The sequence below is a fragment of the Coffea arabica genome, chromosome 2e (genome assembly GCF_036785885.1).
Source record: "Coffea arabica cultivar ET-39 chromosome 2e, Coffea Arabica ET-39 HiFi, whole genome shotgun sequence".
NCBI lineage: Eukaryota > Viridiplantae > Streptophyta > Magnoliopsida > Gentianales > Rubiaceae > Coffea > Coffea arabica.
Genome location: NC_092313.1, coordinates 76,498,540 through 76,553,748, shown reverse-complemented (window position 1 = coordinate 76,553,748; position 55,209 = coordinate 76,498,540). Strand labels below are relative to the sequence as shown.

The 55,209-nt window shown below is 37.7% G+C and overlaps 6 protein-coding genes, 3 long non-coding RNA genes, 1 other non-coding gene and 1 pseudogene across 14 annotated transcripts; 5 read left to right on the top strand and 6 right to left on the bottom strand.

The window, feature by feature from the left end:
* Positions 1-321: 321 nt before the first annotated feature.
* On the bottom strand, positions 322-4,546 carry LOC113733353 (serine/threonine-protein kinase WNK8-like; annotated as a pseudogene).
* A 658-nt stretch (positions 4,547-5,204) lies between these two features.
* TRNAF-GAA (transfer RNA phenylalanine (anticodon GAA)) lies at positions 5,205-5,277 on the bottom strand. Its single transcript has one exon. It is a non-coding gene; the product is annotated as a tRNA-Phe (tRNA).
* On the top strand, positions 5,233-11,661 carry LOC140037136 (bifunctional fucokinase/GDP-fucose pyrophosphorylase-like). The gene is made up of 7 exons (XM_072081300.1): positions 5,233-6,047; positions 6,848-7,130; positions 7,270-7,634; positions 8,165-8,291; positions 8,497-9,510; positions 9,707-10,440; positions 11,027-11,661. The coding sequence occupies exons 1-7, from the start codon at positions 5,706-5,708 to the stop codon at positions 11,423-11,425; spliced, it is 3,264 nt and encodes a 1,087-aa protein (XP_071937401.1). The 5' UTR covers positions 5,233-5,705; the 3' UTR covers positions 11,426-11,661.
* A 900-nt stretch (positions 11,662-12,561) lies between these two features.
* On the top strand, positions 12,562-15,694 carry LOC140037135 (protein LEAD-SENSITIVE 1-like). 2 transcript variants are annotated; one of them, XM_072081299.1, is made up of 3 exons: positions 12,562-12,930; positions 13,039-13,150; positions 14,817-15,694. In XM_072081299.1, the coding sequence occupies exons 2-3, from the start codon at positions 13,057-13,059 to the stop codon at positions 15,485-15,487; spliced, it is 765 nt and encodes a 254-aa protein (XP_071937400.1). In that variant the 5' UTR covers positions 12,562-12,930; positions 13,039-13,056; the 3' UTR covers positions 15,488-15,694. The 2 variants fall into 2 exon arrangements, with proteins under 2 accessions (XP_071937400.1, XP_071937399.1); XM_072081298.1 differs by having other exon boundaries at positions 12,563-13,150.
* A 2,855-nt stretch (positions 15,695-18,549) lies between these two features.
* Positions 18,550-23,049, bottom strand: LOC140037388 (uncharacterized). Its single transcript, XR_011841310.1, has 3 exons — positions 22,754-23,049; positions 19,477-19,536; positions 18,550-18,727 (listed from the first exon to the last, which is right to left on the bottom strand). It is a non-coding gene; the product is annotated as an uncharacterized lncRNA (long non-coding RNA).
* An 8,946-nt stretch (positions 23,050-31,995) lies between these two features.
* LOC140037133 (uncharacterized) lies at positions 31,996-36,619 on the top strand. Its single transcript, XM_072081297.1, has 3 exons — positions 31,996-32,497; positions 33,638-33,786; positions 36,210-36,619. Exons 1-3 carry the CDS (start codon positions 32,312-32,314, stop codon positions 36,346-36,348), a joined length of 474 nt encoding a protein of 157 aa, XP_071937398.1. The 5' UTR covers positions 31,996-32,311; the 3' UTR covers positions 36,349-36,619.
* Positions 36,620-38,927: 2,308 nt separating this feature from the next.
* LOC113733339 (dof zinc finger protein DOF3.7) lies at positions 38,928-40,716 on the bottom strand. 3 transcript variants are annotated; one of them, XM_072081295.1, is made up of 2 exons: positions 40,480-40,716; positions 38,928-40,013 (listed from the first exon to the last, which is right to left on the bottom strand). In XM_072081295.1, exon 2 carries the CDS (start codon positions 39,990-39,992, stop codon positions 39,171-39,173), a length of 822 nt encoding a protein of 273 aa, XP_071937396.1. In that variant the 5' UTR covers positions 39,993-40,013; positions 40,480-40,716; the 3' UTR covers positions 38,928-39,170. The 3 variants fall into 3 exon arrangements, with proteins under 3 accessions (XP_071937396.1, XP_027115492.1, XP_071937397.1); XM_027259691.2 differs by having other exon boundaries at positions 40,524-40,715; XM_072081296.1 differs by having other exon boundaries at positions 40,592-40,715.
* Positions 40,717-45,485: 4,769 nt separating this feature from the next.
* Positions 45,486-47,970, top strand: LOC140037130 (pyridoxine/pyridoxamine 5'-phosphate oxidase 2-like). Of its 2 annotated transcripts, XM_072081284.1 has the most exons (6): positions 45,486-45,626; positions 45,746-45,853; positions 46,206-46,238; positions 46,528-46,623; positions 47,461-47,628; positions 47,711-47,970. In XM_072081284.1, the coding sequence occupies exons 1-6, from the start codon at positions 45,534-45,536 to the stop codon at positions 47,810-47,812; spliced, it is 600 nt and encodes a 199-aa protein (XP_071937385.1). In that variant the 5' UTR covers positions 45,486-45,533; the 3' UTR covers positions 47,813-47,970. The 2 variants fall into 2 exon arrangements, with proteins under 2 accessions (XP_071937385.1, XP_071937386.1); XM_072081285.1 differs by lacking the exon at positions 46,206-46,238.
* Positions 46,568-48,498, bottom strand: LOC140037131 (uncharacterized). Its single transcript, XR_011841078.1, has 2 exons — positions 48,027-48,498; positions 46,568-46,740 (listed from the first exon to the last, which is right to left on the bottom strand). It is a non-coding gene; the product is annotated as an uncharacterized lncRNA (long non-coding RNA).
* A 1,511-nt stretch (positions 48,499-50,009) lies between these two features.
* LOC113733336 (laccase-6) lies at positions 50,010-54,084 on the bottom strand. The gene is made up of 6 exons (XM_027259688.2): positions 53,537-54,084; positions 53,238-53,389; positions 52,743-52,987; positions 52,461-52,589; positions 50,911-51,855; positions 50,010-50,761 (listed from the first exon to the last, which is right to left on the bottom strand). Exons 1-6 carry the CDS (start codon positions 53,672-53,674, stop codon positions 50,631-50,633), a joined length of 1,740 nt encoding a protein of 579 aa, XP_027115489.1. The 5' UTR covers positions 53,675-54,084; the 3' UTR covers positions 50,010-50,630.
* Positions 51,678-54,884, top strand: LOC113733338 (uncharacterized). Its single transcript, XR_003459002.2, has 2 exons — positions 51,678-51,817; positions 54,448-54,884. It is a non-coding gene; the product is annotated as an uncharacterized lncRNA (long non-coding RNA).
* The last annotated feature ends 325 nt before the right edge of the window (positions 54,885-55,209 follow it).

The window sequence follows — 55,209 nt, the reverse complement described above, 5'->3', positions numbered from 1 at the left end:
GAGAAGCCCCGCCATCCACTTCGGATAAGCAAACACACTTCACTTCATCTGAGAAGTGATTGATTTAGGTCGGTCCAATTACCCACCAAAAATCACCTCTTTAAGAATCAAGTACCATATACGTACAAACAAAATCAGCTCAGCCGATGAACCCCATTCCTCGTGGTGGCACAGGTTCGAGTCTGGTTTCACATATCGCCTGGGTGCTCTTGGGGGCGGGGTACACAGGTACAGAGGGATTAGTCAGGTCCTTTACGGATTGACCCAGACACCCTCTGTGTTGATAAAAAAAAAAAAAAAAAGTACCATACACGCACAAAATACAAATATATCCTCTAGTTTTATTTATAGCCAGGACAGGATGCAAAAATGAATAGAATCGAGGACTGTACACGCATAAAGATATAAGTTCTTGAAGGAGGCGAGATCTAAATTCTAATGTAGGTGGTTCCAGTCCGCATATTCACAAGCCTGTGGAGATGGCTTTTCTCGGTACTGAAAACCACAATAAAAGAATTGAAAATACAAATTAAATGCATTCATTTTTTTTTTCCTTCAATGAACTTCTAATTTCTATTTTGTCGTCCATCTCTTCATGGTGGCTTCAATTGCCTCCTCCCTCATTTTAGATAGTTGTTGAAACCACTGCTGATGTTGCGCGTCGATTGCATCCAACTCTGTCTTTAACTTAGTCTCTTGACTCTTCTCCAGCAAGGACAAGGATGAAGAACAGCTTGTCAGATATGTATCTTCAGAAACTCTATTTACATCTGTGAAACTCATTCCAAGATTCTTTACAACTTCATTCCAAGCTACGTGTTTTAGACCATCCCAATCATTTTCCTGGATCTTACATTCGTCATAATACAATTCCGCAAAATCCATCTCAGAGGCCGGAGTGCTATAACCTTTAAAGGCCTCCTCACTAATATTATTGTAATCAAGAGATTCAGCAAAGTTCTCATTCTTATCTGAGGCATTCTCTCCCATTACCTCCGAAGTTATTGATCCACTGGATTCTTCACCATATAAGGCTGCAGGTTGTAGAAAGTCAAGTGCAGCGCCAGGTGACATATCACTTGGATTTGGATTGGTACACGAATTACCTTTATTAGCCATTGTACTCATTCGAATATTATCCATAGTATGATCGTCTGGCTTGAGTCCCACCTCGGCAGGAGAACCATTAGGAGTCGAAAACCTTTTACTTGCTGCGAAGTTGCGGCCAGCCATTGAAATGCCTTCGTACGTGCTTCTTTCCCCGCTTGAATAATCATCAGACGAGGGTATCCAACTAGGTAAAATTCTCGAAATTAGATAGTCAATAAAGTCAGCAATAAAAGCTACATCATGATCTGCCAATGATAGTTGCTCCGCCATCTCTCCGGCGACAGAGAGCGCAGTGTCAGTATCAAGGTAGAAAAGAAAGTGTATGTTCTTGACCGGGCCTGTAGCTAAAAAAAAAAAAAATAATAATAATGGAATCAAATAAATCGATTATATTGTACAAAACTAATACTACTAGTATAAAGCACTGGAAACAATAGTTAGGCAGGCAGTTAGTTACCATGCTGGTCTGCTATTCGCAAAGTCAACGAGATTGAGTTATCATCATTTTTCTTCCCCTTCAACCTGAATTCCTTGTTTTGATGCACCCGCTGAAATTCTAAAATAGCACCGTGCGGACTCTCAGCATTGGATTGAGTATACTCGGCATCCACATCCATAGAATGAGGTTCACAGCTCAATAAACCTGGTGATCTAGGAGTTTGGTTAGTTAACTTTATTGGATGCCGAAGGGGTTCTTTCATATTATCAGCTTCGAGAAATGGATCTTTAAGAAGCTCCTTAGCAGGCAACCTCCTAGACGCTGGAAGCAAGCATTTCTCAATGAACTCTTTGGCTTTGGTATCACTCACATTACCAAGAGAAGCTGGCTTAACGCCCTGAATTGAGCAAATTCCCATGGATGATTAAACTCACACACACACACGCACGTAAGACCTGATAATGGTATATACAAGACATCAAGTTGAATTGAACTTACAGAGGTAACTCTTTTAAAAATTTGAGCTGGATTTTTGCACTCAGCGTACGGATATTCCACAGTGACCATTTCCAGCATGCACATTCCGAATGAATATACATCAACTAACTCATTGTATTCCTCTTCGTAAACTTCTGGGGCCATAAATTCAGGGGTTCCTAATGAAAAAAAAAAAAAAAAACATAAAATGAGCTCGTTGAGAAGTTTAGGTTCTACTATTACAGAATATGTAGATGAAAGAGGTTGTCAGAATCAAACCTATAACACTCTTAGCAGTACCCCGCTGCAAAACAGTTGCCAGCCCAAGGTCACCAATTTTGACTTGCCCCTGATTTCCATTTACAAAAATGTTATCGCATTTCAAGTCTCGGTGAATGATTGGTGGATTCTGGCTGTGAAGATAGTCTAAACCTCGTAGAATCTGTCTTGCCCAATTCTTTATGGCCTTCGTATCAACACTTTTATGCCTCTTTCGATATCTATTAGCCAAAACACGTACAAATAACTAAAAGCGGCATCAATGTAGGAACAAATAAGCTAAAGTCATTCAAATAACTCACTGTCTCAGGCTCCCAGATGTGAACAGTTCGGTGATCATGTTTACCGTCTTCTTCTTATCATCAATCCATGAATCATAAAACTTCATAATATTTTCATGTTTCAATTGTCTAAGTAGATGAACCTCAGAATATAGTTTCTCCAAATCTTCTGGAGATCTTAATACATCAGCAATCTTGATTCGGTTCCATGCAACTTCTATTCCATCTAGTTGGTCAAAGGCCTTGTAACTACAACAAAAAAAAAAAAAACATACAGAAATAGGCGCAATTAGAGAGTTCAGCTAATCAAAATTTTGTAAAACAAAAATAGTGTGCTTTATTTACAGTTTTTTTGGTCAAGCAACAAATTGAGAGAAAGTTGCAAGATCATACACAGTCTTGAATGCCCCCTTGCCCAAGACCTCATTGTACTGCACAATAAGGTTAATAAAAACATAAATGTTTGATTAATTAAATAAGCAGACAAACTTAAAACTTTCATGTTTGTCACTAAAAATTATATGCAGCATCTTCCAAACAAGAACAAATAGATAAACTCGAATATAACAATTAATAATTTTTACTCGTTCCAAATCCATGTCCCCCAAATATTTGTGATAGAGTTTGTAATTACAAGAAGATCATTTCTTTTGAAAACAAATAAAAGTGTACTCAATCAACAGTTTACAAATTGCAGATGGCATGTTACAGATTTAAAATTAGTACAGACAAATGGCATATCAAAGGGAATGTATGGCACAAGAATCAGCATAAATTTCCGCATATCAGAGGAACATACGCCTACATTTTATACTAGTATAAAAATGTACCCGAAGGTATCGACCCCTAGGGTCTTTCTCCACATAGTCATGGAACTCAAGGTCAGGCAGCTCGTAGACGGTGTTGCCATTGGCTTTCTCGACATGGTGAAGGAGCTCAGGATTGGGCGCCTCATTAACGTTATTGCCATTGGCTTTGTCGACGTAATCAAGGAGAAGCTCATCAACGTTGCCATTGCCGTTTATATCCCAAAACAACTGATCATCTTCGTCAACAACACAAGACCCAATCACGGTCCCGTTCCTCCGTTCATTTTTATGCCCAGAAAGAGGTAATCCCAATCCAACAGCACCAGAACAACTCATCACAAACACCAAACAGACGGAAGACAAACAGACAACTAGAATAAACTGAAACTGAAAGAAGAAGAACGAAAAGCACGAGAACAACAGCATGAACGCGAACAGGAATAAGGAATACAGCCAACTAAACTTAGAACGAAAGATTAAAGAATGAGGCCTCCCTCCAGGGCGCCATTGCATTGGGTTACGTCGGAAAAGAATGCCGATTGCATGTGATTGAGTCGTCGTAGGTGGCAGCATCGACATCCGATATCCAAAACAGCATTAACTACTTCCGTAGCATCCGCAACACATACAAAATCAACAACATAAGACGACCTAGACAACCATGCATGTGTTGAGAAGATCTTCTTAAAGGAACACGAAGATTGTTTCCTTCCCAAAAACCCACTTTCCATTATCCTCTTCTTCTACTAATAATCTTGATTGACCCTTCTCTATAGCAACCAACGAACCTCTCATTTATGGTTTATCCTCTCTCCTACCATAATTGTACAACATATGTTACTTTTGTAGAAACAGTCAGTTCACACCCCCTTTAAAAGGAATGATAAAAGGGCTGTAGGGATATATGGATGGAGAAGATGAAGAAAGGAGGAGGGAAGAAAAAAGGAAGAAGAAAGGGGAAAAAAGGGATAATGTGTAAAGGTTGGGGTCCGGGGGGGGGGGGGTGTGGGTTTGGAAGGTAGAGTGGAAAGGGGATTTCTTTTTTCTTTTTGTTATTTTTTGCTTTTTAGATGGGAAAGGGTAAGAAAAGGGGATGAGAAGGGGAGGAGGTTGATTTATTGGGAGGAAACCAAATGGAATGGTGCGATAGAGAAGGGTTGAACACACACTTGTGCGATGAGGTTTGTTAAATTCAAGCATTCAACGTGGATTTGATAGATAGACTAACAGAAACAAAAAAAACTTTGCTAGAAAAACAGGTAGAAGCATTTCTGAAGTTTCTGATTTGCATGGGAGGAAACTGTGATAAACTAACAAATCCAATCTCAGCTCAAGATTTGGGGCATCATCTCTTTTTCGGGTTTTATGGGTGACTTATCATTTAATCTTATTTGGGCATGGCAAGCGAATATACGCTGGTTATTTGCTTACGCGTGGCTGCTTAATGCTATAAAAGAAATTTAGGTGTACTCTAATTTACCTAAAAAAGAAAATGTGATACATAAAATAATTTTTTAATACGGGTATGCATAGGAAGTAAAAGAAGAATGATTTGGATCGCTTTCTATTTCTATAATCGTAATGTATTTATAATAAGTTTAGTCGATTAATCGTTTATTATTTTCAATGGTCAGGAAAAAGCATTTAAAATTAAGAAAGAAATGATGTTGGCAACATAAAGATGATAATTTGCAATTCAAGAAAAAAATGGCGTTGAAGTTGAGATGCCGTGTTAAAATAATAAAATACAGGAAAATAAGGAGATACCTCTCATTAGATGTTTAAAAAGAAGAAAAATGGACAGAGATATGCGGTGAGCGTGGATCGAACACGCGACCTTCAGATCTTCAGTCTGACGCTCTCCCAACTGAGCTATCCCCGCTCGATGCCTCTTCTAATAGGAGATCTCTTATTTAGAATAGAAGGCCCTCCTATGCCGGCGATGGTGTCGTCCCGTACGAGGTTATAACGTGAGTCTAACACAGTGAAGGTCTCCAGTTCAAGTCCGGGCGACGCTATATGTCGGGTCGGGACCACCTGTTGCTCTGTATTTTTTGGATTATCCATTCGTGTGTCGGGATTGGGATTATCCATTCACAAGTGAAGATGGTTCTGACTTCTGAGTTCTGACTTCTGATGTTGTAATAATTTATGAGAGTTTGTTTGTACTTGTGATATGGGCGGCGGCCAGAGAGAGCGCGGACGCCTGGGGAATCGCAGGTGGTTTCGAGTTCCACTCTCACCAACCGGCTAACTTTGGATCCGCTGTAGAAATCACAGGCAATAGTAGTTCCCTCCGCCTGGGATTAAATGATGGAAAGCAGGAGGGATGGGACTCAGACTAAGCGGAGGAGTAGAGGCAAAGCCAATCTGGAGACAACCTTGAGGAAGGCATGGTACCATCTCCGCCTCTCCGTCCGCCATCCCACCAGGGTTCCCACCTGGGACGCCATCGTCCTCACCGCCGCTAGCCCCCACCAGGCCCACCTCTACCATTGGCATCTCAATCGTGGCAAGCGCATTGGCCGCATTGCTCCCTCTACTCTCACCCTCGCCGTCCCCGACCCCCATGGCCACCGCATTGGCTCCGGCGCCGCCACCCTTCATGCCCTTCTCGCCCTCGCTCAACACTATTACACCCTCAATTCTCCGGTACTACTACTGCCCCAACTTCCACTCCCTGCATTATCAATATTTACTTGCTTAGTGTATCTTTCCAATTTCTGCTTACTCTTCTTCTGAGGTCTTTGTGTACCCGCTTCTGGATTTCGTAAACAACTCCGTCTTGCTGCTTTTTTTTAACTAATCCAATCCTATTTCTCAACAATCTTTGCCTTTTTTGTTTTCCTTGCACGAGTTCTATGACACTGAAGTCGTGATCATAATGACTGATCCAATCTTTTCTGAATTTGCTCCAAAGAAATCATATTCCCACATTTTGCAAAGATGAAATCGTTCAGATTACTGGAAATTGGAAAAAATAGTGTTCATGGTTTGTTTTTTGGGGTTCGAAGTAGCAAGTTCCCCTATTACAGTACAATAAGCGGAAGATACATTACGCAAAAGCAGAGGCAAGGTAGTTGGTAGAAGTTTTTACTTATATTTCATATATTGCTGACTTTGTTTTGTCCCCATTGCAATATGCTCCTCCCGGAGTTATGTACCAAGATGTTTAGATTGGCACACTTGAATTTTAGAAGATTAGATTTTGTGTTTTGTGATGTGTCCTTGCAGCTGCACTTACCTATCTTTTGAGAGAGGATAGATTATGGAGAGGAAAACAAGATACCCTGATAAATTTGCTTGTGTAATACATGGATATGATATTGAAGAATTCTGCACAGTTATGATAGTTTATCTTTCAGAGAGAAGATGTCTTTTAGGACATTGTTGTGATCCTTAGTAGTATTTTCGCTGCTTTCTTGATTAAGTATATCAGGTGACGTCTGCAGGTAGAAATTACAACGAGCTCCAATTCTATATCCACTGAAACCAATGTAGGCTTAAAAGACGGAGTTCCTTCCTTGGCATTTGTTGAGTTGCTTGCCAAGAAGCATATCTTGTTGCTTCATGCTGGAGGTGACTCTAAAAGAGTCCCATGGGCGAATCCCATGGGAAAAATTTTCCTGCCACTTCCTTACCTGGCATCAGATGACCAGGACGGGCCAGTACCTCTGCTTTTTGATCATATACTTGCAATTGCTTCTTGTGCCAGACAAGCTTTCAAGAATGAAGGTTACTTTCTCATGTTTGTCATTATCACATAATCATTTAATGTGTGTCCTTGCTTGGAATCTGTATGGTTCTTGATGTTTGTTCCTTCTTGCTTCTATTAGAGCTTGATGTAGTCATGCTGACCATACCATTCTTTCAGGTGGATTACTCACCATGACAGGAGATGTTCTTCCTTGTTTTGATGCCAGCTCATTGGTTCTTCCTGATGATGCCTCCTGCATAGTCACTGTCCCCAATACTCTTGACATAGCATCCAACCATGGTGTTGTTGTAGCATCAAAATCTGTGCTATCAGATGAAAACTTTGCCATCAGTTTAGTGGAGAATCTGCTTCAGAAACCTAGCTTAAAGGAGCTTGTTGACCATCAGGCAATTCTAGATGATGGCAGAACATTGCTGGATACAGGAATAATTGCAGTTCGTGGTAAAGCATGGATGGATCTTGTAAGACTTGCCTATTCCTCCCAACCAATGATCTCGGAGCTTTTGGAAAGCAAGAAAGAGGCAAGCCATGTCATTCATTAGCTGTGAAGATTTGATGGTTGCACCAACTTTTGCGCATAGCTGAGATGATTGCTTTTAATATTTTACAACTCTGTTTGCTGGATGTTTTATTTTGGCTAAAATCTTATCAGAACATTTTCCATTACTTGTCAAGTTGCTGACTTGTTATGCATACATAATTCTCAAAACATCATTTATTCTTCCACCACTGATACTCTGTCTGTTGTATGACATCGCTTCATTCTATTTTTACAATCCTTTTCTCTTCAAATTTTGATTGCTAAGTTTTGTTGCCAAATACAAGCAGCATCTAAAGAACACAATATCAGAGCCGACAGGCATTTATGTTGTTATGCAAAGTACTCCTCTCTGTGATACTTAGCTTGAGTGCTTCTATCATTCTAGTAGAGACACTTCATTATACGTTTCTCGTGAAGCTACTGCTCCAATTGTAATTCTTGGTTCTTTTTGCAGTCTAGCAAGTTCAACTTCTTAACTCTTGGTGTTTTAAATTTTGTTTACGTGTGCAGATGAGCTTATATGAAGATCTTGTGGCAGCTTGGGTACCGGGAAAGCATAAATGGTTGCAGATGCGCCCTCTTGGCGAAGAGCTTGTCAGCAAATTGGGAAAACAAAGCATGTTCAGCTACTGTGCTTGTAGGTTGAATCTTATTGAATATATCATGATGTTTGTAATGTTGTAAGTAATATACCAATTTATTGTTCTTTATCATGTCACCTAACTTGTTTGAGTTTGAGAATTTTGTCTTTAAAACATCTTGTTTGTGTTCATAGTGTATTTATTTAATGAAAGTGATGCATATCGGTCCTTTGGTGAAGCTCTTTGCATATTTTATTGTAGATGACCTCTTATTCCTGCATTTTGGAACTTCCAATGAAGTTTTGGATCACCTTAGTGAAACTGGTTCAAGGCTTGTTGGTCGAAGGCATTTAAGTTCCATCCCAGCAACCACAGTATCTGATATTGCTGCCTCGGCAATAATCCTTTCTACCCAAATAGCATCTGGTGTCTCTATAGGGGAAGATTCTATGGTATATGATTCCTGCATTTCACGTGGGGTGCAGATTGGTTCACAATGTATAGTTGTTGGTGTGCATTTGCCAGCAGCTGACAGTCCGGTGGCAGAAGATTCATCCAAATTCTGTCTTCCAGATCGTCATTGCCTCTGGGAGGTTCCCTTGATAGGGTACACTGAAAAGGTTATTGTTTACTGTGGTCTCCATGATAACCCTAAAAATTCATTTCAAAAGGATGGGACTTTTTGTGGGAAACCCTGGAACAAGGTCTTAGGTGATTTAGGCCTTCAAGATACTGATCTCTGGAGCTCAGAAGGAACCCAGGAAAAATGTTTGTGGAATGCTAAAATATTCCCTATTCTTCCGTACTCTGGGATGCTCAAAATGGCAACATGGTTAATGGGCTTGGGCAACCCGGAAGATGAATCTTTGGAGTCACACTGGAGAAGGTCATCCCGTATCAGTTTGGAGGAGTTGCATAAATTAATTGACTTTTCATCTATGTGCTTAAGTTCTAGCAAACATCAAGCAGATATTGCAGCTGGAATTGTTACTGCTTGCCTTAATTTTGGCTTGCTTGGGCGCAATGTATCTCAGTTGTTTGAAGAAGTTCTGCAAAATGAAGGAGGTGGAGGGGATATGTGCAGAGAATTTCTTTCTTTGAGTCCCAATCTTCAGGCTCAAAATTCTCAGACCCTTCCCAAAAGCAGGGCATATCAGGTCCATGTCGATCTTCTCCGAGCATGCAATGATGAAAAGAAAGCATTAGAAGTGGAGAACGAAATTTGGGCTGCAGTTGCTGAAGAAACTGCTTCAGCAGTAAGATATGGCTTTAAAGGTAAAAGTAATCTTTTGACAAGTAAATTAGTGGAATTCAAATCAAATAATTATAGGTAAACCTGCAGTCAATTATACATTGTCCTGATCCACCGAGCAATGATCTGTAAGTGATCTAATAACTTCCAAAAAAAAGACTGCTTACAAGAATTGCAATTGTATGTGTATGATCTGACTTTTTGTCTTTTTCTACCCAGAAAATCTCTTCGAATCCTGCGGTCAGTCCTCTAAGGAGGGGCAATGGGTTGATAACTTAAATGGTCATCCAGATCATTCTTTCTGCTCCAGGATAGTGAAGGTGGAGTTACCAGTCCGTGTGGATTTTGTTGGAGGTTGGAGTGATACACCTCCATGGAGTTTAGAACGTTCTGGTTGTGTCTTGAACATGGCAATTACATTGGAGGGATCTCTTCCTATTGGTACGGTCATAGAGACCACTAAAACAACAGGGATATCAATTACTGATGACTCTGGACACCACATACATATTGAAGAATTGTCCTCCATTGCACCACCTTTCGATAACAGCGATCGCTTTCGCCTTGTCAAATCGGCATTGCTTGTAACGAATATCATCAGTGGAAAAATCCCTCTCTGTACTGGCTTGAGAATCAGAACATGGGCAAATGTTCCTCGTGGTAGCGGTTTGGGGACTTCCAGCATCTTAGCAGCTGCTGTTGTTAAAGGACTTCTCCGAATAACTGATGAAGATGAAAGCAATGAAAATGTTGCCAGACTTGTTTTAGTGTTGGAACAGCTTATGGGCACAGGAGGTGGCTGGCAAGATCAAATTGGTGGACTATATCCTGGAATTAAGTGTACTTCCAGTTTTCCTGGAATACCATTGCGGCTTCAAGTCATTTCCCTCTTGCCTTCTCCTCAAATGATAGTAGAGTTGCAGCAACGACTTCTTGTGGTATTTACTGGTCAAGTAAGCAAACTGCTTCTTTCCTCTTTCTCTCTCTCTCTTTCTCTCTGTGATAGATATGATAGATATTTCTCGTGCAACTAAATTGCTGGTTCAGAATCTAGTTTAACCCTTTAACTAGAAGAACTGTAAGAATCTTTCAAGATTAGAGGAGAAAGTTATTGAGATTTCAATACTGTAGGGATCAATAATGCTTGGTCTGTGATTGTACTCTTAGTTTCAGTTGAGAAGTGCTTTAACATGATGTATCTTTTTCAGATGCAGCTGAAAGTCCTGATAAGTATAGAGGAAGAGATGAACCTATAATTTGGCATTTATTTTATCTGCTGTATGTTTTGCGAATTAAGTCATGGCTTGGTATTAATAATCTGCCACCTAATTATTGCTCTTGGATCTCAAGAAGATTGTGCTGTTACTGAGGATCGTTATTTTTCTGTCTCGCTGTACATGTCTAGTTCATTTTTGTGGGTTAGGACAACTTGCTCGTCAGTATTCCTTTGTAGATTATTTTCCATGCAAGAAATTTTTCACAACCTATGATTCCAATGGTGCTTTTCTAAGGTTACAGTTCACTGCCATGGATGTGCAGGTCCGACTTGCACACCAAGTGCTTCACAAAGTTGTGGCTCGGTACCTCAGACGGGATAATTTGCTAGTATCTAGCATCAAGCGCCTTGCTGAACTGGCAAAAATTGGGAGGGAAGCTCTGATGAACTGTGACATAGATGAGCTTGGAGATGTAATGATGGAAGCTTGGAGATTGCATCAGGAACTTGATCCATATTGCAGCAATGAACTCGTTGACAGGCTCTTTACATTTTCTGACCGCTATTGCCGTGGGTACAAGCTTATTGGTGCTGGAGGTGGTGGCTTTGCCTTGTTGCTGGCTAGAAATGCTGAATCTGCCAAGGAGCTCCGACGTACACTAGCTGAAGACTCCAGCTTCGATGTGAAGGTATACGATTGGGACATATTCTTACAAAGCTAATGGGAATGTAGCCTTATCTTCGTCTAAATTTTTTTTTTTTTAAGTTTTTGTATATGTGTAAATCGAGAGTGTATACACAGCCGTTGCACATCAATGGGGATATTTTGCCAAATGGCAAGTGATAGGAAGATTCACCCAAAAACTCCTCTATTTGCTTATCTTGTAGCAGTATAAATCGTACTTCGTAGCTTCATTTCAAGGTTAATGGAAGCATATCCTAGTGTTTGATTTCGAAAGCTTGCAGAACGATAATTTATTTTGGTCATTTATGTCCAAAACTGGATTTGCACATGGGAGCAGCTGAACCTTCAAGTTAGTGTGTTTACAAACTTGTAACAATTGAACCAAGTGAAGAATTACATTTTTTCTTGTGGAAACTCGTACGAGTGAAATGCTGTAAACAAAAAAATGTTTGTTCATACTACAGCCTGCTACATAAATGACCATGAGTTGTCTACCACACTTCCAGGGCATCAAAATATGGGTTGGTAGGAATCATAAATATTACTAATGAGTAGCGACTTTGTAAGTTTTGGAACTGCAGATACGGTGTTCAGGAGGTAAGGCACGACTTTTCCAACCGGGGTACCGCAAGTTGGGGGCCAAGTTGCAAGTGAATTAAAGTTGCTTGCGAGCGCTTATGAGCCGGTCAATATTGAACTAGAGTTGAACTCAAACTAATTAAGTTGAGCTTGAACACAAAGAAATTCAGCTCATTAGCTCGTGAGTCGTTCATTTATATATTCCTAATATTCTTAATAAAAATAATTATTTGTTAAGAAAAAATTACTATTTTATTTATTTTAAAAATATATATATAATTATTTTTATTTTTTTTAAGATCGAGTAGGTTTGAACTATATATAATAATTATTGAACCTGATTCGAATTTAAGGTCGAGTTTGAATTCAAATTTTTACATTAAGAGTTCATCGACTTTGAGCATAATAAAATTAAGTTGAGATTCAGCTCATTTAGATTAAAACTCGATTAGTTTGCTCCTCTGTCCTTCCCCCATTTTCCTCGGATACCTATCCATTGGACCATTGCCAAAGCAAGGAATCAAAGTCGGGGCATGCTGTTTGGGAAGGAAAAGAATTTTCTTTTTTGGGTGTTTTGGGGTTGGGAGGAAAGAAAAAGATGATGCTGAAAGCAAAGAAGTTGAAGAGACCAGACCAAACCAGCCAACCAAAGTACCAAAATTTTCTTAAACGCTCCCTGAACTCTTGAAAACGGTCGCATCCTCCTCTATCATACAATAGTCAAAAAAAGAAAAGAGAGATAATCAGTACTAGTACTCGTTGCACATTAAAAAAAAAAAAAGTGAACAAGCATGCACAGCACAAACGCCATCGTCATCATAATCATCATCACCAATGATTATTGATTTTATATGTTTCCAGCGGTACTGGTAACGGCAGTTGAGCAGATGCAGTGGTAGCCGAATCGTTGTCTTCCACGTCCAAAATTTCTTCTTCTTTGTCATTGTGGCATAAAAAGAAGCGGTTATTATTGTGTCACTTTGCCTCTTTTTTTTATTGTTTTTCTTTTCTTTTTTCCCCGGTTAATTTTCCCAGAGTGAAATTGACTTTTGCCCCAACAACTAGTAGCAGATTGCAAAACAGAGAGAGATGGGGTTGCTCACAAATAGAGTGGAGAGGACTGATATTAGGCCAGGTGATCATATCTACACTTACAGAGCTGTCTTTGCTTACTCCCATCATGGTAAGAAACAATGCATGTCCTCCTTCCTTCTTCTGCCCTTTTTTTTTTTTTTTCGGCTTTCTAAACAATAATGTATGTTTGAAAAAGCGGCACTCTGGAATCTCCTTGGGGGATTTTATAATTTGATTGGCCTTTTCCTTCGATTAATGCTTTTTGTTGTTAATCTGTTATTTTGGAAGTGGAATTTGTATTTTCAGTTCTGACTCTGTTGCTTGAATTTCCAAGGAACCAGAAAGGGGCAATCTTTGTATGAAAGATTGAAGCTTGGGTAGGACTGTCGTTTTGAAAAAAAAAAAAAAAAGGAATAATGTTTCCAACTTACAGCGGCTCAGGAATGCAAAAATTTAGACTGGACCTTTCTTTCGAATATTTGGACAAATTAAATATTTTGTTGCTACGTTCTTATTCCTCCACTTTGACCAAGTTGTTATTCGTCCCAATTTCTGTACTTGAAGGAAGTTGTCGTAATTTGAACGTCTTCTTGTAGTTCAAAAATCTGACGATTTAAACTGAATAATCAAGATCAGGAATTTGGTTTTGGACATACGTTTTTGACTACGAGTCCTTGATGTGATGTGATTTCCCTTTCTGCTCTGCAGTTGACGAAAAGTTTTTTTTTTTTTTATGACGACGAAAAGCCAACTCAACGTTGAATTCTTGCCTAATACCTTTCCTCTGCAGGCATTTTCTAGTAGTTTTCCATTTTTACTGATTCGAGCTGAAATTAAGCGTTACTTGATTCTTATTTTTACCTGATAAAATCTACTTGAAAAAAAAAAGGAGATAAAATCAACTTCATTCCTGCAAAAAAGTTGAATAGGGCAGTACTTTAAGTCATATGCATATGTACACAGAACCTCATTTTTGAAGTTTTATCATGTGCTCTGAGTGCGAGTAGTGTCCTTTCGATGGTTGAGAATTTGAAATAAGTGGAGTAGTTCCCCTAAAATGAGCTAATTAGTTCCAGAATGCTGATGATTAAATAACAGAAATGCAGATCAACATCAGTACTGTCATCTCCTTTACCACGAATTCTTCGAAGCCTGAATTTGCAGCACGCTAATGATTAACAAGACAGAGACAGTACTGAGTCTAAAATCTTGTTGCGACTAAAGCAGTTTAAAATCTTGTTTCCTCGTGGGATCTATTTCCCTTGGTATGTGCAACAATGTGCTTTCTCTAGACATATCAATGCTAAATCCAAGTAATGGAGAGGCATGAAAGTATAGCTCGTTTATTCTCAACCTTAGTTTGTGATAAGCACCTTTGAGACATAAACCAAAAACAATTAATTTGTCACCACTTAGGGAATAGTTGCTTAAGGTGGAAATGCATTCCAGAAAGTAAGTGATAAACTTTGACACACTTGACGAGTTTTATGTTATTTTTGGAATGTTTCCCTCCTCAATGTGAGCTGCCATCTAAAAGCAGTAGCAATAGTGTCTTCAAAGAGCTGTGTGGCAAAGGGAATACAGGTTGTAGATTTTTGTGCCCATTTTTGTGCGGTGTTCTGAGATACGTCGGGTTATCGAGCTAAACTGGGAGATCAAGAACTTCAAGAATCTCGAATTTCTCTTGATGCTGAGACCATCTATCTATTCTGCATACTATATTCAATGTAGTGACATCATGTATTGTGGTCTTCTAAGCATATATCATAATGCAGGTATCTTTGTTGGTGGAAGCAAAGTGGTTCATTTTACCCGTGTCGAAACCTCTGACCATTCTGATGATGAAATGATAGCCCTCCCTTCATCCTGTCCAACATTTCCTGACTGTGGATTTAGGCAGCCAAAGAGTGGGGTAGTACTTACATGCCTTGATTGTTTCCTGCAGAATGGTTCCCTCTACTCCTTTGAGTATGGAGTAACTCCGTCTGTTTTTTTTGCCAAAGTAAGAGGAGGCACTTGCACAACTGCAGCATCTGACCCACCTGAAACGGTCATTCATCGGGCAATGTATCTTCTGCAGAATGGATTTGGGAATTATGACGTGTTTCAAAACAACTGTGAGGACTTTGCTCTATATTGCAAAACAGGCCTTCTGACAGTTGACAGTCTGGGGGTTGGAAGAAGTGGGCAAGCTTCTTCTGTTATTGGTGCTCCACTAGCGGCGCTGCTTTCCTCTCCTCTGAAACTGCTAATGCCAAGTCCTGTTGGTGTGGCGACAGTAACAGCTGGGATGTATTGTATGAGCAGGTATGCTACTGATATTGGTGTTCGCACAGATGTCATCAAGGTGGCGGTTGAGGACCTGGCTGTAAACCTTGGCTGGCCGGGCAGTAGGGCAGAGGTAGGAGCAGAAAGTGAGTTGTCTATTGAGCAAATTGCCCAGTGACTGCATTCTTCTCCTTTCACGTGCGATTTCAAGTAGAAACGTTGTGGTTGGGGCTAAATAGGATTTAAGGAACAAGATGAGTAGGAAGAATGTCGTGCTTCACTTCTTTCAAGTAGAAGTCTGTTTCAGAACTACCATATGCACGTTGGGATGTTAATGAATAATTCTTGCACTCTGAAGCAAAAGAACTTCTTGGTATTGGTTTGATTTGTCATCTTATTTTATTTTGATGAAAGCTTTATTTTCTGGAAAATTTCATCACTTTCTGAGACAGTATAGGAAATTGAGTTCGTGCTTCCATCTGGAAGTTACATGGCTAAGAGTTCAAAATTTAAGAGAAAATGACCTTAGTGGAGGATTTTCTGTTTGGAAGAACTCACAGAGATAGCAGCAGAGATATGCCTTATTAGTGAAGTCTTATCCCAGGTCTACTTGAGCTGAAGTCGATTGACAGTATACAACCAAGACAAACAAACTGTAGTAATCTCTGCATTCTAGTGTAATGTGCTCATGCCCGATTTTCACGTTGTCCTTCCTAGCTGCTCTGCTACTGCACTGTTATCTATATATCCTTCCTCCTTTATAGTACCTCCAAAGGGGTAGGACTATACTTAGATGACGATAACATAGTTGAAATTGAGGTTGTGAGGCAACGATATTTCTTAGAGTGGCAAACGTACATCATAAGTTCGTGCATTCTGATATAGGGTGTGAGAGAGAAAAGAAACAGTGAAGAAGGGAGGATGAGGATGGATCGACGACGCTGATGTATGTTGTATTATTGAATGTATATGTCTCTAGGTTACGTGCATGTCATTGCATGTTGTAGAATTTTTTGTGTCGAGACGTGGAAAAATATCAACCTTCAATGCCTCCAAAGTTAGAGTTGGGAAGACCCGATTAGGGTTATAAACTAATCGAATCGAATTCAACTTTAAGTTATCGGACTCTGATTTTAATCTTTTGAATTCGAACTTGAACTTGATTCGATTTAGTCAATAGGCTGGAGTTTGTTTTGATAGTTCAAAATTTTTATGTAAATTTTAATTTTTAATACTATTTTATATTAGTATTACATATATAATATTTATATAACAAAATAATAAATGTATGATCTTATATAAAATATTAATAAATATATTGAATGAAGATAAGTAGTAGCAATACCGAAAAAGAATGTGAAATTCATATATCGGGAATTGTGAATGATGGGCACTCTGCATGAATTAGACAAAATATTATTTTCCTTTTTCTTTAGTGGGAGGTTTTTTTTCATTGGGAAGGGGGGGGGGGGGGGAGAGACACAGAATGTAATCAGAATAGACACGTTGAAAAGTTAAGAAAAATATTACTCCCTCCGTCCCACTTTGATAGTCCTGTTTTCCTTTTTCATTTGTCTCAAATTGTAGTCCACTTTCCAATTAAAAAATGTAATTGTATTTTAATTTTTCTAAAATACCCTTATTCAATGTAAGTTGTTGTTACTATAAACCTATCTCATTTAATGAGAGTTGATTCCTTTTTTACCATCGATTCAAGTTCTCATAAAGTTGTACTATAATTAATGTGAGGGTATTTTAGAAAAATAGTTACCTAAATTGATCGTTCTAACAAAATTAACTACTTTTTCTTAAACTGTGTGAAAAAAAATCAGAACTATCAAAGTGGGACGGGAGAAGTATTAATGTTTCTCTCAGATCGAGCCACGCTCTAATCTATCGGCCCGGTTTTGGACAGATCACTGTTCGGTCCAAATGCACCTTCAACGATAAATGTCTCGGATCGTGCAAGATCGTGTCGTGGGAATTCCAACCGTAAAGGCCCAATTCCAGCTCATTTTAAAAAGATATAATTTGGCTTCATATGAATTATGGTCAAGATGAGCTTATGCCTAACTCTGAAGCTCAATTAAATTATGGGCTGCACTGGGTCCATGCTAGGCTTGATTTGAGTAAGGCCCACCTTTTAATACACAAATATTCTAATTACATTTATATAACACACATTTATTTTTTTAATTCTTACTAAAGCACACAAGAAATACAAAGGCATATTTTCTCGAAAAAAATTCGAGTTGGCAGATCCCAAGTATAACGTATAGCAACCAACATCAATAATTGGGCAAATATCACGCTGCTGGTCTCGGGCTCACATAAATGTTTCTTGGGCTGACCTCGTATTGTTGAAACCCAACTCATTGGACCAATTGACAGGCATAACTAAAAATCAATCTTTTTGTTTTTTTTTTTTTGTGGAATAAAATTGTTGAGGATATTATTTGAAACTCCTACATGGTTTAATTAGGAGTGGATACGGATTGGGTATCCGCTTTATATATCATTTGATTGACTTAACTCGCACTTTACGGGTCAGCTATTTTTTGATCCTTATCCATCCTGCATATAAGCAGGTATCCCGCTACCAGATATAGTTGAAAGACTATCAAGATTCAGGTCAATGGGCACTTGCCTCACTTTGCTTATCATTTTAATTTTTTAATATTAATTTATACTAATTCTATTTTGTATTTTACATACTCATATTTTATACTTATTTTTTTAATTTTGTATTTTATCTAAAGTCTAAACAAAATATACTTTTATTGATAAAGGGATTTAGCTAACAAGAAGAGTGTTTATATTTTACAAATGTGACAATAATTTAGAAAAGTGTCTAAAAATAGAAGGTGGCACAAATGTGAATGTATTTATTCACACAGTAATTTTGGTATAATTTAGACATATTAACTAGTGTTCATTAGGACTACTCGCTAAAGAAATGTTAAGTACTAGTTGTTTGAAGTGAAGGGAAAGTGAGTAGAATTTAGGGTGTAGCCATAAAAATTATTACATTGTCTTGAGAATTTTTATTTGCTTTTTCAATACAACAATTACAACTGCTCCTACATCAGATAAAGGGGAATGAGGATCAAATGAAGCCAAGAAATTGGCAAATGATGCATTTAGCGGACCGCCTGCCCAACTCTCGCCAGGACTCACTCACTCACTTCAAATATAATAGGTTATAATTTCAAGAGTAAAAGAAATACCAGTTTCCAACCTTGGAACATACATGTACTTTCATTTCTATTTCAAACATTCGTACAATTCCACATATATCAAAAGATATGAGTTTCAGATACATTCAGTTCTAATCGAGCACTAGCGTGAGTACAATCGTAAAATTCAAAACTACTAAACTACACTAACCTGTACCAGTCTCACGTCTCGCTCGTACCCCCTGTAAGGAAAACAAATGGCGTGGAATGAGCTAAAAGCCCAGTGAGGTTCCAAATAGCAAGTTGACCAATATTGAAAAGTACAAATATCACGTAGCAAAATAGCGAGCATATCAAGTTCATGAAAGTGAGCAATAACATTTCGAATAACAATCAATGTATAAGGATACAGATGGCTCTCAGGAGCCATTCTCCACGAACTTGATCAAAATTAACTGCAGTTGACCCTCCGTCAACTTTCACTATCTAAAGTCCAAGTAGATCCTTTTTTTTTTCTCAGCACACTCCGACCAACTTACTCCCACCGAGCCCGTTCTTCTCACGAGAGGGTTTGGTATTACTCGAGTATACCTTTTTATAGCCTAGTCGAGGGATTCACCCAACGACGTCACAACAAGTGGTCACCAAGTCAGGATAAGAGGCCCTCCCACCCTAAGGTGTGGTACATTCCCCTGCCTGGTGGTTTAGTTGACGAGTCCACGCTCCAGTCAACAGTTGCAAGGTTTTGGTACTTGAGTTAGGATAAGAGGCCCTCCCACCCTCAGGTGTGGTACATTCCCCCACTCAGTACTGAACTAGTGCAAGCAAGATAAAAGGAAACATTTCAAGCAAATCACCACTCGAAAGGGCTAGTGCGATAAAGTACACACTGCCCACTTCGATGGATCAGAAAAATCACTTTCCAATTATCACATAACAAGTCAAGAAAGCACTTTAACAAGATAAACATAGAACAAGCAAGGACACCCACCAAAGATTTAGTGCTTGTCAAAATCACGTTCAGGTGTAACTCCTTGGTTGGAGTCCAAATCTGCGATACAATATCATTTAAAAGCTTGAAATCACTAGAGTTCGGAACTTCAGAGTTTCGCTTTAAACAGATCAAGTAAATGAAACTCGTTTAGATAGGATTCACGTTATGTATCAAACACTAGAAAATTCATGCTCGCTCTTTTGGTGTTGCTAAAGAAGCAACTAAAACTTTGGAATTCGCATTTGAGTCTAAAAGACGAAGAAAATATATTCCAAGTGGTCACCACTTTCATTTTTTCCAAAGGTATGAGTTTCGGCCAAATTTTAGCTTATATACCTTGACGAAAGAAGACTCGAATACCATAGACAATCCAAGTTCAATTCGACCTCAAATCTTCACTCAAACCGCGAGTACACACGCCTAACCTTCGAGTGAAAATGTGGGCAGCATGCCCTTTGTATTTAGCTATTTTCCAGTCATTTATGGCTTCATTAGTTTCCTCAACTCACCCCAATTCAGCATACAAGCAAGCTCAAAACAATAGCTATTCAACTAGACTCAATATTATCCACTTACAAGTCAATTCGAGCAGTGCAACCATCCAAATCAAAGCTAGAAGTTAGAAACTAGTTTTAAAGACAACTAGCCACACAGTAGGTTTGACATCTCTCGGCAGTCACAACTGAAGCTATGCTTATCGAATTGGGGTAAATTTTATGGCGTTTCGAAACTAAGACAGAGGCCTATATTTCCTATGAAAACACCAACACCCAGTTCTTGCATCTTCAAGGTCAAAATCGCAATCTCAGAGAAAACAGAAGACTGTCAGCTAATCTGGGTATTTGGGTAGTCAAGGGTATTTTAGTTATTTCATTAAATAAAGTGCTCCAATTGAGTTGAAATTTTACAGGTAACTAGCTAACTCAATTCCCTAAAACTTTCATGTTTTTAGCAAGAACTGATTTGTTCTTTATCATGGACGAATATGCAGTTCCAGTTGGGTCCAAAAACTGGGCAGAGTCACTAACCCTAGCTGAAATTCGTTAATCTTCACCAAAACAAGAGTATCATCCAGTATAATTCAAAATTCAAGTCATCTATCCAATAAAATGCAACATAAGAGAGAGAATAAGAGTTTCTTAGCAAAATACCTTCAATCTCAAACTAAGTCGAGTGCGATGAAGTACACTCCCGACTTAGAAGACGAGGGACAATTGAAAACACTTCACAATGAATCACTTAGCAATATTCATAATACATACACATAAACAGTTAACACATAATTTGGAAAACACTCACCAAGGATTCAAATGACTACTCTCGAGTCTCAAGTTGGTTTCCTGGTTCACGGCTACTTCCTAGTACAAGTTAATAAGTTCAAAGTAAATATATAATTTGTAGTTGATTATTTGTTATTCTTTTATTTAAACTTATTAAAATCAAGTTTGACCTTAAAATACAACCATAACATTCCCAATATTTATTTATCATTTTATTTTCGAAACTTATTGACTTTATTATTTTTAAACCATGAAATACCTATCTTCAAGTTTATAAACTTGTATAATGTTTAAACTAATATACTTTCTCAATCCAGTATTAATTATGGCTTATAGATACTCCATTTTCCCTTTTAAGACTAACTAAGCTCTAGGTTGTTTGTGAATTAAATTTTGTTTCACAACCTTAACTTCTCAAGTTTTATAGTCTCTTAAATATTATAAAAACTAATTTAAGTGATTAGGAGCTATTTCGTGTATATAGCTATAACAAATTACCTTAGAGTTTCTAAAACATTATATGAGTCTTAATCTCATTACCAATTCAACCATTCAACATAATTCAGCAATATTACTTTCAAATCCATTAGGTTTGGTAGCTCTAAAACAAGGTTAACGTACATATATAAATTTTAAGATCTTATAAAACATGTGAGCTAAGATTAAATCATTTCATTCTAATCTTAATAATTGAAGCTGATGGAACTTTTATTTCTTCCCTTTTAGACTGAACTAGACTCTAGTTTGCATGTTATTCCTATTTGTTCCACTTCACTAGCCCTTCGAGTTTTAAATTCCTTAAAGTATTCAAAACAAGGTTAAGATGCTACAATCGGATATATATATATATATATATATTTATATGAATAGTTACAACAAACTATCTTAGAATTTTGTGCAAAAACTTCAAGGAAAGTTCATCTCTTCCCTGTTTTGGCCAACAAGTATAATTTCCAGCAATATCATTCAGATTGTTCAATAAATCTCCATCTTTTACTTGCTTGAAACACTAAACACGTAGCTCATAATTTGCCCACCCAAACTAGAACAAATAACACACAATTCCAGAACATAATCCCACCAAAAGTCTCAACTAATTCGGCCAGCAACACATTACAATTTCCAGCAGATAGCAATTTAACATATGGTGCTTTCTCCATAATTTTCTTCAGTTTTAACTCCAACTCATCATGCAAAAGATGATTCTCCAACTACAGAGTAAACTTGATCATTAACATAAAATTTTACAGCCAGAATGTCAAAGGAAAAACTGATCTGAAGTCTCTTTCTCTCTCTCGGTCAAGCTGTGACTGTTTTGGACAGCAATCAGTTTTTAAACAAGAAATTTCTCCATTAACTACTTCAGTTCCCATTCAACTCCAACATGCATGCTAAAACTAAAAAAAATTATGCAAGGTATTCAGCTTCAACGTAGGAATTTGGAACCCAAAATTCTGTCAAGAAAATTGGAAAATTTCCTTACTTCATCTCTTGGCTAGCTAGACAGAACCACCGGTTAATTCTTGCAAATTTTTCACTCAAGCTAACAACTCTGCACTAGTTACTCAGATAAGACAAGGAAATAACACATGGTTTGAGCTTCTAGCAGAAAGTTACTCCATACATTCGGTTACTAAGCTGCAAATTTCAGTTTCTTCCTCTCGGGTGAAGCTGAAAAAATTCCAGCATGTTTCGTCATACGGTCTCAACCCAAAGTTCCACCTTTTCCCCAAGTTTTCTTCAACTAAACTTCCCAAAACATCAGATGCCAACGTATTACATGAAAAACCTATCATTAGTTTCCAGTTTTACAATAATAACAGGTTGTAACTCAACATGCAAGCTCACGGTTCCCCAACTTCAGTCCAACTCCTATTTTACTTCCATATCAAAATTCCGCTCAGCTAAATCTTGTTATTCCTGGCTAAAACCCAACATGCAGCCCCTATTCTCAGTTATATTCAAGAAATAAAAGGGTGGTTACAGATTCTAACCTTTTCTCTCCTAAAGCTCGATAATTACAGATCATTTTCCTCTCCCTCAGCTCTGGCTCCTCCAACTCTTGCACCTGCTTTTTTTTTCCCCCACTGATGTAGCTGATACACGAAGTTGCCGACTGTTTTTCTCTTCTTACTCACTCGGTTATGGCTGGAAGGAACCAGAGATGCTCCTTCACTCTCACACTCTCTCACAGTTTCGGGTATGAAGAAAAAAGAAAGCTTCGTTCTCTGTTTTCTTTCTTTTGTTTCCTCTCAGTTGATGATACCAGAGTAGCTGATCACTCAAACTTCCTCTTCAGTCGGTGGTGATAATTCCAAAGCTCTCCACTCAGCTTCTACTTAGTTCTAGAACTCAGGTATCCAACTGGTCGCACGGTAAATTAGCTAGGATGAAGGGTTAGTTAGGTCATTTGATATCCACTTATTTGCTTACTAATGGCTGTGATTTTATTAACTCACACATTAACTCCCAACCTCATTTGTATTTCCTTAATCCATTAGATTCTCACACATTTGGTTTTATAGGAAATTCACTAGACATGCAACTCGTTCAACTATAATATATTCAAATCACACAAATTACGGTATGCATATCATATGTTTATTTGATTCATATAATTTTTTAATTTTAATTTTAATTTTAATTTTTTGACATCATTCTAGGATATTTCTAAATTCTCAATTTCTAGAATAATTAAATTTAGTCATTGAATTTGATCAATTATTTGTTATCTATAATATTTCAAATGACGAAATAAGCGCAATAATGGCTAAGTCTATTCAAGATTTTCTCGAGTTATCACATTCTTCCCTCCTTAAGAAAATTTCGTCCTCGAAATTTTACACTGTTAATCGTAAAAAGTTCCGAGTATTCTTTCCTTATTTTATCTTCCAATTTCCACGTCACTTCGTCTAATCATTCATGTTTCCACCAAAATCTTAACCAAAAAGATTTGTTTCTTAGCGTTTTCTCTTTCCAATTTAAGTGTTGTATCGGTTGTTTTCCCAAGTGTATAAAATTCAACTACTTTAGTTTACAATCCAACTGAGCGTTATACCGAATTAAACAATCTATAAGTAAGATAACATCATAACCTGACGTTTTCACTTAACGTTATCACTCCTTAAACTCTATAACTCTCACAACTAGTCTATGTACAAATGTGTAATAATCAATTATATGTGATTAATCATAACCCAGAAACACATTCATTCGATTTATATTATTACTACAAAATAGATTCATGATCAATTAAGTTACATCATATAACAAAGTCAATTACCACATATATGAAGCTCAGGTACCCTTAAGAAGTCAAACAAGTATTTTTAAGTACATTCAATATCCAAACATGGCAAAGTTCCGACTCAATCATCCCAACCTATTGGTTTCTATCCATAATAGAGCTGGTAGATCCCTGAAATTCCTACCTCTATTCACAACAGTTCAATTTTTTTTTATGCTCAAATATCCCAACATAGTCAAGATGACAATTGTTCAAGTGCATTTACTAATCCAATTACCCCATTAGTAACACTAATCAAAATTCCTTAGTAAATTATAGATCTACTGCGTCTAATATCAAATCAAATAATATGATCATTACTTAAGTACATCAATGGCTCTTAAGTATTCTAAATGATCTCAAACATTTCATACATTGGCTTTTCTAATAACCTAACAACTAGTTATCTTTATCCGATTGGACATTGCCCCAAATAATCCTCCAATAAAATTTAAGAAGCTACAATGTCATCGAGAACTCATCTCACATGGCAAATTCGTCAAACTTATCTCACCTCAATTTTGAAAACTCTCCTCAAGGTTTAGAGCTGTTCACAACTGCATAGTTCTTACTTAAACTACGATTTCACTCAAATTTTAAGTCTAAACCTATATTTTGGGCAAGAGATGGCATATATTCCATTTACCATTGAACGATTAGTAAAATTATTCATCTTAAAAACAGAATTGGCACTAATCTTCAAGATCTCACTATTGGCTCTTCACTTTTAACTTTCAAAAGCTAGACTTAGAATTTAGTTGAAGAAAACTTGGGGAAAAGGTGGAACTTTGGGTTGAGACCGTATGACGAAACATGCTGGAATTTTTTCAGCTTCACCCGAGAGGAAGAAACTGAAATTTGCAGCTTAGTAACCGAATGTATGGAGTAACTTTCTGCTAGAAGCTCAAACCATGTGTTATTTCCTTGTCTTATCTGAGTAACTAGTGCAGAGTTGTTAGCTTGAGTGAAAAATTTGCAAGAATTAACCGGTGGTTCTGTCTAGCTAGCCAAGAGATGAAGTAAGGAAATTTTCCAATTTTCTTGACAGAATTTTGGGTTCCAAATTCCTACGTTGAAGCTGAATACCTTGCATAATTTTTTTTAGTTTTAGCATGCATGTTGGAGTTGAATGGGAACTGAAGTAGTTAATGGAGAAATTTCTTGTTTAAAAACTGATTGCTGTCCAAAACAGTCACAGCTTGACCGAGAGAGAGAAAGAGACTTCAGATCAGTTTTTCCTTTGACATTCTGGCTGTAAAATTTTATGTTAATGATCAAGTTTACTCTGTAGTTGGAGAATCATCTTTTGCATGATGAGTTGGAGTTAAAACTGAAGAAAATTATGGAGAAAGCACCATATGTTAAATTGCTATCTGCTGGAAATTGTAATGTGTTGCTGGCCGAATTAGTTGAGACTTTTGGTGGGATTATGTTCTGGAATTGTGTGTTATTTGTTCTAGTTTGGGTGGGCAAATTATGAGCTACGTGTTTAGTGTTTCAAGCAAGTAAAAGATGGAGATTTATTGAACAATCTGAATGATATTGCTGGAAATTATACTTGTTGGCCAAAACAGGGAAGAGATGAACTTTCCTTGAAGTTTTTGCACAAAATTCTAAGATAGTTTGTTGTAACTATTCATATAAATATAAATATATATATATATATATATATATATATATCCGATTGTAGCATCTTAACCTTGTTTTGAATACTTTAAGGAATTTAAAACTCGAATGGCTAGTGAAGTGGAACAAATAGGAATAACATGCAAACTAGAGTCTAGTTCAGTCTAAAAGGGAAGAAATAAAAGTTCCATCAGCTTCAATTATTAAGATTAGAATGAAATGATTTAATCTTAGCTCAAATGTTTTATAAGATCTTAAAATTTATATATGTACGTTAACCTTGTTTTAGAGCTACCAAACCTAATGGATTTGGAAGTAATATTGTTGAATTATGTTGAATGGTTGAATTGGTAATGAGATTAAGACTCATATAATGTTTTAGAAACTCTAAGGTAATTTGTTATGGCTATATACACGAAATAACTCCTAATCACTTAAATTAGTTTTTATAATATTTAAGAGACTATAAAACTTGAGAAGTTAAGGTTGTGAAACGAAATTTAATTCACAAACAACTTAGAGCTTAGTTAGTCTTAAAAGGGAAAATGGAGTATCTATAAGCCATAATTAATACTGGATTGAGAAAGTATATTAGTTTAAACATTATACAAGTTTATAAACTGAAGATAGGTATTTCATGGTTTAAAAATAATAAAGTCAATAAGTTTCGAAAATAAAATGATAAATAAATATTGGGAATGTTATGGTTGTATTTTAAGGTCAAACTTGATTTTAATAAGTTTAAATAAAAGAATAACAAATAATCGACTACAAATTATATATTTACTTTGAACTTATTAACTTGTACTAGGAAGTAGCCGTGAACCAGGAAATCAACTTGAGACTCGAGAGTAGTCATTTGAATCCTTGGTGAGTGTTTTCCGAATTATGTGTTAACTATTTATGTGTATGTATTATGAATATTGTTAAGTGATTCATTGTGAAGTGTTTTCAATTGTCCCTCGCCTTCTAAGTCTAGAGTGTACTTCATCGCACTCGACTTAGTTTGAGCTTGAAGGTATTAAGCTAAGAAACTCTTATTCTCTCTCTTATGTTACATTTTATTGGATAGATGACTTGAATCTTGAATTATATTGGATGATACTCTAGTTTTGGTGAAGATTAACGAATTTCAGCTAGGGTTAGTGACTCTGCCCAGTTTTTGGACCCAACTGGAACTGCATATTCGTCTATGATAAAGAACAAATCAGTTCTTGCTAAAAACATGAAAGTTTTAGGGAATTAAATTAGCTAGTTACTTGTAAAATTTCAAGTCAATTGGAGCACTGTATTGAATGAAATGACTAAAATACCCCTGACTACCCAAATACCCAGATTAGCTGACAGTCTTCTATTTTCTTTGAGATTGCGATTTTTGACCTTGAAAATGCAAGAACTGGGTGTTGGTGTCTTCATAGGAAATGTAGGCCTCTGTCTTAGCTTCAAAACGCCATAAAATTTACCCCAATTCGATAAGCATAGCTTAAGTTGTGACTGCCGAGAGATGTCAAACCTACTGTGTGGCTAGTTGTCTTTAAAACTAGTTTCTAACTTCTAGCTTTGATTTGGATGGTTGCACTGCTCGAATTGACTTGTAAGTGGATAATATTGAGTCTAGTTGAATAGCTATTGTTTTGAGCTTGCTTGTATGCTGAATTGGGGTGAGTTGAGGAAACTAATGAAGCCATAAATGACTGGAAAATAGCTAAATACAAAGGGCATGCTGCCCACATTTTCACTCGAAGGTTAGGCGTGTGTACTCGCGGTTTGAGTGAAGATTTGAGGTCGAATTGAACTTGGATTGTCTATGGTATTCGAGTCTTCTTTCGTCAAGGTATATAAGCTAAAATTTGGCCGAAACTCATACCTTTGGAAAAAATGAAAGTGGTGACCACTTGGAATATATTTTCTTCGTCTTTTAGACTCAAATGCGAATTCCAAAGTTTTAGTTGCTTCTTTAGCAACACCAAAAGAGCGAGCATGAATTTTCTAGTGTTTGATACATAACGTGAATCCTATCTAAACAAGTTTCATTTACTTGATCTGTTTAAAACGAAACTCTGAAGTTCCGAACTCTAGTGATTTCAAGCTTTTAAATGATATTGTATCGCAGATTTGGACTACAACCAAGGAGTTACACCTGAACGTGATTTTGACAAGCACTAAATCTTTGGTGAGTGTCCTTGCTTGTTCTATGTTTATCTTGTTAAAGTGCTTTCTTGACTTGTTATGTGATAATTGAAAAGTGATTTTTCTGATCCATCGAAGTGGGCAGTGTGTACTTTATCGCACTAGCCCTTTCGAGTGATGATTTGCTTGAAATGTTTCCTCAAATATCTTGCTTGCACTAGTTAAGTACTGAGTGGGGGAATGTACCACACCTGAGGGTGGGAGGGCCTCTTATCCTAACTCAAATACCTAAAACCCTGAAACCCCAGCTAAGTACTAAGTGGGGGAATGTACCACACCTGAGGGTGGGAGGGCCTCTTATCCTAACTCAAGTACCAAAACCTTGCAACTGTTGACTGGAGCGTGGACTCGTCAACTAAACCACCAGGCAGGGGAATGTACCACACCTTAGGGTGGGAGGGCCTCTTATCCTGATTTGGTGACCACTTATTGTGACGTCGTTGGGTGAATCCCTCGACTAGGCTATAAAAAGGTATACTCGAGTAATACCAAACCCTCTCGTGTGAAGAACGGGCCCGGTGGGAGTAAGTTGGTCGGAGTGTGTTGAGAAAAAAAAAGGATCTACTTGGACTTTAGATAGTGAAAGTTGACGGAGGGTCAACTGCAGTTAATTTTGATCAAGTTCGTGGAGAATGGCTCCTGAGAGCCATCTGTATCCTTATACATTTATTGTTATTCGAAGTGTTATTGCTCACTTTCAACTTAAATCGGAAAGAGAAAACGCTAAGAAACAAATCTCTTTGGTTAAGATTTTGGTGGAAACATGAATGATTAGACGAAGTGACGTGGAAATTGGAAGATAAAATAAGGAAAGAATACCCGTAACTTTTTACGATTAACAGTGTAAAATTTCGAGAACGAAATTTTCTTAAGGGGGGAAGAATGTGATAACTCGAGAAAATCTTGAATAGATTTAGCCATTATTGCGCTTATTTCGTCATTTGAAATATTATAGATAACAAATAATTGATCAAATTCAATGACTAAATTTAATTATTCTAGAAATTGAGAATTTAGAAATATCCTAGAATGATGTCAAAAAATTAAAATTAAAATTAAAATTAAAAAATTATATGAATCAAATAAACATATGATATGCATACCGTAATTTGTGTGATTTGAATATATTATAGTTGAACGAGTTGCATGTCTAGTGAATTTCCTATAAAACCAAATGTGTGAGAATCTAATGGATTAAGGAAATACAAATGAGGTTGGGAGTTAATGTGTGAGTTAATAAAATCACAGCCATTAGTAAGCAAATAAGTGGATATCAAATGACCTAACTAACCCTTCATCCTAGCTAATTTACCGTGCGACCAGTTGGATACCTGAGTTCTAGAACTAAGTAGAAGCTGAGTGGAGAGCTTTGGAATTATCACCACCGACTGAAGAGGAAGTTTGAGTGATCAGCTACTCTGGTATCATCAACCGAGAGGAAACAAAAGAAAGAAAACAGAGAACGAAGCTTTCTTTTTTCTTCATACCTGAAACTGTAAAAGAGAGTGAGAGTGAAGGAGCATCTCTGGTTCCTTCCAGCCATAACCGAGTGAGTAAGAAGAGAAAAACAGTCGGCAACTTCGCGTATCAGCTACATCAGTGGGGGAAAAAAAATAGCAGGTGCAAGAGTTGGAGGAGCCAGAGCTGAGGGAGAGGAAAGTGATCTGTAATTATCAAGCTTTAGGAGAGAAAAGATTTGGACTCCAACCAAGGAGTTACACCTGAACGTGATTTTGACAAGCACTAAATCTTTGGTAAGTGTCCTTGCTTGTTCTATATTTATCTTGTTAAAGTGCTTTCTTGACTTGTTATGTGATAATTGGAAAGTGGTTTTTCTGATCCATCGAAGAGGGCAGTGTGTACTTTATCGCACTAACCCTTTCGAGTGGTGATTTGCTTGAAATATTTCCTCGAATATCTTGCTTGCACTAGTTAAGTACTGAGTGGGGGAATGTACCACACCTGAGGGTGGGAGGGCCTCTTATCCTAACTCAAGTACCAAAAACCCTGAAACCCCAGCTAAGTACTGAGTGGGGGAATGTACCACACCTGAGGGTGGGAGGGCCTCTTATCTTAACTCAAGTACCAAAACCTTGCAACTGTTGACTGGAGCGTGGACTCGTCAACTAAACCACCAGGCAGGGGAATGTACCACACCTTAGGGTGGGAGGGCCTCTTATCCTGACTTGGTGACCACTTGTTGTGACGTCGTTGGGTGAATCCCTCGACTAGGCTATAAAAAGGTATACTCGAGTAATACCAAACCCTCTCGTGAGAAGAACGGGCCCGGTGGGAGTAAGTTGGTCGGAGTGTGTTGAGAAAAAAAAAAAAGGATTTATTTGGACTTTAGATAGTGAAAGTTGACGGAGGGTCAACTGCAGTTAATTTTGATCAAGTTCGTGGAGAATGGCTCCTGAGAGCCATCTGTATCCTTATACATTGATTGTTATTCGAAATGTTATTGCTCACTTTCATGAACTTGATATGCTCGCTATTTTGCTACGTGATATTTGTATTTTTCAATATTGATCAACTTGCTATTTGGAACCTCACTGGATTTTTAACTCATTCCACGCCATTTATTTTCCTTACAGGGGGTACGAGCGAGACGTGAGACTGGTACAAGCTAGCGTAGTATAGTAGTTTTGAATTTTACGATTGTACTCGCGCTAGTGCTCCATTAGAACTGAATGTATCTGAAACTCATATCTTTTGATATATGTGGAATTGTACGAATGTTTGAAATAGAAATGAAAGTACATGTATGTTCCAAGGTTGGAAACTGGTATTTCTTTTACTCTTGAGATTATAACCTATTATATTTGAAGTGAGTGAGTGAGTCCTGGCGAGAATTGGGCAGGCGATCCGCTAAACCCTGGGGTACGCCCTAGCACTTGACATGCATGCCGGGGATCTACACCTAGGAAGGGATTAATTAAGGGTGGCAATAGGGCGGTTCCCTCGTCCCATTGTCAAATAACTTCCCCCGACCCTACCCCATTTTTCTCGCGGAAAGTAATAAATCTATCATATTTAACAATTTACTCATCTACAGGGACAATTTTATCATTCATTCTATCTCAAAATATTCAATAAAGACACGCTTAAATGCTCAACCTTAGACCATTCAACAAGTTGCAAATACTAATAACTAAAGAAAATTAGTAACCTATCAATACCATGAAAATGACATTAAAATATTTGATTGAGATGTAATAGAATCAAGTCATGATTGTATACTCGTGATTATGTTATTAATTATATTATTAAATATAAAGAATTGAGTTATAACTAAATTATTATATTATGTATATATATATATATATATGTATTATATATATCTATAAATTTAAACATATATATATATATATTTGTATGCGTGGGACAGGACGTAGGATGGAACGGGTGTATGTTGCCCCGCCCCGTCCAGGGGAGAATTTTCTCCCCCACCCCATTTCTACGTTGTGGGCACCCGCCCATATTGCCACCCTTGGGATTAATCCCTTTTCTTGGTGGTTATTAGGCTAGAACCCAATGGTTAGAGAATTTTTGTTTGCTGCGTCATTGACCAAACTAACACTCAACCCCCCATAAAAAAGCTTGATAGGAAATTCCCCATTTTGAATTTTACAAGCAAATACTTGGGGACAATGGCCAATTTCACTCCTAAACCATTTCGTTAATATCGATTTAGTTCCTAACTTTTAGCTCTAACTAATTTGATACTTGAACTTATCTTGAAGTTCTAATTAAGGATCTTCACCGTGGTATCATTATTTATAATCGTTTTGTTTCCTAATTGATCAACTAAAAAAAAGTATTATGAAAACGTTACTCATGGGATGGTAATAAAATAAATAAATCGTGAAAAAAATCAAGAGATAAAACTTTTAAATTGTGGGCATCCCTTTATAGTAAAAAAAAATGTCAAAGATGAATATGCAATCAAGTACAAGAAAATTGTCAAGGTATTCCCTCATACACTATATATATATAATAAACATGAAAAAAAAACAAAGGCATTTATTCCTTTGTATTTGCAATGCTAATTAAATTATTTTTAAAACAATAAATATTATCAAATTACTCTACGAACTTTTTGCAATTATCATCTATAACATAAAGGGACATAATATGACAAAGGAGAAGGAAATATCTAAGCCTTACATTTAGGGAGCCATAACATTCATTACGTCAGGCGCAGAAAAAGAAGAAAGGGAGAAAGCGAGAGAAGGTTAAGATGCCCACAAATCAGTTTAGAGGGTAGATGGCTCATCCTAACCATCCTTTCGTTCTAATTCTATAGCTTGGATTGATTGCAAGATTAGCCATAATATAGTGGGTCTTAGAAGACTAATTATAGCAGTATTACCCCAAAAGCGAAAATTGATCTGGGTTGCGGGGTCTGAGTAAAGAAGAAGAAAAAGAAGAAGAGGAGGGGTTGGTTTCGATGGCGAAGCTATACGTGAAGGCAGTGCCACCGGCGGATCTGAACCGGAATACGGAGTGGTTCACCTACCCGGGTGTATGGACCACCTACATATTGATCCTATTCTTCGCGTGGCTGCTGGTTCTCTCCATCTTCGGCTGCACTCCTGGCATGGCTTGGACTGTCGTCAATCTTTCCCACTTCGTCGTACGTTCTCTTTAGCATAATCATATATCTTATTTTATGCTCAAAGCCCACGTTAAAGATTCTCTCTCTTTTCCCTCTCGCATGTTTGTTTGATTGTTTTGTTTTTTTGGCTTATTTATTCAGGGCTTCTCCAGGTTCTTTATCGATTAATTGATCTGGTTGATCAAATATGTATGTATCTACTATATGTATTTAGAGTGTTGTATTTAATTGATATCAAACTTGCGTTGCTGTTGGACTGGTGTTAATTGATTAGGGCAGCTTCAGATTGACATCAGTATGGCCTTTGTTGCTGTTGGATTGGTGTTATTTGCTTATTGGTGACTTTATTACAGAAGAAATTATGCGCTTACCTTTTAGGATTCTCTTGAGCTGTTCATCGATTGATTAAAGGAAAGGGCTTTTTCCCCTTTTGGGAGGAGGGGAAGGGATCAATTGAGCTAATTTTAAGAATTTTGACACTATCGTAGCCATAAGACGGTTAGGAAAGTTCATTTTTTGGTGAAGCCAAAAGCTTGAGGATGGATACTAGCATTTCACTAGATGGGTTGCTGCATCTATAAGTGTTACGAAGCTTTTGATTGAGTGAAAAATGAGGCTTTGCTCCTTTCTTTCCAGTTCATGAGAACGTGCACATCTTTAATTGGGTCTATTTGGTACTCTTTGACTCTTGATTTCTTAGTTAGTTTTCACATTTTACTTGTGTGGATGGTGTAGAATTTGTGGCTGCAAGCAGTAAAACTACTTTACCACTCCCAGTACGTCACTTTGCCAATGTCTGAGGAGATATTCTTTGTTTAAATTTCACACAAAATATATGGTAGCTTGCAGTTTTTTGTACAATGCCCTCTTCTTATTTCTCACATCTATGTTTTCGTCTTCTGTTGCTTGTGGATTAACCTTATTTCCCCCATATCTACTGCTAAGATTGGTTTTCTCCCAATTTCTATGAATTTTGAACCCAAGAGTTGACTTGTTTTTCTTCCTGGTGTTGAGGTTCATGCACATCATTTTTTCTCTTCCAAAAGAAGAGAGGGGGGGGGGGCGTGAATTGTCACTAGTGTTTTCCATTTGCTTTTTTGTTGTGGTTCATTAATAATCTACGCATTAATATGCATGCCAATATGTTTCCCAATTCAGGTCACCTATCACTTTTTTCACTGGAAGAAAGGAACTCCATTTGCTGATGACCAGGGGATCTATAATGCATTGACTTGGTGGGAGCAGATTGACAATGGAAAACAGCTCACTCGGAATAGGAAGTTCCTAACAGTTGTACCAGTTGTCCTGTAAGTTCTCCTCCCCTCATTGTCTGGGTGTGTATGTATATGCATGGGAGTGGGTGGGTAATGTTGTCTGTTACTTGTCAATATGTCCAAATTGTTTTTTATGGCAGCATATATTTGGTTTGTAATGCACTTATCGAATTTCACTCTTGATTTCTGAAAACACGGGAAATTTATGATCTAACTGATTTGTAACCTATCAAAATTTGAACTAATAAACCACATATAGATGAACATGGAAAAGATGAACCAAAACTTTTGCCTCTTCTTATTGGCAATGTGGAGAGGAAGCATACCTAAGTAGTTGGAAAAAGATTGCAATTAAGGCTTCTTAGATCCCTTTACTGGATGATATTGTACACTGGATTTCTTTTATAGACTGAAAAGTTCTTTACGACTGTCCTGGACAACCTTTACCCTGATCTTCTAGCTTGTGGATTTTTTTTTGTTGGTAAATAATTACAAGTGGATATGGTCCAAGATGTTTTCTTTCAAATTTTTTTTCAAAAACTTAAACACCAATGGAGGAATTTATTCTACCGTGATTACTTGCTAACTTGTCTCACATAGGTGACTATATTTTTTAAGAGCAAAAAATTTTCCATTCTTGAGATAAAAACCCTCCATTCTGTGGTAAAAAAAAAAAAAAAAGGAGTAGCAAAACAGGATACATGTATGCATGCATGCCTTATCAGTGTTATGCACAATAAATGTCAACAGTCCTTAATCTGTGCATGCATAGGGCAAGATGTAATATAAAAAAAGATAAAAAGATAAACTTAATTTAAATTAGTTTGACTCTCTATGAGGGAAAGGATTCTGTAGGAAATGAGTATCTCAAGCTATATCTGTGCAGGCATCTATTGTGCATATACATAGGGAGGTATTAACAGAAATGAGAAGGCAGCAAAGGGGGCAGTCAATTGCATGTGTATTTTTTGATGTCTTCTGTTTTTCATAAAAACACAATTAGTCTGACATTTTAATTTTATCTTTTTATCTTCATCTTTTGCTTCCTCTTTTTTTCTTTTTCCTCTTCAACCCCTCTCTTTCTTTCCTGCAGATAAAAGTTCTCTTCTCTATGCCCCGTCTCTCCCTTGCTTGTTTCTTCTTCTCCTTCCCAAATGAACTACTTAATCCAAGTAAATCACCAGAAGATCCTAGAGTTGATCACCAACCACTCTCGATTAACCAATAAATTTAACAAAATTAAGATACAAACTGAATCAAGCCTGTATACACCAAAGATGTTATATCTTTCAAAATCACCAAACAGTCTAGGAGAGCAATATAGTGTTCAGTTAATCTATATTAGTGAGTGCCTCATATTTTAAGTCCTAAATTTGATGGTGCTATACAGATGTTGCAACATGCTAAATTGAGCAAGCATGGGGGTGAAGCTGGGTTTAAATTTAGGGTTTAGGGAGAAGAAGAGAGAAGGGGGGGGGGGTGTTGAAGGACCAGGATGGGGAGGAGAAGGATTGAGAGGAAGTGGGGAAAGGGGGGGGGGAGAGTATTGAATGGGATGGTGTTTGGGAGCTATGGGGGAGGTTGCTGCGCTGTATATTTTACAGTGAAGGGGGACAGGTTGAGGATGGAGGGTGGGGATGAGCTATGGTTCCTGGGTGTTCAATGCAGAAGGGGGACCAGAGTGGAGTGGCAGTGAGTAGGTCATGTGGATTCTCTAGGTGTTGGAGTTGCCATTCTTCTTCTCAGTTATTTTGTTCATAGGAGTTGCATGTGCACAACCAAATGTTGTCAAAACAAGTAGCACACTCACATTCTCTCTCTGTCTCTCTGTCTCTCTCTCTCACACACACAAAAAGGCACACATTCATTTTTCTGGTTTTGTTCTTGGCATCACGTATCTGAAAATTTTGCAATAAATAGCACAAACTGAATATGTATGTCCTTTTGTTGTCACATTTTGTAAAGCAATACAAAAGTAAATAAAGAAACACATGAGACAGCTCTTTGTTATGCGGGTTTAAATTTACTCTGCAATATGAAGTCATAAGATTATAAGCTTTATGTTGGGCAACTAGACTTTGGCAATACCTAACTTCTGTTGAATGGTATGTGGTCATACTTACTGAGTTCTTCTGGAAAATTTATTTTTTCTTTTAATGAGGATGGTAAATGTTTAGGAAATGTATGAATTTGTAGATTGGGATAAGAAGGGACTGGAGTCTTCACTATATCCTGGTTAGAAAGTGCAAATCCTTTTTTTTATTTATTTATTCAATTTTTTGAGACTGTCCATGTCAACTTTGTAGCACAGATTTTGTGTATTCTTTCTGGTGGTTTGAACCAGATTCATGATCTGGCTTGTGATGATGCTGTTGCTCTCCTTCTTGTTTAGTTTATTTGGTTTTTTAGATTATATGGATTGCAGCTTATGAGCATGGATTTGGTATGGTATGCAGGTACTTGATAGCTTCACACACAACTGACTACCAGAATCCAATGCTTTTCTTCAACACTGTTGCAGTGCTTGTGCTAGTGGTTGCCAAGTTCCCCAACATGCACAAGGTTCGTATATTTGGAATCAATGGGGAGCAGTGAGATGGGAAAACAAACTAAAAGAACTGCTTGGATTACACTGAATATAAGCCCGTGTTCCTTCCTCGTCCTGCAGAAGAGTTCTTGATGTACAGTGGTCAGAACTGGAAAGGATATTTTGCTCATGTAGCATTTTTTGTGTCTGAAACTGCTTTTGTATGCCTTTGGAGATTGAAGCAATAAATGTATCGAGTAATCTCTGTATAGTAGTAGTGTTATTGTGATGTCCAAGAGTACAATATTTTGTTTGTATTTCATATGGTTCTCTCGATAATTATGTCTCTTTCAATCTCTTTGACTTATAGCTGGAAAATGAATGGACAAGCAAGTGAAAATATGAATCCTTGCTGGGTCTGACGTCTGAGGTAAGACGAAGGTTTTTAAATTAGCTCTGCCCTGCCTTTACTAGCATATTTAAATTGATCCATGCATAATGTTACTGTGAAATTTCCATCAGAACTACGCGGTACTCTCAATCTGTGGTTGTATGTATTGTATCGCGGGCACTTATGGAAGAGTCTAAGCTGCTAAAACATTAGCGTATTCAATCGACAGACGAAAGCAGGGTCATTCTCACAGAATGAATTTATCCTGGTACTAGACTACCAACAGGATATATATATATATATATATATATATGTATATATAGACACACACACACACACAAAATAACCAAATGGCTGGGCTCAAGAGTCATTCGTGGAGATGGTGATATTCCTCAGCCCCAGCCCCAGACTACCTGCACACCAATGTTTGAGGTCCCCTCCCCCCCCAAAAAGTCCCATCACCACCGCAAGGCGCAAGAATTGTCAGACTTTTCTATGCGTTTCTTTGAATAATAATTAATAATGGGTGCTGGATGGATAACATGCAAAGTTATGATTAGTAGTCATGCCGCGGCTCTCACTGCTATTTTTTTATATGTACTCCCCCCCATCCCCCTCCCCGGGTCTTTTAAATGGATTTTGATGACCCGACACTGTCAATTCAACTTGGAAAAAAATACTACTACTACTACTTGTGAATCTACGTTTCATTTCACAGGTAGCATTCGTAGGTTGATGGATTTTAACTACGTACGTATGTATGTATGTATGTATTTTGGGGTAAGTAATATGGCATGCAATGATCATTATTAACTTTCGCCATCAACACAAGAAAGAGCCTTAATTGACCTCCTCCGTACTTAGGTGGACATGGAGACGGATTAGGTGGATTTGGTAGAGTTGAGGCAGGTAAAATGTTATTTCTTTTTTATTTTTTTTAATATTCGCAATTTGTTAATGATAATCATCATCGTTAATTAAGCTCTGTGAAATTTATCCGCAGTCGTCTCACTACTGTTTACTAGGTACTAGCAGGCACAGGAGTTAACGTGTCAACCAGCTTAGCATTTTATTCAAACTGATTTGAAAGCAGGATCCAGAGTACGGGCGTCCCTATCCCTATCCCTATCATCAGCGCCGTAGCCTTTTGCCCACCCTCTTTGAACAAATTACTCAGCAGCTTGTACAAACAAACAAGAAGAGTTTAATTTCCTAGTTGTGGCAGTAATTAATTTCCTGCCTCATGATAAATATACACAAAATTTGCGAAGACCGACGCTCTGGGATACAAATCTGAAGCCTGCTAATGACTGTATATATAACAGCTTTCAAAAAATCACTGCTCTAATCAACATATATTGCAGTTTGTGTTCTTTTTTAGTTAGTTTGCATCTTTGCTTGTGAATGAATCGTATTTTGCAGCCCTTATACATGCATGTATCATCTCATTCAACGATTAGCATAGCAAGCGTTCGTTCTTTCTTTTGTAAAGCAATTAAGCAAATGTTGGCGTCACTCCTCCTCTACAATAATGCGTCTACACAAAATAGCTCTGGAAACTCTTCTTGACTGTCATATTATTCAACAAATCACAGAGACAAATGTCTCCTGCTGTGAGTGGTAGGTACGGTCAACTGCTTGAACAGCTTGGTGCCCTGCCCCCCCTCTTCTTCTGGAGAGAATTCACAGCATCAGGACAAATGGCATTGGCTACCCCGTAGGCCCTGGATAGAATTCTGGTTCATTCCTTCTTACCTGCTCACCAAAAGAAAGATATTACAATGTGTGAACTCTCCTTCATGAATATCCGCATTTTCGACCGAACCCCGGGACGGGACCCTAATTGATTAAATGATCACAAACCAATTATCGAGGTGCTACATAAATCATTGTGCCCTATAAATAAAGCTGTCTATAGCAAGTGTTCAATGATCACTTAATAGTAGCATTTACGACATTAAACTTGTCATTTAAATGTATAAACTCACATTTATTATTATTATTATTTTTGTTTAATGCTGCTATTTTTCAGAAAAATTAACATCTAATATCTCACTTGGTGCATGAGTGTCAAATGAACAATTCAATTGTTAGGCAAACCCTATAACTTACCGTGAGAGAATTAATGCAACAACGTCGTATGAAGTAGCAATCCCTAGAATCCAATCTAGTCAAGCTAACGCTTCAATCAGCTTGTTTCATTTACATTTTATAAAAAAAAAAAAAAAAATTCCTGATAGCTTAACACAGCCGGAAGGGTCACATTAAGTACATTACATTGAAATGAAGAAGAAAGAAATTGCATAGGTGAATATGTTAGTTCTGAACAACTCCAAATTCGTAACTAAACCAAAAGAAAAGGGAAAGTACCAAAAAGAAAGGAAAAAAAAAAGGGAGGATCAAAAAAAAAAAAATCTTGTTACTAAAGAGAAAGTATTAGTAGCCCCAGATGGAAGAAGGAAGAGACTCCGCATCTGATTTGTCCTTGGATCACTACCTTTACATCCATGATCCCCCACCCAACATTCCATTCCAATATCCACTTGAATCTGATTGTCCCTTATTCTGATCGACTGCACTTGTGCTTGTACCTTGTTTGACTGCTCCAAAAGGAAACATTAGTCGCCCACCATTTTCTTGGATCCCGCTAGGAGCATTAACAAACCTATTTCCAAGCCCATGATGATCAACAGAAAAACTGACGCCAGCTGCTGGCTTCAAATCTTGGAATTGAAACCCTTGAGCGTTATAGAGAGCATTTAGGTCCACAGCTGGGATCGTACTTGTGATGAAGGAATTCATCCCCCTCGAAACAATTCCTGTCCTTAGAAACTCTAGGGCGGCGAATGGAGCTGAGGATGCAGAAGATGAAGACTTTAGCTGATTGCAGCCGCTGACATCAACTTTGGGTAGTTCAAATATTTTAGAAGCATGACCATGATAATCTTGTGAAGCTGGGAAACCTAGGTTAAGGTCTTGGCCTTGAGGATGGATCTTAGGGTTTTGAGAAGCGAAGTGAGTGATGGTCGGAGGGTTCAGATCAGGATGTTTGTGGGATGAAGTATTAGTAGTAGTAGATCTTTTGTTTTTCCTTGAGCCTCCTCCAACTGGAACATTCCTCAGAGTTCCACCTTCAGTCCAATACCTTCTGCAGGTCTTACAGAAGTATCTTGGTTGAGTAAGGCTATAGTTGTTGTAATAGCAGAACTTGGTATTAGTTGAATGACACCGTGGACAATTCAGGGCTTGATCCTTTTGTGGCCTAACCTTTCTTTCCTGCACCACTGGCCTGGAGCATGGACTGGAAGCTATCTCACCCATACTTTTCAACCCTCCAATCTCCTAACAAAAGCATGAAAGCCAGAGATTTACAAGATCAAATTTGGTGCTAGAGGATCAATCAACAGTTTGGAAAAAAAATAAAAAATTTAAACTAGCTGACAAATTAAAATAAACAAACTTTCACTTTGGAAAGTTATTTGAATCAAAGGAGAAACAAGCAATAATAACGAAGAATAACTTTTCCCAGTTCCCTTTTATCGGTTAGCACACATGCAAAAAGGAGAAGAAAGAAAAAGTGCAGTCCTTTCATGTATAAAGAACATAATTAATCTTCAATCTCAGCAGAAAAGCTAGCAAAGTTTAAAATGAAAAAATTGGTCCTGGTGCAACCGTCATTTGTGATCTTGAACATCATTTCAACAAAGCGTAATCCACTAAGGCTCTCAAAAAAAAAAAAAAAAAAGTGGGAAAACTTTCCAAGTGAACCCTAAAACTCATAATACTGGATTTGAAAGTATTTACATACTTATTCGGAGCAAGTAAACATGGAGATCAAGTGCTTCTACCAACCTGAGTCCATTGATTAGTTGTATCCATGAATTGAGAGGAAAAAAAAAGGTCACCAATAAAAAAGCAACCTTATGAGATGGAGAAAATTTCAGCCCCTTTGTCTGCAGCTGTCCTTGATGATACAAGAAAGAATGTTTTAGAGCTGTTTGTGTGTTGGTCCTTTTAGTGTTGGCTTACTTTATGCGATGATGGAAGGAAAAGAGGGATGATGGATGTGTGTTTGTTTTGACTATACTCATATTAAAAGCAGGATATTTTAGTGTCATTTCCCTGTTTGAACTTTTGTCTGATATTCAATTAGAAAGCTCTGTGTATCTAATCTTTTTTTAAACTTCGTGAGTGGAATTCTGAATTGTCTCTCCGATGGTGGGTTTTGCCTTTTTGACCCTATAATGGGGGAACTCTCGATTCTAATTGCTCTCTCGTCGACAGTAGTTCAATTGCATTCTTACAATCCTTTCATTTGAGTCTTGAGTTGGTTGGCTTTCTGGAATTTATATGATCATCTACTCATATGATGAACTGGTTTTTTAAACTCCAGACGATCCTCCGAATTTGCTGAAATGACATGGACCAACAAATATTTTACTTGCCTGCTGGAATATATGTGCACCTTTTGCATGAATCTCGACAATTTAGAAGATGTCGTTCAATCTTGCAAAATAATTCAAGCAGAATTTTTTTTTCTTTTTTTTGGGGGGGGAGTAGAATGATATGTCACCAACAAACTTCACCAACTGGGATTGTTTGCATGTGTACCATTGTCGTCCATGTTTCTAGTTTGTGATGTTAGCCCTCTATAAGTACGTAGGAAAACCTTTTTAGGGTCACCAAAGATTTGCTTTTTCTGGTTTCTTTCGAATCTAATGTTGCTTAATTCTCAAGAACAATTTTGCCTTTTGGTCTTTCTTTCTCCCCTAAAGCTAGCCGTCTTCAACTCCTCAGGGAATTATTCGGAAAAAGACAACGGACTTCTCACCAACCACATCCTTCCACCATCATTATGCCATTCTTCGTATCTGATTGCCTGTAATTAACCGTGGCATTCTGCCTGAGGTACAACTGGGTAGACTGTGCTCGTCCAAACCCCACACGTATACAATCTCTTTTTTGCTTGCAGATTGATGCTATGTCTTCGTACATTTCTAGGTTCAAACTAACTTTGAACGTACGATGCAGCAGCATACTATTAATTCCACCCCACCCTGCCATAAAAAAAAAAAAAAAAAAAAAAAACCCCCATCCCAAGCTAAGTACTAGTATATTCCACACTTTGTCAGGTTAGCTAGCTTTTTTGTGCTATTTAATACATGACATGAGGCTTTCATGCAGGAATTAGTACATTATTTTACAGTTACACAAATGCCTGAAGTAAAGTAATCAAGAGAAGGAAAGGGCAAGGTTTATGCCCCATATACATATATGTATATATTTACCATATATGCTTGACCTCTAAAGCTCCTAAACCTTCTTTAGTTATAATTAATAGTACCTTCTTTAGTTTCAAGAAAACCTTCTACACAGAAGCGGAATGAAGATAGATTGAAGTTAGACAGGTCTGCTCCCAATAAAATGCTTCCAAATTCATCCCTTTTTCTTCCTTCCCTCCGGCCTCCACCACCCTCGTTCCTTTGTGCCCTATTTTAAGTTTTTGAGATTAACGAGGAAAATCCGATGAGCTGACTATATATCTTGTTGCCTCAATTTGTCTTAGTCAATAATCAATATTGATGTTGTTAATATTAGTCCTTTTTTTTTTTTTGTTGACTTAATGTACTTGTAGTCGGATTCACTTAAAAAGTAGATGTAGATATGTTTAAATTCTCAGCATGTTAGCCTGTCACTGATGTATTTTTTGTCCGCGGTAACTAATGGATTTTTTTTTTGTTTTTTTTTGTTTGTTTGGGGGGGGGGGGGGGGTTGTGTGCGAAGTTATATATTTACCCCTTCCATTGTGTAATAATCTTTGCAACATACCTTGAGTTTTATGTCAAAAGAAAAAAGAGGGAACAAAAATCTTTCCTCAACTGTAAGAAGTTTAGTTTTTTGTAAAGGGAAAAGTGTAATAGTTATTATTATTTTTTAAAGTAAGGAAATGGTGAATTTAAAAAATAGGAAGGGGGAGAAAATGTGAATTCAGGATTTTCAATTTCTGGAGCCTCCACTCTAATAACTAGATCAAGGCATTCATTCTCTACAAAAGTGTAATGAGTTTATAATGAACTGAGCGTTTGGATAGCAAATTATCTCAAATAATATTTCGCTTGCATCATAAACGCATTTTTCAACTCACTTTTTTATATTTCCAACTCACTTTTTTATCTCACATACATCATATCATAAAAAGTGTTACGGTAATTATTTCAAATGATATTTCAAATAATACTCTATCCAAAGGTTTAATTGATGAGGCCTTAGACGAGGAACATGGGTTAGCCATGTCATAGCTGGATCAATAGCCATGCATGTAAAAAGTCAGGCAGTGACTCCATTTTTCATTATTTGCACTTTCATCATTTACTTTAACATATAATCTAATAAATGAAAATTATATGAATAAAATGAAAGTAAGAACGTGATTAATTGATAAAAAAAAAAAGGAGAAATGCAAATAGAATTTCTCAAAAAAAAAAAAGCGGATAAATATTACTCATAATGGATGCAGAACTTTTTGAAGAAACGACCACAGGGACCCCTCGCATAGATGCCAATTAGGATGAACTGAAGAAGACTTGTAAACAGAAGAAAATTTTAGTGCGTGATAGGGAGACTAGAGAGAGAGAGAGGCCGACAACGGGATTTATGGTAGGACCCAAAAGAGTTGCTAAATCCTAAATGGAGGGGAGAAATTGTCTTCCTTTTCTATGATTGAGATTTGAGACCTCCTCTTGTCTATATCCCCTGCTAAAACAAAAAAAATTTATTTTTTTTCGGTAGAAAGAAGTCTTCCAGGAAATAGCCAAAAGTCCTCCCCATATCTCAGTGGCATTCATTGATTAGTACTTTTAGTACAAAGTAGGAATGAAGGAATTCCACGTTTTCTGCTACACTACAGTCTACACTTCTAAGCTCCGGTGCGCGTAACGCATGCTTTCTAGTTACCGCCTGGCCCCAACTGCTGGGGAACCCAAAAAAAAAATTAAATAAATAAATAACTCGTAGCTTGGAAAATGTATACCCCACGAGATTGGTATTTTTGAGATTTTTTTTCCCCATAGGAAACCAGCAACAGCGCAACTCTTTTTTTTATTTATTTTGACATGTACTATGTGTGAAATAAAGGTGTTTGAGAGATATAAAGAGAATACTTCTAATTTTTTTTTTTTAAAAAAAAACTCAACAAAATTTTGTTTTCCGAAAGAGTAGCAATTCAAACGAGGCCTTACAAATGTTTTATCCATTTTTTTTGGGGTCAAATCTTCCGTTGCTATATCTCAAGATTGGGCTGCAAATCAGGAAACAAAATGTATTTCCGATTTACTACTAACAAGCATGGAATCCAAAGAAGCATGTTTCACTATGCTCTCTGCCCACCAAAACTGCATTTTTTTTTGTCGCAACGATAATATTTGTATAACCTATTGTAACCTAATCTAAAAGGAAGAAAGCAGACGGAATTTTTCTGTCGAAAAAAGCCACAATTAAGTGGCAAAGTGAAACCCACCTAGACTTAAATGTCTCGGTGACCACCAAGAAACTGCATATTAGTAGCATTAATAGATAGATCAAAGGTGCCATACTATCTAAGCCCTTTGCTCCAAAGTCATGGCAATTACAGCTGGCCACTAGTTTAATTACAAGCAAATTTAAATTGGTTGATAAAATGGAATTCGCCCACATTCTTTTTCGGAAAAGAAGTTCAATACGGTGAGCTTTGCTGGAGCCGAGTCCGGCTCGGTAATTCATTGGATCAAATTTACTAGCACCAAGTTTTACAAGGCCAAATCGTTGTAGACCAGCCCATATCAGACACCTGACCTCAAGTTTCCATTGCGACGTAGTCGCGATATCATATATGCATAATCCATGCAAGTTTGTTAACTCGCTTTCTCTACATATGCTTTGACAGAATAGTTCATGGAACCTAACACTAGGGTCCGCCCCGTTCACGAAAACGAAAAATTTTCTTTCTACTACTTAGTTTTTTTTTGGGGGGGGGGGGGGGGGGGGGGAGGGGGGGTTGGGGGTTGTTAATTTTATATTTTATATAATTTTAAGGGTTAAATACAGTAAACCTCCTTATGTATTCGCTGGAAAAAAAAAAACAAATATTGTCTGTATTGTACCTTAATTCATTCCTCTGCTAACTTTACATATTGAATTCCTTTTTTTTGGGTTCAAGAGAAGACTCCTAACTTTACAAATGGAAAGGCAAAGCATTGAGAGTTGAATCATAAATATCAAACATCATAGGTACTGTAATTCTAAAAGTTATGCACATACAGATGCTCGATCTTTAATTTGTATATTATGAGGAATTAGAATAAAAATACCTTCAAATATAAGGTTAAAGAGATATAATAATGATGATCATAGCAACAAAAAAAAAAAAAGTGGCTAAGTATCGTCCGTAAGTGTAACATTCCTATTTTCCATCTAGTATATCAAAGAAAATCGAATTGGAATAAAAAAAATTTTTTGTTTTTTTTGGATAACTTCCACGACTAACAGAAGGAAAAGCCCAATGCAAAATATTGGCCCAATGAAGTAGATTCTAGGTGTCTGTGAGACGGAAGCTTCCTAATTCATTGGTATGGGCTTATGCTTGTGGGAAGCGGTGTCGTTTTCAGGATGTCCCTCCGTTCCGGTTCCGGTTCCGGTTTCCTGGTTTTAGCTAAAGCGGCCAGCCCGTCTTTTTCTTGGCCACGGGGCCGACCGGGCTCTCCTCCGTTTACGTGTTCTCATGTCCCTAGTACGCAAACGCATGATTTAGAAGCGATGCATCAAAATAATCAGAGCAAAAACAGCCAGAGCCAGCCTGTGTAAATCCTGTAAAGTTGCCGCCGGAGAATGGGAAGCTCAGCAACGGCTCCATGGAAGCAGCTTCTTTTAAATGCCCTCCAATCAAATTCCCACCTCAAGCACTCCTCCTATTTTCAACTTGTATGGCTCAGCAGCAGCAGCTTATGATTCCCCCTTTTCCTCTTTATTTTTGGTTTCTCGGGTTATCTGTATTGGTGAAAGGTTTTCACTACTCTCTCTTCTTTTTGACGTAAATTCAGGCAACAGTAGGGAATAACGGCAGGCCCTCAAATCGAACTGTTGTTTTCAGAGGATTCCAAGACGACAGTGATAAGATTCAGATGAACACTGATTCCCGAACTCGAAAGGTTCTCTCTCTCTCTCTCATTAGCTTTCTTTTTAGTGATTTCCTCTTCCTTTCTCTCTCTCTCTCTGTATTGTATCCGTGCGTTTTAGGTGGATTGGGTGAAATTGCGCTGTTTTTGAATCACCTCTTTCTAGCTTCCCAAATGACATTTACCAAGTAAAGACAGTAACTTTGGATAATCTGCTGTTCCTTCAATATCTTTTTTTTTTTTTTTTTGGGGGTGCGTTTTCCGTGGGCTGGGTGAAATGGGCGGTTTTGCCTAATCCTGCTTCTTCATGACATTTTTGAAGTTATAACCAGATGTTCGTTTTTGGAATACTACTTATGTTGCTCTTTACTTAAAAGTAATGCAGATTGAAGATCTCAAGCATTGCCCTTTTGCTGAGGTATCGTTGGACTACTTATTTACTGCTAGTAGTATTTGCTCTGAAGGCAAATAGGTTTGTTATTTATAAGAAGATTTACCTTGGCTCAGTAATTTGGAAGAAGTGCTGAAATTGGAGTGCTACGAAGAGTTTGTTTCTTCTTTTTAAAGCTTTATACCACAAAAAAGCTCTTTTTACCAATATAAATGAAAAGAATTAAAGAAAAAATTGCTGGCAGTCCAGATTTTTTTTGTTGTTTTATTATGTTTTCTGGAGATTGGATGATTCTGATTGTTGGTAAACTGGATAGATATGCTGGTATTTCACTGACACCTGGGAGCAATTCCGCATTAACGGGAAAGTGGATATTATTGATGGAAATAGTGCTGACCCTCTAAAATTACAGGTACTGTTGAGTAGTCTCCTGGTCTCATGTGCCTTTTAGCTTGCTCTCACTTGCTGTTGCTGGTCTGTGAATTCGTGAATGTTCTAACTTTGTGTCTGTGATTTGTAGTTTTGTTTCCTGAAGAATGAATTATACAACCGGAAACCAATGAGATGACATTATGACTTAAAGGATGCATAAATACGTGGGATGATAGATATTTCCAATTCTGATTGACAAACTTTGAACATTTTGTGAAATCTATGAAAGGTGTTTGTTTTGTGTTGTTGGGGTGGGGGGGGGGGGAAGCTTTACCAAGTACCAGTACCTATGATGCTTCAGAAGCCTGATTTTGTCTGGAATCCTTGCCACTGTCGTTTGGTTTTAGCAACTGGTTAGGTATGAAAGTTCAAGTCAAGTATTCTCATGGCCAATGATGGCATCCCCTTCAAGATGTATGTCTTTTTGGTTTTTGTTTTTCATGTTAAGGATTTCATTTTTTGTCAATTCACCCAAATTCCAGTTTAATTTAGACAAACACATTTCCCTTGCTGGTGAGCAGTTGTCTGTTTAACGTGCTCAATATGTGCAGCTAATGTCTATATTTTCTGTTTTGGTACTTCTGAGACTTATTGTGCTTACAGTTTCAGAGTATTACATTACAAGTTGTTTAGAGAGCTTTTTCTGTGTTATTGAAAATACAAGTTGTTTAGAGAGCTTTTTCTGTGTTATTGATGTTAGCTTTCTCAATAAACAAATGGATTTCTTGGTAAAGTGGGTGCATCAGCAATACATTTCTCTATATTACTAAACTTGGAGAATTATATTGTTCCTGAGATTTCAATATAAACAATGCAGCACAGAGAGAAAGCTTGGTTTGCTAGTTCGCTTAGATCAAGACTTCAGTATTTGGGACCTACTCCTGGACTTCCTTCTCTCAATGAAGAATTATCTGAAAAAACCTCTTTAGACCCTTCTACTGGTCCTGTTGGTGCATTTTGCTTACTTCTTCTGGACCCTGACCAGGTTTAAATCTTCTTGGGACTGTCCCTCATCTTAAGACAAATTACTGCCCTCCCTAAATTTGTGATGTTGGTCTTGCTTACAGGTTGATTATCTAAATTTAAAGAGTAATGAAAGGCAATCTTTTACATCTACAAGGACTGGGAGTGGGGAAAAGTTCTGGACTTCAGATAAAGTCAATCCATAGTGTCGTCTTGTGATTCCATGGTTTATGCTGAACCTTAGCTAATTTCAAAGCTTATTATTTGTAATAAAATTTCATCCATCCACAGTTGTGAACCCCTTGTGAATTTTGCTAGTTTTCTTGAAGATAAATAAAAGAGGATCATCACTCGTTGTATATGATTTATAAGTTATGTCAGAACTCTTGCCCGCAAACTATAAAATTTGACCTTGCGTACCTTTATCTGGTGAAAGCCACTGGAAGTCCCTTGTTGTTAGAAGTCTTTTGCTCTTGACTCAGGCATTGATAAAAAAGCAACTGGGAGTTTCGCTGATGCTAGTCAAAGAAATGTAGCAGTAGTTGGAACCCTCCCGTGGAAAGCATCTTGTTCAAATGAGTATCTCAACCATTTTCCAACAATGGGCTGGAACAACCCAGGCATATTCATTCCTCGAAGTTTAGGAACATTTTTAGTTTCTCTAGCGATGCCGTGGAATACTCATTTGAGCAAGAGGCCTTACCAAGGAAGGGATTGCATCACGGCTCTGTTTCTGTGCGTCTCTTTGGGGGCTGAGCAGGGACAAAGGGTATATTTATGCCCAGCCTTTTTTGTGCATCTCATATAGTGGAACCTGATGCCATCTTGATAGTTGGTTGTACCAGACTTTGGTCTCCTTCAAGTTGTTAGATGCCACTCTTTCTGAAGTCTGTCTATTTTCAGTTTTGAAAGTAAAATTTGCCCGATAGTTGAACAAGTGTTTTATTAATATAACTAAGGTTTTGACAACTTATTTGATGCCTGTTTTGTCTTAAACTAATATCTAATAAACAATTTGTTGTACTATCACTGTGTTGATGATGGTACAGAACTTAATACAACTTGCACTTGCAGCGTTGCACAGAAAAGCTTTTATAGTCAGCGCTTCTCTAAATTCTCAATCTCATGACCACAAAATATAGATGCCATCAGTCTGAATGCTGACTTACTAGTATCCTTCTATCTGCTGGCTTTTATGTTAATGACTCCTAAAGTTGTGTAGTATCGGCCATCTGTCACAAAAAAGCTTTGGGAACTAGAGGGGTTGCAGGTCTCAAAATTCTTGAGGTAAATCCATATCCACATCCTTGAATGAGCTGCGTCAATTCTGTTTGTGGCGCATGTCATAGGGATGTCAACATCTTGTCTGTTAAAATTTTCCCTGATATTGTTCGAGTTGAAAATATAAACCAGCTAACTGGTAGCTAATGTGATGAGATTCTACCCACCGTTCAAAATAAGCATCCTGCTTGGAATGATGGTGGGAAGTGGGATTAAAAGTATTGAACCTTTCTGACATGGCCCCCCTCCCCCCAAAAAAAACAACAAAAAAAGGGGATGTTAGGAAGCAGTAGCATTAGCAATTCTCTTTTATCAATGTTGAGGTGGATGTGTTTTGTCGCTACCTATGACTCATTATGGTGTCTTCTCGAATTTGCAATTCAGGAAAGAAATGGTCCCTAGATGGACTGTTTGGTCTGCCCATAATCTTGAATTAACGAAAATAGAGTTAGCAGTATGAGTGAACCTTGTGCGTAGCACAAGACTATGAATCAGACCCTCGCCGCTTTTCTTTCTTTTTTGTTGGTTTCATATTTGTGTTAATTAAGAATTTAAGATCTCACGTCCCAAGTCAAACCTTGCTTTGTAAAATCCAAAACAAAAACAACTCTAAATACCCAAAAATATCTAGACGTGTTTGCAAGATTAATCCAATTCAACATTTAAATTTAATGAATTCAAATTTTAACATATTTACACGTGTTTGATAATCAAAATTTGAACATCTGAATTAATTAGCACTGAATTTTTTAGATAAAATTTGGTTCTAAAAATAATTGGTAAGTTCACTTAATGTGACATTACTCAAATATATTAGATTTAGTACATAATAATTCAATAAGTTAATAGATTTAAACTTCTGTTTGCGTTGGATAGTAAGGGTCGGAGAAGGGTAATTACTCATGCTTAAATCAACGTTCTTAAGATCGACCAAAGAGTCGGGCAGAAGGGGGGAGCTCTCTGTTCCTGGTTCTCCGGTAGCTGGATCCTCCGAAACCACAAGAATCCTTAGTTAGAATGAGATTCCAAGTTAACACAGCACCTTTTGAATGATATTTTGAGAAGAGTTGCTCTTTGGAGAGCACGGTGAGATGAAAGTCGTAACGCACCCTTAGACTTGAATTCGCTAACGAAAAGAAAAGAAATCACCTTTACATTGTATGGTCTCTTACCATGAAAATTAATAGTAATTCAGTAATTGGAGTGTCATTATTATAAATGCAGCTTGCTTTGACATTTTCCTATTCTAAGGTTACTTTCCAACTGCTTTTGTAAAATCTGAGTTATAATGCACGAGGCAAGGACATCCCTGGCTTCTACCTACTTTAGTACAGACGGCACTGGGTATCTAATCTTATTGTTGGAAGAGAAAACGCAGATTTGGCCAAGGTTTTTTTGGGGGGCATATTGGAACGTTCCAAATAAAGGCTGCCGCATGCTACAATGATTCTTGCCCAGCTGATACCAGAGCACATGCCCCATATTACATGCAAAAGGCAACAAAATCTAAGGATTTTGACAAAAGCAATGGTAATGAGTTTTTATTTCGTCAAACTGTTTCTTTACACCAAATTATGATGTCCCGAAAAAGGAAAAAGGAAAAAAAAAAAAAAACCCACGTCTATGGCACACTTGCATGGATCAAAAGAATCTCATCAGTAGTTCTGGCTGGAAAATAAGATCAGAGAAAGCATCCAATGTTTTATGATCTATCACGGCTTTGCTTAAATCAGCCTCTTTTCACTAGCACCGGGGCAGGTCTGCCGGAGGATGGGGGAGGGTCTGCAGCGGTCCTTGCCCGTTTTTCACGATAAACACCACAGACAAGCCCCATGACAAATGTATCTCCAAATGGCAATGCATGAACCAAACCCCTGCAGTAACATTTTAGTATCCAAATTTAATATCCTAATTCTTTAGGTTTTTTTTTTTTTTTAAGAAATGAAAAACTAAAAAGGTACACGAGTTGTTAATCAATGCCCTGATGCCATTCTATTGTTAGTAATAACGTGCAGAGACATACCTGGATTGTCTGCAAGGAATCTAACAGCGGCCCAGCCACCCACTGGAACTCCTATCGTGTTCAAGTACGGCGGATCCACCAAATTGAAATTTGCTGTGTCTGGATTATAGTTTCCGGTGCCATATCCTATAACGTGGAAGCTAAAGCCATGAAGGTGAATTGGGTGGTTTTCAGTGGTGACCGTTCCTGTGTCCTGCAAGATCAGTTGAACTCGAGTCCCGTATTCAAGGACATAAGTCCTACTTCCATTCAATGAGTTAGTATCCACGGGGGCATTATTAGGAGCTCCATTCACAAAATCATAGAATTTAAAGGGCGCCCCGGGAAAATCTTCGGTGAAATAGCCATTAATCTTCCTGTAGTAAGCTTCCAAAAGCGAAATGTTAGGCTTAATAAAACTTATGTTGTTCATGGAAGCAGCCATAACCCCACCGTTGAGGCCTTGGCAATTCTGCTGTGGATTCCTTGAAGTGCACTTTTGGACGTTCAATCCAATTGTAATGAACAGATTCTGGTCAATCTCCTTAGGAACGCTCGGGGTTCCGCTCAAGCTCCTCAGCCCATCCATGACCGTTTTAACAGCAAGGTTGTCGTTAAACGTTGGGACGGGAGCCGGTGACGAGAGGCTATTGGGCAGGGCACCCAGGTACTGGAAGTAGGCGGTTGAGGTTATAGTTTGAAATGGGACGTTTCTTGCAGACATATAAGGGCCCATGGCCATGGAGTACTTCGCTATAGGTTGATTAGCGGTGACCAGAACGTTAAGGGTCTGGCCAGGTCCAAGCATAACGTGGTCGGTGGTGAAGGGCTTTGTGTACTCAGCATCGGCTTCGACTATTGTTAATTTGTGATTTGCAATGGCAAAGAAGTGCTCCGTGTTCAGTGATGCGCTGATTAACCTCAACAGGTACGTCTTCCCAGGAACCACGTCAATTTTGTAAACATCTGCAAAAAAAAAAAAAAAAAACAATCATGACCCCCCCCCCCTCTCCATCATTAATATAATTACATTAATTACGTATGATCAGAAGATTAGATAGCCTCAAATCTTGACTTTCTCCAAGATCATGCATGCAGAGGAAAATTTCAATGATAGTAATAGTTTGCCTATATCATGACAGCACGGGTGGTTTTTTTTTTTTTTTTTTTGTTCATTTCCTGGAAGACTTAATAATTGTTATTTTACAAGGGGGGCGACTAAGGCTAGTGCCAATTAATTAGAGTAGGATATTTTAATCGCAGTCCATTGGTAACAGCTGTTGGTGATGCAGTGTGTGTATATATATATATATATATATATATATGTATAATGTATGTATGCATTCCTCTTCCTCTACATATCTACATATGTTGCTCCTTCAAATATCATTTGAGCTTTTTACCAAGTCCATCGCATGCAATGTTCACAGAATTTGGTGCGACACTGTCGCTACGGGTTATCATATGGTGTAGCAAAATACCAGAAAAGTATTCCCCAAAGCTAATGAATGCCTTTTATTCTTTTATTTTTCCATTTTAGGGATCATACATAATTGCATATGCATAATTACCATTGGTGGAGCAATTATAGTTAGGCCCCGGATGGCCATTGATCGTGTAGGCATCCGCTGGTGGTGGGCCTCCCCCGCTTGCGATAACCGACTGCTCCAGTTGCACCAAGTCTCTCAGCCAAAACTCCCCTGAACATTTTCATGACAAAAGCCTCTGATCATCACACAGAACTCTGTGTATATATATATATATATATATATATATATATATATATATATATATATGGTTTAAGTAAAACAATAATTAGGATATACATACATATATATACATATTGTACGTACCCAGGAGAATGATGTGCTCTTCGTAAGGGTAGATGAAAGGATAGGGTACCCCAGTCTTAGGGTAGACCACAATGGCACCATAGACGGTGCCCCGGAGCCAAGAGACGTGAGCATGCCATAATAAGGTGCCCTTTTGCTGCACCAGAGTGAACTCGTACGTGAATGTCTGTCCTGATTGAATGGGGCACTGTGTTATGTAAGAAGGGCCATCTGACCAACATGATAACCTTTGCCGGACACCATGCCTGAAATCAAGAAACCAGGTAATAGCTTAATACGTATGACTTAATGCATGCATGATTGGTGATTACATTAATCCAATCATCAACTACAACAGATAACACATGTATACCATCATCATTCGGATTTATAATCACAACGTTAAGGATCAGTTGATAATATGAAGCTCAGCCAATCTCGTACGTGCTTATAAGCAATTAATCGGGTCTGTTAATGATGCATGGATAGCACATGATGATGAAGAATATATATTACCAGTGTATTGTGGCATTATAGGGTGTTTCGTTGGTAACCCTGACGATTACTCTATCATCTTCTTGTGCATAAATAACCGGTCCAGGAAACATTCCGTTTATTGTCACTATATCCCAAGTGTTACACAACTTCTCGATTTTTGTTGTTTGGACCTGATTCATTATAGGGAGGGAGAAAACAAAAAAAAAGACAATAAATTCACTGAAAACATCATCAAGAAATGAATCAGCGATTGATTGAACATGCATGATCAAAGACTTCGTAAAATAACACAAAAGAAAGAGAGAGCAATATATAACCTTGAAGTCATAGGACCTTGTTGCTCTGCCTCCCGGCCATCGTGCGATAAAGCCCATAACACTCATTCTATGAGCATTCATGATCAGCAAGTTTAGCCATAGGTACAAAATGCCTGAAGTAGCCAGCTGGTTTGCCATCTGTGAGTAGAGTTACTAGATACTCACTTGTTCTTATGTTTGTGTGGGAGCTAGCTAGCTAGGAAGAAGTGCGGAGTAGAAGTGGTCGAGAACGGTCTTTTAAATGTAGTTATTGATAGACAGAAAATTGTTTAATGGCCCAAGAAGAAGAAGGAGAAGGAGAAGGAAGTTAGAAAAGCCTTGTCAAGGCCTTCCATACATATTGTGTTTGTCAGCTTCCATGATTCATTGATTCCTCTAACACGGATTTGTAATAATAAGTTGTTGGGGGGGCGTGTTTGTAGAATATTGTGGTCGAACCAATGTAGGGTACCGATTGGCACAGTAGCTAGCTTTCTTTCTTTCTTTCTTTATCTCTGTGATTCAAAATCTTCAACGCTTTCCCTATTACATGAAATCATGTAATCTTGACCTGTGCATGCTCCCGCTGGCATAAACAAAAACCCAAAAAGAAAAAAAAGGAGATAGAGACCGGCAATGGCACGGTAGTATTAAAAAGGTGGATTTGGAACGCATGTAGCACCTGCTTTTGAAGACTACAACATTGTCTTCGACCCACTCCCAACAACTTCTTGCCCTACTCCTCCATGCAAATACTACGCAACTTGCACGTACTTGTCAGTGTGGATTATACTATATATATCCTGCAAAGTTCTTAGATCATGACTGAGTCAGTATTCTTGAAATAATTTTAGTGCTTTTTTCGTAGATCATGACTTTAAAATGTTGAACTTTTTAACTGGCAATACTTATGATATACTTGACTACTTCAGGACGCTGTTCAAGAAAGCATGCAAGAGGAGAATTTAGGTTATGGCAAATGTGAAACATTCAGCTAGTTGATTTAGCTGGCGGTTATGCTGCTCCAAAAGAGCATCACTGTGTGCTACTGTCATTTATGACAAAGGGGATACCCAAAAAGAAGAAGAAATAAAAAGTGTGGCCTTTGTTTTGCTTTTGTTCAACACCCTTTTACTCCATGCACAAACAGAGAGATGTGCACGCCTTGGCAATTCCCTACCTTTTCCAGGGCCATAATAAGCTAGGAAAGACCTATTCATTCTGTCCACCGGAACATCACAGGTGGTGGTAGCCAGTACTTAACTGCTAGAATCCGTTTATTGTTACTTTTGTTCATTTGGTACCCTGTGCTTAAATTAAAGCAGCAGCCTACTTGACTATTAATGAACAATTTAATCCGTGGTGATCAGGATGGAATGTCAATTTTTTTTTTTTCAGTAATGCCAACTACAGAATAAAATTTCAATTGGGAACCATCAGCGTCAGTGGACTTTTACAAACTCTAGATAGCAAATAAATTACAGGTTTTTCCACCGTCAACTTTTAGTGTAGTTTGGAAAGTGCAGGCCTATTGAGTTTTGCGTTCCCTGCGAAGAAGTCTATGCAAGTCTGGTATGAAAATTTTTAAATTTTAATCCAGACTCCAGAAAAAGGGAAATTTTTAACCAGACATAAAATTAACAATTGTTCCCATTACATGATATGCAGTGTGGGATTTCATGGTTACTTCAGGA

Coding starts and splice junctions, on each gene's coding strand:
- LOC140037133 (XM_072081297.1), top strand. CDS start 32,312: ATGGCGAAGCTATACGTGAAGGCAGTGCCACCGGCGGATCTGAACCGG. Junction 32,498..33,637: donor TCAATCTTTCCCACTTCGTC/GTACGTTCTCTT, acceptor TTCCCAATTCAG/GTCACCTATCACTTTTTTCA. Junction 33,787..36,209: donor ACAGTTGTACCAGTTGTCCT/GTAAGTTCTCCT, acceptor TATGGTATGCAG/GTACTTGATAGCTTCACACA.
- LOC140037130 (XM_072081284.1), top strand. CDS start 45,534: ATGGGAAGCTCAGCAACGGCTCCATGGAAGCAGCTTCTTTTAAATGCC. Junction 45,627..45,745: donor ACTCCTCCTATTTTCAACTT/GTATGGCTCAGC, acceptor ACGTAAATTCAG/GCAACAGTAGGGAATAACGG. Junction 46,624..47,460: donor CTGACCCTCTAAAATTACAG/GTACTGTTGAGT, acceptor TAAACAATGCAG/CACAGAGAGAAAGCTTGGTT.
- LOC140037135 (XM_072081299.1), top strand. CDS start 13,057: ATGGGGTTGCTCACAAATAGAGTGGAGAGGACTGATATTAGGCCAGGT. Junction 13,151..14,816: donor CTTTGCTTACTCCCATCATG/GTAAGAAACAAT, acceptor ATCATAATGCAG/GTATCTTTGTTGGTGGAAGC.
- LOC113733336 (XM_027259688.2), bottom strand. CDS start 53,674: ATGGCAAACCAGCTGGCTACTTCAGGCATTTTGTACCTATGGCTAAAC. Junction 52,590..52,742: donor AGAGCACATCATTCTCCTGG/GTACGTACAATA, acceptor GAAAATGTTCAG/GGGAGTTTTGGCTGAGAGAC. Junction 51,856..52,460: donor CTATAATTGCTCCACCAATG/GTAATTATGCAT, acceptor TTTTTTTTGCAG/ATGTTTACAAAATTGACGTG.
- LOC140037136 (XM_072081300.1), top strand. CDS start 5,706: ATGATGGAAAGCAGGAGGGATGGGACTCAGACTAAGCGGAGGAGTAGA. Junction 6,048..6,847: donor ATTACACCCTCAATTCTCCG/GTACTACTACTG, acceptor TGACGTCTGCAG/GTAGAAATTACAACGAGCTC. Junction 10,441..11,026: donor TTGTGGTATTTACTGGTCAA/GTAAGCAAACTG, acceptor ATGGATGTGCAG/GTCCGACTTGCACACCAAGT.
- LOC113733339 (XM_027259691.2), bottom strand. CDS start 40,550: ATGGATACAACTAATCAATGGACTCAG. Junction 40,014..40,523: donor CAACTAATCAATGGACTCAG/GTTGGTAGAAGC, acceptor TGCTTTTGTTAG/GAGATTGGAGGGTTGAAAAG.